The following is a 72,089-nucleotide window of genomic DNA, read 5'->3' on the forward strand; positions in this document are numbered from 1 at the left end:
AACTTATTTTTTATAGTTGACTTTGAATATTCAAACTACAAAATCTAGGTTATATTTAGAAATCAATTTTTTTTTTTTAAAACCATATATTAATTGAATAAATATTTGGGTAGCTCACAAAAATGGAAAGGCATGAGAACCTAATAATCATGACCTTATAAATTAAATATTTGAGAGATTAATGTAATAAAGGGTTTTGACTCTCCATGGTTTGAGCTTTATGTAGCTGTTATCAAGATGTGTGATATAAAGATCCTCCGAGTGACTTTGTAGATATTTTTTTTGGTATCCTAGAGGAACCCAACAACCCGCTCGACATGTAACTACTAGTAAACCTTTGGGGGTCTATGACATGTCGTCCTCTCCATAAACCAAGTCACAACTGGGGGATTTGAACCTTGGATCTCTCAGTTTTCACAGATTTCACATTACTTCGATCACCAATTAAGTTGCCCCCCTAGGACTGACTTTGTAGATGTATTAATTTTCATAAGCATTGACCATTGATTCTAGTAAAAGGCTCTTGAATTAGTTGTTAAAAATTTTACTCTATATTAACTTTCATTTAATGTTAAATATGTGTTATCATGCTTTTACTATGCAATTTATATAGGTTTTATGTCTACATCACTATCATGGTGCTTTTGAGAATTATCCTAACATAATAAAAGAGTTTTTATAAATTAAAATATTAATTAAAATGAAAGGGAAATGTTGAATTAAAAAAGTGTGGATGATTAACCTAGTTAACCTTACTAACTAAATTTATCATTTCATAATATTAAAATAGAATCTTAAAATATGAGGTATAAGCAAAGCAAGTCCTTAATAAAAAACAATTAATTCCTAACTTTGATGTTGATCATTTTAGAGAATTCAAAACACATAAAACTAATAAAGATAATTAGAAATATCTTGTGAATGTTGATCCTTTTATGATCAAATGAAGGCATGTCCCTAATGAAAATGAAAAACCCTTGTCAAATATGGTTATATTAATGTCTTAGTGTTTAAGATTGAGATTTTTCCTTGTAATTATCCAACCTTTATTTACGTTACTTTAACATCTTAATGTTTAAAATTCAAATTCTCTTTATAATTCTAAACCTTGATTTATGTTACTTTAGACTTGTGAATTATTAGTTCTATATACTTTAACATGACTCAATTTTATTAGAATATGATCCCACATAACATGACCCAAGCTATTAAGAAAAAACTATGAGTATAATTTTCCATAACCCAATTAAGTAAAATGCAATGAATCAAGACAAAAAGACATTGTTTATATATATATATATTATATCCATTGCTTGACTTAAGTAAACCTAATCTTTACATAACCCAACTTTAGAGAAGACATTGAACTAAGACATCGATTCTTTATTATAAAAAAATTCATAAGACTTTGTCATAAAAAAAATTCATTTATAGCAATAACATTTTCTCGAGTAATGTAAGAAAATGTTGCTCTTCATATACATCGTGTGTATTTGATACCATCAAATGTTGATGTGGAAAATATTCCTTGGTAATAAGAAACATCTAGTTTTGTGTAACATTAATGGATGTTTTAGCTAACTCTAGAATGTTTATGTTAACGTTGGATGTGGGTTGGAAATGGAAACATGTCATTTTTATGGAGGTCTAGATGTTTTTAGATAATTGTCTATTTTTAAAACAAACTCCTTTTTAGTTATATGAAGTTCGCGATACAAAAAGTTAAAATTTTCTATCGAGTCAAAAATTTAATGAAACTTTTAACATTATGTGTTGATTCATATTTTGACATAACGTTTAAGGCTATTGTTCCACCATATATGGATCTTCGATTAAGGTAGAATTATACTCATCATTGAAATTTCTATCAAACTCTTAATGTTATTTGTAATTGGCAAGATAATCTATTTGCTAGAAGGTTAACTTATGCATGCCTCTAGAGTCGCTCTTTACTCGTAGAATTCAAATTAACATTAATATGTTTCCACAACATACATCATGACATGGAAAAAAATACTTTCCCATGCAATCACATTGCATAAAAGATCTTCTCCATGTGACACATTGCATTCTTACATAACCAATGCTGAAGTCCTAAAACATTCCAATAACATTATCAAATGTTGATGCAACAACCATGTTCCCTCTACATTTGAAGATGAGCAATTAAATCCACATATCTTACTCTACCTTGGCCTAAAAGTAATGTCAACATTTAACTTATGGGTTGTAGTGGACATTGTTAATGGATCGCTCAGTCCAATTTTACCATATTTTAAAAATAAAACCATACACCTTCTCAACTTCCGACATTTGTGGTTATCAATTTCGACAAATATAGTGACCTTCTATGGGATCAAAACAATTCTATATTTGTTTCAACTTCGTCTGCCCAAAACAATTCTATATTTGTTTCAACTCCGCCTGCCCAAAATAATAGTTATACTCAAATCTCACTTAAAATGATTTGAGCATTAACAATACATAAATCTCTAGTAATAACAAAGTTATAATTAAATAAAATGTAGCCATGTTTCAATATCATAAGCTTTATTTTCTTAACTTTTGACTTCACATCATTCTACAATTCAATGGATTTTGTGTGGACCTGCATAGATCCATCTTAAATACAGATCTAACATGAGCCGAGAGAGATCTAATTTCTTCACGCGTATTTTTTTTTATAAGCCGACATTATTTAAATATTTTGTATAGTTTTTTTGGTGGAAATAAACTTTAATTTTAATAACGGATAAATATTGTTACACATCATACTACATTGTGACTTCTCAACAAGACAATATTCTTATTCCCCTCCCTAACAATAGGGTTTTGCCACATCATTCTACATGTCAATGGATTTTGGATAAGATAACAAACCTTTTATAATGATCTTATTGGTCCTTAAATAATAATAGCATTTTTTTCTCTTTCAATATAAAGAGAACATGTAAACCTGCCATTTGTGAGAGAACACCTCAGATCGAGTTAGTGACTATGTCACTATTGTCCTAGCGTAACGCAATCACCCACAAGCGTGGTTAAACAAATAAATCAATTCCAAAGGAAAAAATGTTATGGATCTCTCTCGCTTCCCAATTTCAATTTCACTTTTCGAAATTTTTTATCAATCATTTGGAATTTACGAACAAATCCATCTACCAAATTATATTACTATCCAATTCCACTTGTCAACCGCGTCGGCCTCGAGCGATGGGAGCTCATCATTGAAAAGGAAAACGAAAGCAGAAAGTAGCCTGAAAGTTGAATTTAAAGGTGGCATTAGTACGCGGTGGTTTACCCGATTCTTTAACGTTGCAAGGGCTCAAATCTTTAATGCTCAAGGGCCCGAGGTTCGTTCAAATACCCATATTCTGTGACCCGATCCGATCCGATCCTATCCTCTTCTCCAGCTCCCCCAACTACTGAATTGGATTGAATCAGAGTGGATCCGAACAGTAACAATGACTAGGAAGGCAGTGCTGGTGGGATGCAATTACCCAGGAACCAAGGCGGAGCTGAAGGGGTGCGTGAACGATGTGAACAGAATGTACAAATGTCTAGTGGAGCGCTTTGGGTTCAAGGAGGAGAACATAAGAGTACTCATAGACACCGATGACAGCTACCCTCAGCCCACGGGAGCCAACATCAGGAGGGCCTGGAAAACACTGGTCGAGGGCGCTCGGCCAGGAGACATAATCTTCTTTCACTACAGTGGCCATGGCGTTCGCCTGCCTGCTGAAACAGGAGACCAAGATGATACCGGCTATGACGAATGCATTGTGCCCTGTGACATGAATATTATAACAGGTCCCATCTATTCTTTGAATTGTTTTTTCTTCGGTTTTGTTGATTCTTTGAATTGTGTTTTCATGGGTTCTGTTGATTTTGTATCTATTTGCAATAACATGCAGGCAGATTTAGCCAAATTAACTTTACTATAGAAATCTCCTTTATTGCTTCTTGTCGAAGCAGTAGATCAGGCAATTATGAGTGTTTACCACAATTAGCCAAGGTTTGATTACAATTATTCCAGGTTTGATTTTCAGTGCATTTCGATTAGGTTTAAGATGAGAATCATCAGATCAACTCCCAAAAGATACGCTTGAAAGTGAAAGGAGAACGGGGCTGGGTTAAATGGTGAAGCCTGATGTTTCATACCCTTAATGTGTAAAGTTTCAGTTAAAAAGGAAAAGGTCAACGGTGTTTCAGACCTTCTAGTAAGGTTCAAATTGCCGAACATAATTGCCGAACATATGCTTCAGTCTTAGTGGGCCTTTTGGCCTGCCCAAACTAGCCACTTCAAGTGGTTGGGCTTAAGTGCAAGTCCGGGAAGTCTCTGGCGAATTAGTTCCCACTTATTTGTGACTTGTAGACAAACGGATCTTCCTAGAGCGTTGTTAGCTGGCTAATTGCACTGTAAATGGAAAGTTTTCTTAAAAATGAAAGGATTAACTAGAATTTTGTTAAAGGCTAAAGCTTATGTATTTCATATCTGCATCAAATTTCAAATTCCGATACATATTTCGCTCGTGTGTCATTTCATCTGTGCAAACTAACCACTTATCTTGTGTGTCATTTCATCTGTGCAAACTAACCAGTTCAAGTGGTTACAGCCAAATGTAAATCCTAAGTGCCTTTGGCAAAATAGTTACCTTCCACCTGTAGCTTTTATAGGAAGGGGATCGTGTTGTCAGCCTACTACATTGCATTGTAATATTCCCAAATGGGGGAAAACACTATGAAGTCATGGTGATACAAGAAGTACCTTGTATAAAAAAAAATAGAATATTGTTTTTTGTGTAAATGGAATCTCTCTAACAACCTGTGTTATATTCTTGAGCAGAATTATTACACTGAGAGGAGCTGTACTAAATACTGAGAGGCGCTCTACAATTTAGTACAGGAGAGCCGAGTCTAGGGGCTGTAGTGAAGTGTTAGATCAAAAAATAATAATAAAAAGACATAATAGTTACACACTCAGACACACATATAGGAGATGTGTTAGAAAAGGAGTCCCAAGGACAAGTGGTCCTAAGGCTTGGTGTCTAGCCTAGGAAAGAGTGTCCTAATGTGACCTTAACTTTATGGGAAATAAAGTTAAAGTGATTTTAAGTTATAAAGTGACGTTATAAATATAAAGTCATAAAGTACATTTCTGAGTAATTAATGAAAAGGGAAAAGGTGTCTCATGGGTCAATGAGAGATTAGATCTCCACCCTTGATCTAATTGGTTAAGATCTAATCTAAAACATTAGATCTTAGGCTTAGGCCTCTCTTCTTAATGAGAAAACAAAAGGGAAAACGAAAGGGGAGAAGGTATCTTTTGCACATTTCTTCGTGAGACTTGGAAAAGAGAAGCAAAAGGAGGCTAAGAGAGCAAAGTTAGAGGAGAAAGAACTGTACAACAGAGAAAGGACAAAGTACAAAATACAACAAGGAAATCAACACATAGTTTAAGGACAGAAGGAGGCTTGAATCCCAAGAGATTTTGTTGGTTATTTTCTTGAGCACTAGTGCAAATTTCAAGGTAGTCTGGGCTGCATTTATTGTAGGGAACAAACACAAAAATCTAGGGACTGGGATACATTATTGTTATCAGGCCTGACTCGAAATTCGAGGGTCGGGGCTCCATTTATTGTAGTTTGCTAGACACAAAATTTGAGGGGCAATGTTGCATGAATTGCAAGACAACCAACATGAATTTCTGTGTGAGTTGGTGTGATTTTCAAGGCTACTAACTGAGATTTCAGAGGGAGATGTGCACAAATTTCGAGGGATTGATAGAGAGTTGATTGGCATGAATATCTGACTAGGAATAACAGAGAAACCGAGGTAGTCATTCAAGAAATTAAAAGAGCAGTTACAACAGATTCTCCAAGGAAATTCAGTGCACGAATTTCAAGGGAGATAAGTAGAAATTATTATTGTCATTTAATGTTGTAAATTTCTTTGATAAGAAATAAAAATATTTCTCTCGCTGGTTTTCCCTTTGTGGTTTTTCCAGGGTCTTTGGACCAAAAATCACGGTGTTAAATGTGTGTGGTTGTTGCATTTATTCTCAGTGGGAGTGAAAGAGTAGAGTATGCTTTTGTGTTTCATGCTTCAGCAAATTTTCATGTTTAAAAATAGCAGCATAAATCTATGTTGGGTTGGGCATTAAATTGATGTGATTTATAATACTAAAACTAGGTTGGGCCTACAATTTCTACATGGTATCAGAGCAACAGTGAACCTATCAGCTGAGAAGTGTTGAACAACAAGCATAACCAGCCTACATACCCAGAGATTTGGTGGTTGAGAGGGAGATTGTTTACCCATTTTCAGTGTTGGATAGTTGTGTTGGTTGAGAGGGTCAAATGGCTTCTGGTTTGAGGGTGGAGGATAGGTTAAGTGGGGCTTAAAACTTTGGCCCATGGAAGGAGAGGATAATTTTGCTGCTTGAGGAGTTTGACTTGTGGGATATTGTCCAGAAGGCAACACAACCACCTATTGATCCTATTTAGTTATCAAACTTCAACAAGCAAAATGTTAAGGTTAAGAGAATCCTTCTTGATGCGATTAAAGACCACCTTATACCTCATTTGTCAGGGAAGAAATTTGCCTACGAGATGTGGGATTCCTTGATAAAACTTTACTAGAGCACCAATACAAACAGGAAGATGGTGTTATGTGAAAAACTGAGAAACACCAAGATGACCCAAACTGACACAATGACCTCATACCTTTACCAAGATCACACAGGTGAGAGATGATTCGTCTTTAGTGGGAGAGATTATTCTTGATGACTAGTTGGTGAGGATGGCATTGAGTGGCTTCCCTAAGAAGTGGGATGGATTCATGGATGGTATTGTGGCCCAAGAGCATCTTCTAGATTTGGGGAATATATTGGATGGTTTCATTAAGAAGGAGATTAGGAGGAATACCAAGAGTGGTAGTCAACATGGTGCGGTGGATGAGTAGGAGAATATTGCCCTTGCAGCTAATGGTAAGAAGAAGTATAAGAAGGGCTCCACGAGTGAGACCAAGTAGAAAGGGAAACAAAAGGCACAAGAGAATGACATGAGCAAAGTGAGATGCTTTGCTTGCCATAAAATGGGGCACTATGCCTTTTGGTGACCCAACAAGAAGGGAAAGAAGAATAAGGGTGTTGCAGCATCAACTGAAGTGGATGAGTTTGCCACCAGATTCGACAGGGAGTTTTCCTTGCTGGTCAGTCTTACCATGAGTGTCACATCCTCTAAGGTTTGGTACATTGACAATAGAGCTTCACGTCACATGATAGGAGTTAGAGAGCATTTTATAGGTCTTACAAAAAGGGATGTAGATTTGGAGGTGGTGCTGGGAGATGACTCCATGGTTAGAGTAGTTGGTGTTGGGATCATGTCCTTGTAGGAGTCACAACTTTCCTTGAAAGTGATAGAGTTCTTATATGTTCCAAGGCTGAAGAAGAACTTGATATCAGTGTCCACTATTGAGGACAAGGGATTTGAGGTGGTGCTTTGAGATGAACAAGTCCTTATGTATCCTAGGGGATCCAACATCACTTTTGCCAGAGTGATTGGAGCCCACTATGGGAAACTCTATAGGTTCATGTTTCTGCCTACTAGAGCGTTGGTTTCAACCACCAACAACAACATTTTGTGCAAGTTGTGGCATAGGAGGATGGCCCACTTGCACCATGGGGCTCTGAGAGTATTGAGGGAGATCGTCACAAGATTGCCAAAGTTCAATACAAAGCACAATGATGTGTGCAGGGGGCGTGCTTTGGGAAACTACACCAAGACAACTTTCCCAATTAGTGATAGCAAGGTAGCCGGGATACTTGACTTGATTCACTCTGATGTGTGTGGTCCGCTGTCTTCCGTATCATTGAGCAAATGTAAGTACTATGTCACTTTTATTGATGACTACTCTAGGAAGACCTGGATCTACTTCATGAAGACTAGGGATGAGGTCTTCAAGAAGTTCCAAAAGTTTAAAGCTCTTATGGAGAACCAGATAGGGAAGAAGATCAAAGTCTTGAGATCTGACAGTGGGGGCGAGTATACCTCCAATGAGATGAAGGATTTATGTGCTAGAGTGGGCATTAAGAGGGAGTGGATAGTTCCTTACACCGCACAACAAAATGGGGTTGCAAAGAGGAAGAATAGGGCCATAGTTGGGGCAATGAGAGCCATGCTCCATGATCAGGGGTTACCATTATTTCTATGGGCTAAGGCATGCAACATTGTAGTGTATATGCAAAACAGGATGTCACACAGGGTGTCGGGGAACAAGACTCTTGAGGAGGATTTTTCTGGGAAGAAGCCTGAGATTGGGCACTTTAGGATTTTTGGGTCCCTGGCATAATCACATGTCCTTGAGGAGCAAAGGACAAAGTTAGAATGCACAACCAAGAAGGGCATTTTTGTGGGGTATAATGAGACCTCCAAGGCATATTGCATATATATTCTTGCACAAAGAAAGGTTGTTGTGAGACAGGATGTGAGATTTGAGGAGGAGAAAGCCTTGAGGATGTCATAAGATATGGATCAGGTAGAGCAACAAACTCCTCAGTAGGGGAGTCCACCATAGGGTATGGGATCATTAGGTGCAGGTTCACAGGGGTTTGGAGGATCACGTGCTTTTGGGATGACAATTCCACAGGTTATAGGGACACAGGGTATAGGATCTCTGAGTACAGGTTCACTGCAGACCACAGGGGCATCATCATCAGAGGTACGATTGCAAAGGAGGATATACCTATCCCAGTACAGGAGGCTACTTTAGGGAGAAGGAAGCCTAAATGGATTCATGATACCTTGTAGGAAGCTCAGGAGATAGTGGGAAAGCTCAAGTGGTCAGTTAGGGAGAGCAAACCACTAGAGTGATTTGATGGCTATTTGGCTTTGGTGAGTTTCATTGTGGAGATCAATCCATCTAGCTACGAGGAGGTTGCAGGCTAACAGGTTTCGAAGGTGGAAGAGTATGCTTTCATGATGAAGAATGATGTGTGGGAGACAGTGCCGAGACCTGAGGGGAAGTCAGTGGTGACTTCCAGGTGGCTCTATAAGATCAAGCATGTTGCATATGGAAACATTGAGAAGTTCAAAGCTCGATTTCTGGCACGGGGATTCTCACAAGTAAGAGGAAGTTGATTATGCAAGACCTTTGCACTAGTAGCTTGATACACTTTGATTAGAGCAACGATCTCCATCGCAATAGGGATGGGGTGGAAGATCCACCAGATGGACCGAGACCTGAGGGGAAGTCAGTGGTGACTTCCAGGTGGCTCTATAAGATCAAGCATGTTGCATATGGAAACATTGAGAAGTTCAAAGCTCGATTTCTGGCACGGGGATTCTCACAAGTAAGAGGAAGTTGATTATGACGAGACCTTTGCACTAGTAGCTTGATACACTTTGATTAGAGCAACGATCTCCATCGCAATAGGGATGGGGTGGAAGATCCACCAGATGGATGTGAAGACCACTTTTCGCAATGGGATCATACATGAGGAGGTATATATTGAGCAACCACAGGGATTTGAGGTCCATGGGAGGGAGTTCCAAGTATGCAGGTTGAAGAATGCCTTGTTTGGGCTGAAGCAAGCACTGAGAGCATGGTATTTGTGGATTGATTCCTACTTGCAGTAGATGGGTTTTGAGAAGAGTGATGCATATCCAAACCTATATTACATTGTGGTTGGCGAGGATCCACTCATTCTTGTATTGTATGTAGATGATCTGTTTATTACAGGAGAGGAGAAACTCATTGAGCACTGTAAGAGAGACCTTGCTTTAGAGTTTGAGATGATTGATATAGGATTGATGCACTATTTTCTGGGGTTGGAGGTTTGGCAGGAGGATGGGCATATCTTCCTAGGACAAGGAAAGTACATAGGGGACATACTGAGGATATTTCATATGGAGGACTGTAGGCCCATGGCCATGCCTATGATTACAAATTGGAAGAAGCTACATGCTTTTGATTTTGAGTTGGTAGATCCCACTTTATATCGTCAGTTGATCAGTTTGTTGATGTATTTGGTCAATACCAGACCAAATATTTGTTTCACAGTCAATACATTGAGTCAGTTCATGGTGGAGCCCAGGAGGGTGCATTGGGTGGCTGTGAAACATGTGTTGCAATACCTGCAGAGTATAGTGGATTGTGGACTGGACTATATCTAAGGGGATGGAGTCAAGTTGATTAGCTACATAGACTAGGATTGGTCAGGCAGTGCTAGTGACAGGAAGAGCACATCAAGATGTTGTTCATGTCAGGTTCGACTGTAGTGTCATGGTTCAACAGGAAACAAAGATTAGTGGCACCAAGCTTTGCAGAGGTGGAATATGTGGCAACTAGTTAGGCTAGTTGTGAGGCCCTTTGGCTTCGCAAGATGTTGTATGGCTTATTTGGTTAGTAGTTGAGACCAACAATGATCTACTGCGATAATTAGAGTTGTATCAAACACACAAAGAATCCAGTATTTCATGACAAGTCAAAGCATATCGAGATTAGATACCACTTCATTGGGGATTATGTTTAGAGAGGAGTGGTGAAGCTAGAGTATATATCTGTTGATGAGAAGGTGGCTGGCATTCTCACTAAGTTCTTGCCAAGGGGTAAGCATGTTTACTTCAAAGAAAAGATGGGAGTGGTGAGAAACACTTTCCTTGGTAAGAGAGAGTGTTAGAAAAAGAGTATCGAGGACAAGTGTTCTGAAGGATTGGTGTCTAGCCTAGGAAAAAATGTCCTAATGTGACCCCCTTTCCTTAAATTTATGGGAAATAAAGTTAAAGTGAGTTTATAAGTCATAAAGTGACTTTTAGATTGAAGGCAACTCAAACATTCTCAGGCTGGGGTGACAAACCCTAGCCACCTTGACCCTCTAATTCACCTCTTGTTCGCTTGTGATTACTAGGGTTCTCTTCCTTTCCAGGTGTCACTATTGCGGCTTGTTGCTAGGCGTTGTGTTTGGGTCTTTGCTGTGATCTTTTGTTCAATGCGGCCATCTGCTTTCGCCGAGGCCCGTGTTTTTTTGTTCGTTGCCGCCAAAGTTTTTTTGTTGGGGCTTTCGCATGGATTCGCCATTGCCTTGTTCCAGTTGCTGCCTCCTGTGTTCCGTTGCCGATTTCGTCTGTTGCCTACTTGGATGTGGTCGTGGTTTTGTTGGGTAGTGTAGCCCTATTATGTATGGGATGTTTGGGTGGCCTGTGCCCAGTTTACTGGCTTTGATGTTAGCAGCCCTTGCCAAAGTTGTGTATTGTTCAACTCACCTCTGCATTTTGGGTCGATTTTTGGGCTTTGGCTGTTCTTGTTGGGGTTTTTTGGCCATTGTACAACTTCTGCACCCATTGGGGGTTTTCAGCAGGCCTGCGTGCCTTTTTTTTTGTTGTTTCTTAGTTTCGTGGCTTAGTGATAGTGGGCCCTAGGTATTCTGTTTCTCTAACATGTGACGAGGCTTGTCAGAGCATCTCTAGGCACATCCTTGCCGATCAAAGTATCTTCCGACAATATTTATGTAATGAGGCCTATCGAAGGATCTCTATGTGCATCCTTGTCGATCAGAGTATCTTCTGGCAGAAATAATGAGGTTCATTGGCGTGTAGGTTTCTCATGGGTTGTTTATGCAAAGCTGTGCTAGGGTTTGTTGACTTACATTGTAATGTTTTGCTGCCCGTTGTTTGGGATTTAACTGGTGCTCCCTTCGGGGTTCTTTGGCGAACCTGAGTGCCCCATTTCTTTAACTGATATAGCTATATTGTCTTGGTAACAACTAAATAGCTGAAAATATGATTTTGGTATATCTGGATATATGTAACTGGTTTTATATTTTTCAATTCAAATACCAATCGGTTTTTTCTTTCTGAAAAAAAAGTGACTTTAAGAGAAATAAAGTCATAAAGTGACTTTAAGAGAAACAAGGTCATAAAGTGACTTTATAAAGTCATAAAGTACCTTTTCAGTAATTAATGAAAAGGGGACCAAGGAAAAAAGGTTTCTCATGGGTCAATGAGAGATTAGATCTCCACCATTGATCTAATTGGCTAAGATCTAATCTCAACTATTAAATCTTTTAAAGTCAGGTGTCTCTTCTTAATGCGAGAACAAAAGGGAAAAAGGAAAGGGGAGAAGGCACCATCTGCACATTTCTTTATGAGAGTTGGAGAAGAGAAGCAAAATGAGGTTGAGAGAGCAAAGTTAGAGGAGAAAGGATTGTATAGCAGAGAAGGGAAAGAGTACAGAGTACAACAACAAGGAAATCAACATATAATACAAGGACAAAAGGAGGCTTGAAATCCCAAGAGAATTTTCTGGTTATTTCCCTGAGCACCAAGCCATTTTTGAGACCATTTGGGTTGCATTTATTGTAGAGAACAAACACAAAAATATAGGGACCGATAGACATTTATTGCTGTTAGGATGGGTTCGAAATTCGAGGGTTTGGGCCACATTTATTACAATTTGACAGTCACAAAATTTGAAGGACAATGCTCATAAATTTTGAGACAACCAACATGAATGTCTGTGTGAGTTGGGTATGATTTTCAAGGTTGTTGAGTGAGATTTTAGAGGGAGTTGTGCATAGATTTTGAAGAATTGATAGAGAGTTAACTAACATGAATTTTTGAGTGGGAAGAGCATAGAAATCGAGGCATCTAGTCAGGAAATTAAAAGAGCAGCTACAACACATTCTCCAAGGAAATTCAGTGCACGAATTTCAAGGGAGATAAGTAGAAATTATTGTTGTCATTTAATGTTGTAAAGTTCTCTGATAAGAAATAAAAATAGCTCTCTCTCTCACTGGTTTTCCTTTTGAGGTTTTTCCAGGGTCTTTGGATAAAAAATCATCGTGTTAAATTTTTGTGACCGTTGCATTTATTCTTTATGAAAGTGAGCGAGTAGAGTAGGCTTATGTATTTCATGCTTTAGCAAATATTCATGTTTAAAAACAACAACATAAATCTATGTTGGGTTGGTGATTTCTGAAACTAAAATCGGGTTGGGCCTACAAATTTCTACAAGATGTTGTAGTGATGCTTTAGATAAAAAAATAATATTAAAATGACATAATTCTTCTCAATTAAAAAAGTAATATAAGGTAATAAGTGTTAAGTAATAATATAAATAATAAGAATATCGACTCAATTAAAAAGGCAATAAGTAATTGTTGAAAATATTAGCGAGAAAAGGGTTCCTTGATTTGTGCCTTAATCATAGGAGCCAGAACGAGTTCCTTCTTGTGCATGATTTGAGTTCCTAAAAATTAGTAGATTCCCAATAAATTAGGACGAGTTCCTATAATTTAGGAATTGGTCCATGAAAATTAGGACGAGTTAGGATGTTGTTAACTGATGTGTTAAAATTGAAAGTCGAGTTCTTGATTTTCTAGTGTGAGTTGATTGAGGAAAACACAAGTGATTGAGTTTCAAGTGGTTGACTTGAAATAGGACGAGTTGCATGAGAAGTTAACTCATGCTAACTCAATCAATCACAAAATCATTCCTTAATTAGAAAACTCACTAATTTTAACCATTCAAATTGCCTTTAAAAGGAGGAACGAAGGCTAATGTTGCGAACATCGTGATCGAGATTAAATCGGCGACGGTTTGAAATTGGAAAAAATTGTAAAAATCGGGAAAAAATCAGTAAAAATTGGCAAATACAAAAATATTCATTTTTTTTCAATTTTTTTAATAGCTAAACCATCCACACCATAAAATAAATGCATTGATACATAAATATGAAAAGGGAACAAATATATGAGATGTGTAATATCATGTCTAGTGCTACATCACACATAACAATGAATCATGTCCTGAATACTAAGTCTTGAGTCCCAAATCAACCTCAAAATATATAAAAAAAAATATAATAATGTATCTCATATCATGAGTTATAATGTTATATACAATGAAATGAACCAGATAACTAATACCACTGATTTTCTCTACCCCTCTTACGAGAAAATGTAACAAATTTCCCTCTAGATGAAGAAGGTGGTGGGGCTTGCAGTGGACTCTGTTGTGCTCTAGAAGTTGAAGAATTAGGAGCTATAGGTGGTAGTCCATGCCTCTATTGGTGACAGGGGTAGGTGGTGTCACCTCCTCCTGTTTCTCCTCCTCCTCCTCCTCTACCCCCTCCACTACCTCTTGCTCTAACCAATCAGGGGCCAATTCCATGATAGGCCTCTTGGCCTCAACCCTCCATGCAACAATGGTGTCAATCCCATCCAATGAGATGGCCTCCACATTAGGTGTCCTCTCAAGTTGCCTCACCCACAATCGAAGATTGTAGTAGACGTAGACCATGTCATTAAGTCGCTGGGACTCCAACTTGTACAAGGGTCATAAATTAATAAATTATAAATAATAAATTAATAATTATAAAAAAATATTATTTAATGAATTCAAAAAATTAATTGGAAATTTGGAATATTTTAACCTGTTGCGCTTCTTGGTGTGTATTTTTTCAAATACACTCCAGTTGCGCTCGCATCCCGAGGAGCTACATGTTTGGCTGAGCACTCGAATGGCAAGCCTTTGGAGATTGGGTACTCTGCCATCATAGCTTTTCCGCCATGCATCTATAACAAATAAGATAAATATAATAAAAAAAATGAAATTTGAAAGTTGAAGCAAAGTATGAATTTGAAGAGACAATGAATTTTGAAACTAACTAAAGCTTACCTGGCGTTTTAGTCTTCCTATCATGGATAACCATGTCAAAGCTAAATGTGCCACTTGCCATCCTGTATATCTCCATTTCTTTGTAGATTTTTGCATGTTCTGTTGGAGATAACACTAGCTTATGACCTCAACATCAAGTAAGGAACCATAGGAGTAATAAAATGCGGGGTTTAGGTAGATCCCTGCAGCTTGAATGGGACGATGGAGTGTATTGTTCCATAGCTCATCAATCACTTCCCATAGGAGTTGTTTCTCAAACCCCTCATCCCTCTTATCATCATAGTAGCTCCGAATGGATTCTTTGGCCCTATCCATGGCCTCACACAAGTAGCCCATTGCAGGCTTGTCTCTATCAACTAATTGAAGAACCTTTACCAAAGGTTCAATAATGCTACACACCTCCTGCACTCTCGCCCATAAGCTTTCTTGGTATGAAACTAACCTGCATATGGCCTCTCCCTCTGGTTTGCAACTATATGACAAAGCACGCCACTCCTCTGAAAGAAACATTCTCTTCACATCCCACATAGAATTCAGGAGGGATTGAAGAGATATGAAACTAGTGGCAAACCGTGTAATGGCAAGGTGCACCAAATCCTTGTTGTTGGTGAATGTTCTCATCAAATGAAGCACAGATGCATGATTATATATAAATTTTGTAATGCTTTTTGATGATTCAACAATATCCTTGACAAAAGGAATTTTTCCTATGTCCTCCAACATCAAATCAATGCAGTGTGCAACACAAGGTGTCCAAAATAAGTTAGGATGCCTCTCCATAAGCATCTTGCCAACAACAACATAATTTGCAGCATTGTCTGTTATAACTTGGACAACATGTTATGGACCCACCCCATGAATGAACCCATCCAACAAATCACATAATAATTGTGCATTTTTGATATGTGCAGATGCATCAACAAATTTCATAAACATTGCCTCTTGGGACAATTAACCAAGAAGTTAATAAGGTTTCTACCATTTTGATCGATCCAACCATCTGACATCACAGTGCATCCTGTGTGTGCCCATGATCCCCTAAACTCCTCCAATCTCTTAGTGCAGTCAACCTTTTCATTTTGAAGAATGCACCCTCTAAAGTCATCATATGAAGGGGCTTTGTACCCTGGGCCAACAATAGCAATAACATCAATCGCGGGCTGGAAAAATGGATTGTTCCTGGCAATGCTGAAAGGAATATCACTCCAAAGAAGAAACTTGCCCAACAACTTGTTAGTGTCTTCCTTCTCCTTTTTTTTAATAACTGATGAGATAGATGGTTGTGCACCAGGTGTGTTTTTAGGAACAAAAAATGATGAGGTCGCTATGGAGTTGGGTGTAGATGTTGATGGTGAAGTAGAACCAGTACCACTCTCATGGTCACCTCCCAATCCTGACACTCCACCCCCTGCTATTTGACTCTTTAGAGCTGCCTTGGGCAATTTAATTGTCTCTATTTCTTGTAATGATTTGAGGGCTTTTTGGATGATTTTTGGATTTGTATTTGAGCAAGGCCCTACCTCATGTCTAGGAATTTATGCAAGGTGGTACTTCAATCTGTATATCCCCCCTGTCATATGATGCCCACATAACTTGCAAGTCAAATTTGATCTGTCAAACCCTCCATAAGGTTCACCAAATTCCCACAGACGGTCCAATTTTCTTAGCATGTTTGTAACTTTGTTGAATCTTGAGTTTTAATGTAAGATTGAAGTTTGAACCTAGGGCACAAGAAGAATTGCAAGTTAAACAAATGAAATTGAAATTTACATACAACATTTTGAATTTTTGACAAAAGAAAAACCCTCAACTCAATGCAACAATAATGGAACAAAATACACATTCAAACCCAAGCAAAAATGATGGAAAAAACTAGGGCATAAGAAAAAATTAAACAAATAAAACTAACAATCAAGATTTTTCATTTTTGACCCAAAAAACCCTCTCCACTAAATGCAACAAAAATGGCAAAAGAAATACACTCAAATCCAAACAAAAATCATGGAAAATAAATGGGTGATAGAAACCCAAGGAAAAACAAGAAAAAACAAAAAAAGCGCCAAATTTGATGCCCATACTTGAAAACCATGCTCTGTTGAAGAAACTTGGTCCAAACTTGATTTTTTTTTTGCATGGGATGCTAAATTCCTTCACTTTTCCCTATTTTGTCCTTGTAGATGAGTTCTCCTCCTCCTTAGCTCTCACCCTTGCCCTCTGTCTGCAAATGAACCAAAAAAGAATCGAAAATTGCCTTTAAAAGCTCGTTGTTTCTGAAAATCACATTTTTTTCAACTTGGAAAAATCATTGATGTTATAGGCCAATGAAATCATTAGCTCGAAAAAAGCATGATTTTTTGAAAAAATCGCGATGTTCACAACACTGACGAAGGCACAAGTTTAATCATTGTTTTGGTGAGCACATGTTGGTGAGACCAAGCAATAGGAAGCACACGTCTGTGTGTGTAGCTTGTGAGAGAAGGAGAACGAGCCTAGGAAAGGCATGTGGGAGCTTGAAGAAGGACAAATTCCTTGGGTTAGGAGGCAGGTATCTAGGTGTAAGCAAGGGTGTTTCTGCTTAGTGTAAGCAGAGAAAACATGCTTGTTCTCTAATGAAACTTTATTGTTTTGTATGAGATTCATTGCTCAGTATTCTTCATTAATTCTCAATAACAAGCAGAGGGTTTTCCTAGCTGGGTTCCCTAGACAATTCTATGTTTTTGAATTGTGTGACTGTGCTTTTATTTTTGTTCATATTCCGCTACATCTAGTAGAGAAATTTTGTGTTTATGTGAGAAGAATTTTTGTTTCAGATTGCTTATATTAGCAAATCAAAATTTCATGGATTTTCTACATGGTATCAAAGCTCTTCGAACAAATTTAAGAACAACACCAATGCAAATATTCAAGAAGAAGGATGTTTGAGTTAGGAGAGCCGCAACCTCTACAGGAGTTTGTCCAAAGGGAGAAAGATGAGTTTTCTTGAGGGTTCTTTCTGTGTTGGAGCAGGCCTAGTTAGAGGAACTCGCTAGCAGATTTAATGGAAGTTTTGTGCATGTTATAAGAGTGGTAATTCTTTGTGGAAGAGGCCGCAATATCTCTGTTTTGTTCAAGAAGGGCCGAGCCCTATTAGGAGCAGACTTGGGCATGGTTTTTGTCTTGGAGCAGACCTAAGTCAAGGGCAGAAACACCTAAAGGAACAATGCAGGAGGTAGGGTCTCTAAGAAGGGAATTGTGCAGGGATAGAAGGGAAATTCAACCAAGTAGGAGCATGTCTATAGTGCCATAGGGTACCCTAGCCAGAGGACCAAAATTCAGAAGGAAGTGCACAAGGAAAAGAGGTTCAAACAACAAAAAGAAGGATACTTTCTGAGGTATGTATGTCCTTGTGTAGTTGATGATTTTGTTAGGTGTTTGAATCTAGATTTAGGAGTGTTTTGGTGGACATCTTATGTACTGGTTGGAGGGCAGTTAGAAGGTGTCTTTGGTGCCCTAAGTCCAACATTTGAGAAGGACATCAAATCTGGTTGGAGCGGCATAATTGTTGAAGCTCAGGGTTGATCCTTGAAGGGACAAAGGAAGCAACCAAGAGGGCTTAGTATTCAGCCCTAGTTCACTGTGTAGAGATGGACTTCTACAGTGAGAGTGGGCAACCTCCATTGCCCTAAGACTTGTCTTTTATGGAGTAGTAGTGCGATAAGTAATGGGCAAGTTGAAGACCCTATAAGTTGGCATCCTTGATGGGTAAAGGAGCAGCTAGAGGATAGATTGTTTGGGCCAAAGATCAATGACCTAAAGGAGCTGCGTTCACTGATAGTGGTAGATTGTGGAGCTGGAGATGCATGTCTTCAGAGGGAGTAGCCTTGAGTAGCAAGGCAGGAAGTGCTCAAAATACATTAGTGATGGACTCATAGAGTATGGTGGGAAAGAACAAGTCTTCAAAGCAGGATCCACAGAAGAAAGCAGGGAAGCCTTCTGGTTCAGAGGGAGTAGCTGTAGCAGCAAAGAACATGTTAATGTTGGAGACAGATCCAGGTGGGCGAGGTTCTTCCAGGAACACCTTCGTCACTAAGAGGTAGTGTTGAAAATATTAGTGAGAAAAGGGTTCCTTGATTTGTGCCTTAATCATAGGAGCCAGAATGAGTTCCTTCTTGTGCATGACTTGAGTTCCTAAAAATTAGGAGATTCCCTATAAATTAGGATGAGTTCCTATAATTTAGGAATCAATCCCTAAAAATTAGGACAAGTTTGGATGTAGTTAACTAATGTGTTAAAATTGAAAGTCTAGTTCTTGATTTTCTAGTGTGAATTGATTGAGGAAAAACACAAGTGATTGAGTTTCAAGTGGTTGACTTGAAATAGGACGAGTTGCATGAGCAATTAACTCATGTTAACTCAATCAATCACAAAATCATTCCTTAATTAGAAAACTCACTAATTTTAACCATTCAAGTTGCCTTTAAAAGGAGGAACGAAGGCACAAGTTTAATCATTATTTTGGTGAGACCAAGCAATAGGAGCTTGTGAGAGAACGAGCCTAGGAAAGGCTTGTGGGAGCTTGAAGAAGGGCGAATTCCTTGGGCTAGGAGGCAGGGATCTAGGTGCAAGAAAGGGTGCTTCAGCTTAGTGTAAGCAGAGAGAACATATTTGTTCTCTAGTGAAACTTTATTGTATTGTATGAGATTCATTGCTCAATCTTCTTTGATAATTTTCAATAACAAGCAAATGGTTTTCCCAGTTGGTTTCCCTAGACAATTCTATGTTTTTGGATTGTGTGACTGTGCTTTTATTTCTGTTCCTATTCCACTGCATCTAGTAGAGGAATTCTGTGTTTATGTGAGAATAAATTTTATTTCAGATTGCTCATATTAGCAAATCAGAATTTCGTGGATTTTCTACGGTAATAATATAAATAGTTAGTTGGCTCAATTCAGAGAAAGCTACACGCACATATACAATTTATATCTGTGTGTGTATGTAATTTCTATTTGTGTGTGTGTGTATACACAAATAGAAATTAAATAAATCAAATCAAACAATTGAAACTCGTAGAGGAAATTTCCAAGAGGAACAAAGATGGTAATTTCATGTGTAATTCTTTTACTATTTGAAAATATTTTAATGTGGACGTTAAATAAAATGTCGAGTGTCCATGTTAAGTAATATATTTCTATATCAACTTGATATATATTTAAAGAGAGAGAGCAAAAACAAAAATTTAATGATGATCATAAAGAAAATATTTCATTGCGCCATTAAGTTATATATATACACGCATACACACACAGTGTGTGTGTGTGTGTGAGAGAGAGAGAGAGAGAGAGAGAGAGGGTGTTGTTCATTCAAATGCTTATTCATTTTTTATATGGAATTGATATGTGGCATTAAAAAATATTAGTAATAAAAAATGTTTCAATGTTTGCCATAAATAAAATATTCCAATATGTATGTTAAGTTATATATATATATATATTTTGAAAGAGAGAGAGATTTCTTCTATTGATAGGTGCTTTCTAATCCAGGGTATGAGGGAGATGTGTAATTTCTTCAATGCTTAATATGGAATTGACATGTGACATTTATAATAATAACTATCTCTCTCTCTCTCTGTCTCTCTCTCTCTCTCTCTATATATATATAGAGAGAGAGAGAGAGAGAGAGATCATTTTAATGTGGACAATGTGGGCCATAATAACTTTTTTCTCCCGTGGGTGTTTGTATCCTATCAATTCCTAGATTGAATTAGTTAGCAACTCCTAAATGCCACCTGCAAAGAAGCCTGGTCAAATTAGGAGTCTGAAAAGAGGACTAATCTTCTGAAATTCAAATGATTTAAAATCTGCTTTTGATATATATATATATTTTTTCATTTTACGTTTTAGTGTAGTTTCTTGTCAAAGTTCGTTGGTGTGAAGTTGCTCTCACTTTTCCAGCTCCTTACCAGCCTCATTGTCTCAGATTTGAGGTGCTGAGACAGGAAATATCCCACAACAGATTTATTTTTATATAACCGTATATGCTCTTGTATCTCGTGCCTCTTTTCTTTTGTAAGCATGTACATAGTCTTGGTAGCGGGTATTTGATTGGTAGGGGATATTTGAAAGTCATGATCATGCTTTTTAATTTGAGCCACGTATTAATCTTAATATGTATCTATTGCATGCTTGCATAGGTAATATTTCCACCATATTCTTTGGATGGTATCCAATGTTTAAAGAAAATTGCGAAGGTTGGAATTTGATCACCTGATTCCCTATACCTGCGAAGAAACTTAACTGATGTCTTACCTCTGGCCAACAGTTTTAAGAAATCACTATTCATGAAATTTTGATATGGCATTTGGCTCTAAAATTATAGCATATATATTTTGTTTGAGGATAAATTTGCTTTTAAGTTGTGAACAAGTGAGGATGAAGCAACAAAAATGAGGAGAGTTTGTAGAGACCGCTGCACCTAGTGCATCCTACTTATGTGGAATTTTCAGAATATTTTACTTTTTTAAAGGTTACATAACTTGATTACTCAGTTACCAAGTATCTTATACTTAATTCAATTAACAGAATATTTGTTTTTAAGTTTGTGCTTAATTGAGGTTAAATTTGCTTTTAAGCTGTGCACAGTTGAGGATGAAACAAGAAGGATGTGGGGAGGTTGTAGGGAATGCACCTCATACAACCTACTTATGTAGATTTCTCATATTTATCTTGCTTTTAAGCTGTGCACAATTGAGGTTGAGGCAAGAAGGATGAGGGAAGGTTGTAGGGACTGCACCTCATGCACCCTACTTATGCGGAATTCTCAGATTTAATTTGCTTTTAAGCTGTGCACAATTGAGGATGAAGCAAGAAGGATGAGTGGAGTTTGTAGGGGCTTCATCTCGTGCACCCTACTTATGTAGAATTCTCAGATTTTATTTTTTGTTTTTAAAGGTTCTATGACTTTTATTATTAAGTTGACAAGTTTTTACGCTTCAATTAACTTCTAATGCACATTGTTTTTTCTTTGAGATAGTAACTATACATTGCTGAGTAGCCAATCTAGACAAGGCAGACTTGAAATTGAACCATGTAGAACAATGAGGTGGTCAATCTAGACAAATGCACACTTTAAGTTGAAACTTGAACCATGTGGCAATGAGGTGGCTAATCCTATTAGCAAAACATATTCCCTAGGCATTTTCTTGAATCTTACTTGTCAAAGTCCAATTGTTATGGTTCATCTTGACATCATGTGGTGCATGATTCACGGAGTGTAGGGAAGAAAGGTTGCACTATTTCGGTTTACAAGGTGCTGAAATGCTGAAAAATTGTTGTAGTTTGCTGAAAATTGGAAGCACCTTAATTTCTACCTTTTTGTTCTGAGGTCTCAGGGATATGAAACCTACCAAACATCATGAAATGGGGGTCTCACTTCTAACTTTTTAATCTTAGAAATTTAATGTATGAAAATAAAGTACCTATGATGGCATTCTGAAGCTAGTTTCATAGGTAGGCAACCTATTAGGGATGAATAAGAAAGGGCACCCGGTCTAATAGGCCTTCAAAGCAAGCCATGATAGGATCAATAGGGAGGTGCCTCTAAAGCTATACCTTACCTCCTTTATCTTATCTTTGACTTTGCTCACTATAGGGGGCTAGGAAGGTACAAAGCTATTATTTTTAGTTTCATCAACCTTACATTTATATTTTACTTTCATTAACTTTTAAGAATTGAATATTATAAATCAAATATAAGTTTAAATGAAAAATGCTAACTTGATTGAACAAGTTTACTTTTTTCCGTAGTCAATTATATTCAAGTTGACCACACCTAAGTTGACCACTACCAATTCAACCTCATCGATGTCGACCATACCCAAGTTGGCGACACATTATGTTGAAATTTGGTACCGGAGGACAGGTGGTTCCCTTAGGCTTTGATCTTTGGCCTAGGGAAAAGTGTCCAAAAGAATTTAATTTTTCTCCAAAAGTAATTTTATAATTTTTATAAAGTTAAATCTAATTTAAAAGTGACTTTAAGTGATAAAGTTACTAAGTCTAATTTTAAAGTGACTTTTATAAACTCAATAAAAAATTAGAAAGGAAAAGTGACTTTGGAAATAAATGACTAAGTGGGTCTTTATTAAAGTGGGGTGAATTAAAAAATAAAAAGTGAGATTTAAATGAGCATTTAATCTCAAGCCTTAGATCTCAATCTATATCAGCCATTGGATTTAGGGATCACCCAAAAGTCACTTGGATCACCCAAAAGTCACTTGGGGTTAGATTAAAGGAGGAAAAGGAGGAAAATGTCATTCATTCTTTCATGAGCAGATTGGGAGAAGGAGAGCAAAAGAGCAAGAGAGATTTCTGAGCAGGGAGGAGAAGGAGACAGCAGCTTGGCACACATTCCAAGGCAGCAGTTGAGTAGATTTGTACAGTTGATTCAGCACACAGTGAAAGGCAGATTTTGGCACGATTTTCGAGGAGTGGTTTGCACAAAAATCGAGGAGAAGTTGCTGGTTTTTCTGCACGCAAAACGAGGGCCGTATAGCTGCATTTAATGCTGAAAGTGGGAACGAAAATCGAGGAGGTTGTACAGCGTTTATTGCTGTCCTATTTGCTGTGAGGCACGGGAAAAGAGATAAGTTGTAAATTTGCTTGCTGATTTTTTGCTGAATATTTCTCACTGTAAAAAGGCAATTTTCAGAAATAAAGAAGAGCTCTCGAACTGGTTTTTCCCAAGAGTTGTAGGGGGGTTTTTCCAGGGTCACATTGACAAAAAATCTCAGTGTTTAAATGTGTTTTAATGGTTGTTTATTACTGTTGATTTTTATTTCTGCAATTTCCAGCATTCTGTAAAATTTCTAGAATTTGTGTTTTCAGCAAATTTATTTTTTCCATCTTGTTAATTGTATGGTTATGGGAAAGGGCATTTAACTATATGGGAGAAATAAGGAGAAACTGAAAACCGGGGTGCGAAATAAGAAATTTCTACATGGTATCAGAGCTTGAGTGCTGAAGGGCAGTTTGGGACAGCAAAAGGAAAAATTACAGCTGCTGATTTTTCACTCAGAAAATTCCAGCAAGCTGATTTTTCATAAACAACAGTTTTATCTTTACTACAACAGTGCTATTTTTCAGTTTTAGGACAGCAGGATGTCATTGGGATTGAGGGTGGAGGATAGGCTGGATGGGCATATAAATTACAGCGTTTGGAAGGAGAGAATGCAGAGTATCTTTGAGGAGGCAGAAGTCTGGGATATCATGGTGCATACCACACAGAACCCTGTTGTTGTGCCTACTGATGCTACTCAGTTGACAACTTATAATAAAAAAAACAACAAGGGTAAGAGGCTGATTCTAGACGGAATCAAAGACCATTGCATTCCTCATGTGAGAGGAAAGAGCAATGCCCATGAGATGTGGACAGCATTGTCCAATCTTTACCAGAGTACCAATGAGAACTGGAAGATGGTCCTGAAGGAGAAGCTGAAGAACATTAAGATGGGTAATGATAGTGCAACTGGATATCTCACAAAGATTACTAATGTGAGAGATGAGTTGGCAGCGATTGGAGAGGCCATTCCACCCACTGAGTTGGTGCAGATTGCAGTGAATGCCCTCCCCCGTTCATGGTTGAACTTTGCTGATGGGGTTTGTGCATGTGAGACCCTTCCCACATGGGAGAGGTTTTGGGATGATTGCATTCAGACAAAGATCAGGAAAGGTCAGCTTGGGGCAGCCAAGCCAGTTGAGCAGGATGAGGATGTAGCACTGGTGGCAGGAGGCAAGAAAGGCAAAGGGAAGAAGCAGGCTTCCACAAGCAGTGGTGGGGGCAAAGGCAAAGGTAAAGGTAAACATGGGAACACACAGAAGGACTATTCCAAGGTGAAGTGTTGGAATTGTCAAAAGATGGGACACTATGCAGTTGTGTGTCCGGAGAAGAAGAAGAAGAAGGGGAAGAACCAGGACGTGGCAGCCTCAGCAGAGATTGAGGACTTTGCAGGTCGTTTTGACCGGGAGTTTGCTATCACTACGTGTGAGTCCTCTAGTGCAGGATCACCTGCCACACAGGTTCAGAGGGAGCATGCTTTTCCCTCGATTAGCGGAGCATCTTCAGGTATCTGATATGTGGACAGTGGGGCTTCACATCACATGACAGGAGTCCGTGAGTACTTCTCAGAGCTTTTAGAGAGTGGCACTGATATAGAGGTAGTACTCGGTGATGACAGAGTTGTTAGAGTAGTCGGGGTGGGGACACTGACATTTCAGAGGGAGTCCAAACCTCCCTTGAAAGTGTCAGATGTTCTTTATGTGCCAGGGATGAGGAAGAACCTCATATCCGTCTCAGCTTTGGAGGATAGAGGATATGAGGTACTGTTCAGGGGAGGACAGGTGTTGATGTATCGCAGGGGCACTCCAGCTGATTCAGCTAGAGTGATAGGTGTACGCCATGCAAAGGTGTACAAGTTTGCATTCCAGCCCCTTTTGGCATTGAGCAGTAGTACCGACAGCAGAGCTAGCAGTTCTGAGCTGTGTGAGATTTGGCATTGCAGGATGGGACATATGTATCATGGAGCCTTGAGGACATTGCGGAAGATCACTACAGGTGTGCCAGATTTCAGTACTGATCACTTTGATACTTGCAGAGGTTGTGCGATGGGCAAGTTTGCCAAATCCCCTTTTCCCAGCAGTGACAGCAGAGCGACTGGGATACTTGATTTGATTCATTCTGATGTGAGCGGTCGGATGTCTCATGTTTCCTTGAGTGGATATGAGTACTATGTTTTATTCATTGATGATCACTCCAGGAGGACCTGGATTTATTTTTTGAAGACCAAGAGTGAGGTCTTCAAGCGGTTTCAGGAGTTCAGAGCTCTTGTGGAGACACAGACAGGTCGAAATATCAAGTCCCTGAGGTCGGACAATGGAGGAGAGTACACCCTTGGAGAGTTTGTTGACTATTGTGTGGAGGCAGGCATTAGGAGGGAGTTCACTGTTCCTTACAACCCCCAGCAGAACGGGGTTGCAGAAAGGAAGAACAGATCCATCATAGGGGCTGCCAAAGCCATGTTACATGATCAGGGGTTGCCATTGTTCTTGTGGGCAGAGGCCTGCAACACAGCTGTTTACTTGCAGAACAGGAGTCTGCATCGTGCCTTGGGGCACATGACTCCGGAGGAGGCTTTCTCTGGGAAGAAGCCTGATATTGGTCATCTTCATATCTTTGGATGCATTACATACTCCTATATACCCAAGGAGAAGAGAACCAAACTAGAGCCCACCGCAGAGAAGGGTATCTTTGTGGGCTACAGTGAGACCTCAAAGGCCTTTCGGATTTACATTCCTGCACAGAGGAGAGTTGTTGTCAGACGAGATGTGAAGTTCGAGGAGGACAGGGCCTTTAGGAGGTCACGGGAGTTAGAGTATCTGGATCAGCCAGACCCTCAGCAGTAGTTGAGTCAGTCGCAGGGATCCAGTGGGCAGGGATCAGGAGGATCAAGAGGTACATCTATGAGGATGTCAGGTCCGTCAGTGAGCAGTGGCTCACCGAGCCAGAGGGGTGGTGCTCCGGGCAGCATGCAGAGCAGTTCACTAGGGAGTCCACTGATGGACAGTTCACACGGTACCTCAGCTTCTATAGGTTCAGGCGCAGGCAGGAGGACAGCAGACAATCAGTCAGGAGTTCAGGCTACTGATGGTGATGAGGAGGAGTTTCATTCTCCTATGGGAGAAGCATGCTCAGGGAAGAGAAAGCCCAAGTGGCTTCAGGACACCTTGAGAGATGCCACATCTGTTGCTGAGTCGAAGAGGCCGGTCAGAGAGAGTAGACCACCTGAGAGGTTTTGTAGCTATATGGCGATGGTTACCAACATCCTTGACTCTGAGCCTTCTAGCTATGAGGAGGCAGCTAGCCAGCAGGTCTGGAGAGAGGCCATGCAGGAGGAGTATTCTTCTATCATGAAGAATGATGTTTGGGAGGTGGTGCTGAGGCCTGAGGGCAAATCCGTGGTTACTTCCAGATGGCTTTACAAGGTAAAGCATGCTGAAGATGGCAGCATTGAGAAATTCAAAGCAAGGTTTGTGGCTAGAGGGTTCTCCTAGGTAGAGGGAGTTGATTATGAGGAGACCTTCGCTCTCATGGCTCGATATACTTCGATCCACTCCATTATATCGATAGCAGTAGAGATGGGTTGGAAGATCCACCAGATGGATGTGAAGACTGCATTTCTCAATGGCTTCATACAGGAGGAGGTGTACATTGAGCAGCCACAGGGCTTTGAGGTGCATGGGAAGGAGTCCCATGTGTGCAGACTGAAGAAGGCCCTTTAGGTGCATGGGAAGGAGTCCCATGTGTGCAGACTGAAGAAGGCCCTTTATGGCCTGAAGCAAGCTCCCAGAGCTTGGTACTCCAGGATAGATACATATTTGCAGGGGATGGGTTTCACAAAGAGTGAGGCAGATCCGAACCTTTACTTTATTGTGATTGGTGAGGAGCCTCTCATTCTGGTGCTGTATGTGGATGACTTGGTCATTACAGGTGCAGAGAGACTCATAGAGCACTGCAAGAGAGATCTTGCGACAGAGTTTGAGATGAAGGACATCGGCTTGATGCATTACTTTTTGGGCTTGGAGGTGTGGCAGGAGGAGGGGCATTTCTTCCTGGGGTAGGGGAAGTATATTGTGGACATCCTTAGCAGATTCCACATGGAGGATTGTAGACCCATGTCGACACCGATGATCATCAACTGGAAGAAGCTTCATGCTTCGGATTCCGAGTTGGTGGATCCCACATTGTACAGGCAGCTGATTGGTTCCTTGATGTATTTGGTCAACACTAGACCAGATATCTGTTTTGCAGTCAACGCGATGAGTCAGTTTATGTGTGAGCCTAGGAAGGTTCACTGGGTGGCTGCAAAACACATTTTGCGGTACCTGCAGGGGACAGGCAGGGAGATGGAGTGAGATTGGCAGGATACACTGATTCTGATTAGGCAGGTTGTGCTTCTGATAGAAGAGCACTTCAGGGTGTTGTTTTGGGTTTGGTTCAGTAGTAGTGTCATGGTTCAGTTGGAAGCAGCAGTCAGTAGCACTGAGTTCAGCGGAAGCAGAGTATATGGCAGCCAGTCTAGCTAGTTGTGAGGCTATCTGGCTTCGCAAGATGTTGTTTGGCTTATTTGGTCAGCCGTTGAGACCTTCAGTGATTTACTGTGATAATCAAAGTTGCATTAAACTCACGGAGAATCCAGTATTTCATGACAGGTCAAAGCATATCGGGATCAGATATCATTTCATCAGAGACTATGTTCAGAAGGGAGCTGTGAAGCTTGAGTATATTTCCACTGATGAGCAGGTTGCAGATATTCTTACCAAAGCCTTACCACGGGGCAAGCATGTCTACTTCAGAGACAAGATGGGTGTGGTGAGGAACACCTTCCTCGATAAGAGGGAGTGTTGAAATTTGGTACCGGAGGACAGGTGGTTCCCTTAGGCTTTGATCTTTGGCCTAGGGAAAAGTGTCCAAAAGAATTTAATTTTTCTCCAAAAGTAACTTTATAATTTTTATAAAGTTAAATCTAATTTAAAAGTGACTTTAAGTGATAAAGTTACTAAGTCTAATTTTAAAGTGACTTTTATAAAGTCAATAAAAAATTAGAAAAGAAAAGTGACTTTGGAAATAAATGACTAAGTGGGTCTTTATTAAAGTGGGGTGAATTAAAAAATAAAAAGTGAGATTTAAATGAGCATTTAATCTCAGCCTTAGATCTCAATCTATTTCAGCCATTGGATTTAAGGATCACCCAAAAGTCACTTGGATCACCCAAAAGTCATTTGGGGTTAGATTAAAGGAGGAAAATGAGGAAAAGGTCATTCATTCTTTCATGAGCAGATTGGGAGAAGGAGAGCAAGAGAGCAAGAGAGATTTCTGAGCAGGGAGGAGAAGGAGACAGCAGCTTGGCACACATTCCAAGGCAGCAGTTGAGCAGATTTGTACAGTTGATTCAACACACAGTGAAAGGCAGATTTTGGCACGATTTTCGAGGAGTGGTTTGCACAAAAATCGAGGAGCAGTTTGCTGGTTTTTCTGCACGCAAAACGAGGGCCGTACAACGCATTTATTGCAGGCCGTACAATGCATTTAATAATGTCGTACAGCTGCATTTAATGCTGAAAGTGGGCACGAAAATCGAGGAGGCCGTACAACATTTATTGCTGGTCCCGTTCGCTGTAATTTCTAGATTGCTGTGAGGCACGGGAAAAGAGATAAGTTGTAAATTTGCTTGCTGATTTTTTGTTGAATATTTCTCACTGTAAAAAGGCAATTTTCAGAAATAAAGAAGAGCTCTCGAACTGGTTTTCCCCAAGAGTTGTAGGGGGGTTTTCCAGGGTCACATTGACAAAAAATCTCAGTGTTTAAATGTGTTTTAATGGCTGTTTATTACTGCTGATTTTTATTTCTGCAATTTCCAGCATTCTGTAAAATTTCCAGAATTTGTGTTTTCAGCAAATTTATTTTTTCCAGCTTGTTAAATGTATGGTTATGGGAAAGGACATTTAACTATATGGGAGAAATAAGGAGAAACTGAAAATCGGGGTGGGAAATGAGAAATTTCTACACATTAAACAACAATTGTCGTAATCCATAAACTTAATAACAATTGTACCATATAAATATGCATAAATATCATCATAGCCTGGGGACACCTTTTTACCACTACCCTTAAGGAGATTTTTCCCTATCCTATGCAATTTAACATACAAATTCATGATCTGCACAATGTTCTCTTACATAAAAAATCTAGTGATCACAGTAACATAAATTATCTCATCTAGTTAAGATTGAATGAAGGGCATACTATCTCATATTTCCTAAGTTCCTAACTTGCTCCTTTTGTTTATCCTTTTTTGGGACTAGTTATGATTTTTCAAGTTCGTAGGGCTTTAGCTTATCCATACATTATCTAGTCTTGCGATTTGATAAGTTTTCATAAGATGAAAGGAAGCCCATTACCTTGGGTGAAGTAATACTTCATGACAATAGTATAAGCATCTAATAAATTTACACAACCTAAAGCTTAAAATCACAAGTGTTTTTCCCACTTCAAGTGGCTCCTTTCATAACAAAATTCTATAAGGATTCATTCATGCGTCTATGCATTAATCAATCATGCAAAATTACAATATCTAACCAAGGTCTTCTTCTCCACAATTTGTACTTATAATATAATGTGCTTGGAAGTTGCCCTTGACCGTCAAGGTACTCAATATTTTTTTTTCTTTTCTTTGCTATACATATATATATTTTTAAAAGAAACAAGTGGTTTATATTAAATCAACTGGAACATTGGCCAAAACCATTACATTCAGACACAGTTCTTCTTCCACTGAGGGCCAGTATTTATCACGAAAGACTCTATAACCACCTAGCCTTTTACATGCAAAATGCCTTACATCATTTATGTTAAAATTGGCAACTAGGGCCAAACTCCATGTGGGTCATCTTATATATGGCAGCTGATATTTTTCTTGGATCCCTCTCATCGAGAGGTGTAAGATTGATCTAAAGATCATCCGATTTCGATAAGTATTCATGGAGATATGAGTTTATTTGTGTGATGGGACAATTCGTCAAGGTCAACGAGCAACCAAACTACACCCACTTGTGCTCCACATTTTAGTATAAATACAAGTGCCTAGCAAAGACACAACTCACTTGAGATCTCTTCTTCTCCACTTGTTTTGGGTTTTAGTGGAGAGAAGAATCCCTAAGTGGAAATGCTAGAAGAGTGTTCTACACATGGAATGCCCTCGGTATTATGGAAGGAATGCTCTCACACCTAAACATTGTCTTAGAAGAGTGTTCTACACATGAAATGCCCTCGCTGTTATGGAAGGAATGTTCTCACACCTAAACACTGTCTTAGAAGAGTGTTCTACACATGAAGTGCCCTCGCTGTTATGGAAGGAATGCTCTCACACCTAAACACTGTCTTAGAAGAGTGTTCTACACATGGAATGCCCTCGCTGTCATGGAAGGAAAAACCCTCATCCTACACGCAGTCATGAAAGGTATAGAAGGAATGCTCTCACACTTGAACACTGAGATAAAGAAGCCACACCTTCAGCGATCCTTAATGCCGTTCTAAGTAAGGATGCTCTAACTGTTGTTTTGATTGAAACATAGTCATGAATGATAGATCCAATTGTCGTCTTAACGGAAGCCTATTGCTGTCACTCTAACACTGTCATAGAGGAGAAGATATTAGCATTGCTATGTGCTAGGCCGCAGGCCATAACACTATAGCTAGCCACCTTGGTCTTATGATGAATGCTGTAACATTATAGACAACATAGTATATGACTACAGGATGCATAGTGCAGCATAGTGCACACAGTAGCAGTGATGGGTATAGGATGCATAGTGCACACAGTAGCAGCGATGGGTACAGGATGCATGGTGCAACATGGTGTAGCTCAGTGATACTGGACATAGTGATGGTGCAACATGGTGTAGCTCAGTGATGCTAGACATAGTGATGGTGTAGAATGGTGTAGCTCAATGATACTGGACATAGTGATGGTGCAGCATGGTGTAGCTCAGTGATGTTGGACATAGTGATGGTGCATCATGGTGTAGCTCAGTGATGATGGTGCAACATGGTGTAGCTCAGTGATGTTGGACATAGTGATGGTGCATCATGGTGTAGCTCAGTGATGATGGTGCAACATGGTGTAGCTCAGTGATGTTGGACATAGTGATGGTGCGTCATGGTGTAGCTCAGTGATGCTGGACATAGTGATGGTGCAGCATGGTGTAGCTCAGTGATGCTGAACATAGTGATGGTGCAGCATGGTGTAGCTCAATGATAATGGACATAGTGATAGTGCAGCATGGTGTAGCTCAATGACGCTGGACATAGTGATGGTGCAACATGGTGTAGTTCAATGATGTTGGACATAGTGATGGTGCAGCATGGTGTAGCTTAGTGTTGCTGAACATAGTGATGGTGCAGCATGGTGTGGCTCAGTGATGCTGGACGTGGTATGATGGTGCAGCATGGTGCAACATAGTGATAGGCTCAACATGGTGACGGAGTCACCTTGGAGAATCAGTTGAAGCAACATGTCTTCAACTGAGTCCAACTACCTCATGTATCATCTTCTTAGAGATGATCTCTGCTCTTATTTAGATAAGTCAAAGTATTGACTTCTGTTGTATATGTACTAACTCTCTCTCTCTCTCTCTGCTGAACTATTGAAGAACATATAAGATGAATTGAGCAAGGGTTTCCCCACATTGGGGTTTGTCCCTGGCTAGCGCCACATCTTGTGTCCTCTTGTCTTGGCTTGTATTGTGCAATTAATGTATATGTTCTATCTGCAATTTACTATTATGCTGATGTGATTGCTAATCTGGAAAAGATATTGAGCTAACTGTGAAAATTGAAATAAATTGCTCTAAGCATAGAACATACTTAAAATTAACATGGTATCAGAGCTGAGGTGAAGACAAAGCCCAAGCAAGAGTGAAAGAGCAATCACCGAAGACAGTTGGGAAAGGACAAAAGGCTCAATGGGTTCTTCATCCCTCTTCAAGGGTGAAGTCGAAGCAGAGAATATTATCCGAGTGACGCAGCGGAAGCTTCTGATGTCCTACCTAAAGATCACTTCAATGGGAAGTTCGGATCTAAGGGTAGAAGGAAACGTAGATGCGTTGCTTTCAATAAGTTAGGCCATTATGCGAAGGAGTGTCCGAATGGTCGGACACATCACTTGATGATAACAATCATTCCAGGGATATCTTCAATCATCGAAGGAATGCAGGTCATCAAGGAAATGGCCAACTCTTCAAAGAAAGCAAGGAACCCCAGGTATGAAGAATCAAAAGTTGTTCTTGATAAGATAAAGAAGCATTATCTTATATTGACCTTCTCCTTCAGACTCTTTGGGAATTTGGCTTATTGATTGTAGTGCTTCAAGGCACTTCATCGGATAGAAGGGTGCTCTCTCTAATTTGGTAGAGATGGAAACAATCGTGGGATTATACTTGGAGTCAATACCACCTATCCCGGAAAGGGTGTAGGGAATGTTACCCCTCAAGTGAATGAGGGTAACTCGATTCATTTACGAGAATCTCTTTATGTACTTGATCGCAAGAAGAACTTGGTGTCCATTTCGGTAATGGAAGTCAAAGGTTTTAACTTTTAGGGTGGCATTCATCGATGGAAAGGTATGTGTTTGAAAATGAAATTTTCAATAAATGCTTTTACTCATGGGTTCAGGGATTGGCAATTTGTATCAAGTTGCTGGATGGTCCATTGGGGACCATGTCAGTTGACACATCTCATCTATAGCACCAGAGGTCTATTATGAGGCCCTACTCGATGTGAGTCAGATGGTGACAGGGATGCCTGAATTCAAGAAGAGCATGAAGGTACATGTCCGAGATGTACCGAAGGAAAATCTTACAAGGGGACCATTCCCCTCAAGTAGCAGGTCCATAGATTTGGAACAACCCGAGGGGTTTGAGATTCATGATCAGGAATCTCATGTATGCAGGTGGAAGAGAGCCCTCTATGGCTTGAAGCAAAACACCTCGGGCTTAGTATGAGAGGATTGATAGCTGTCTGAGGAAGCTGAGATTCACTAGGAGTGAAGCCGATCCAAACCATTGCTTGAAGGTTGTGGATGATAGACCTCTCATACCGGCACCTTCCAAGGACGACCTCTTTCTGACAGGTGCAGACCCTCTCATTTGCAAAAGTAAGAGGGAGTTGGATTCCAGATTTGGAATGGTGAACTGCAAGCCCGTGACTACCTCTATGGATCTTAACTTTTAGAAGTTATGTGGTAGGGATACCGGACCTGATTTGGGAAATGCCTCTCAGTTTCACAATCTCATACTAGCATTGGTGTTCTTGGTGAACTCTTGTTCGGATATATGTTTTGCAGTTAGCATGGTGAGCTCATGTATGGTTGAGCCTCACTAGATTTGTGCCAAGGATCTTCTGAGATATCTTCGGGGCACAATCTCTCATAGATTGAGATACACTGTTGGAAATATGAAGCTACATGATTATTCGAATGCTGACTGGGCAGGCAGTGTGGAGGATTGCAAGAGCACTTCCGAGTGCTGGTTCTCTTTGGGTTCTGCTCGATATCCTGGATGAGCAGGAAGCAGAAGACGGTTGCTTTGAGCACCACTGAGACCGAATACATAGCTACGAGTATGATCTCGTGTGAAGCTGCCTGGTTGTGGAAGCTCTTCAGTGAGCTGTTTGTACACATGATGGATACCACCGTGATCTTCTGTGTCAACCAGAGGGGGATTCGATTGTTGAGGAATCCCGTATTCTATGATTTCTCCAGCATGTAGACATCAGATACTACCTTATTTGGGATATGGTACATCGACGAGCGAGGAGGCTTCATCACATTGACACTGATGTACAGGTCGCAAACATTTTGTTGAAGCCCCGGGGAAATGACAAATTTGTGACTTTCCCGAACAACTTGGAGCCATTGAGAGACCTTCTTATGAGGGTCTTGCATGATGCATGCATTGAGCTCTGGGAGCTCCGGGGGGCTTGGGGTACTTCTTGGTGCAACGAGCGACCATAGGGCTACTCACCCTCCCCTAATGGTGTGCTGTGTACAGGGTGAATGGCTTAGCCTTCCCTTGTGATACCCTGTGGCAACTTATGGACAGGATGAGTGGTTCTCCTGTCGAGGCATCTTAACCATGCAGTTTGGGACTCATGGGAAGTACCTCTCATTTGGTCGATGAGTAGGGAAATGGGGTTAGGGACCATAGTAGTACTATCAATGTACGCATCGTTGTATCTACCGTACTCCCTATGCTAGGATGACCTCCATTGATCTGGGATCAGTATGAGTGGTTTGATACACTCTCTTTTGATATTGATCTGGGATTAATGAAACTGACTTTGGGTCAATAAGAGTGATATGACTCACTCTCTTGGAATTGATTTGGGATCAGTAAGAGTGGTATGACACACTCTCTTTATATGGAACTGACTTCGGGTCAGTAGAGAATGGTATGAGACATTCTCGATCAATTCTTCTTCTTTATGGTTTAGCAGAGTAGAGCAATGCAGGGCACTGATGGCAGAGATAGTACAGTTTGGCAGATGGATCAGTGGATGGAGTTCTCCCTAGTTGAGAGGGAGTGTTAAAATTGGCAACTAGGACCAAACTCCATGTGGGTCATCTTATCTATGGCACTGATATTTTTCTTGGATCCCTCTCATCAAGAGGTGTGGGATTGATATAAAGATCATCCGATTCCGATAAGTATTCATGGAGGTATTAATTTATTTGTGTGATGGGACAATTCGTCAAGGTCAGCTAGCAACCAAACTACCCCCACTTGTGCTCCTTGTTTTAGTATAAATACAAGTGCCTAGCAAAGACACAACTCACTTGAGATCTCTTCTTCTCCACTCGTTTTGGGCTTTAGTGGAGAGAAGAATCCCTAAGTGGAAACACTGTCTTAGAAGAGTGTTCTACACATGGAATTCCCTCGCTGTTATGGAAGGAATGCTCTCACACCTAAATGTTGTCTTAGAAGAGTGTTATACACATGAAATGCCCTCGCTGTTATGGAAGGAATGCTCTCACACCTAAACGTTGTCTTAGAAGAGTGTTCTACACATGAAATGCCCTTGTTGTTATGGAAGGAATGCTCTCACACCTAAACACTGTTTTAGAAGAGTGTTCTACACATGGAATGCCCTCGCTGTCATGGAAGGAAAAACCCTCATCCTACATGCAGTCATGAAAGGTATAGAAGGAATGCTCTCACACTTGAATGCTGAGATAAAGAAGCCACACCTTCAGCTATCCTTAATGTTGTTCGAAGTAAGGATGCTCTAACTGTTGTTTTGATTGAAACACAGTCATGAATGATAAATCCAATCGTTGTCTTAACGGAAACCTATTGCTGTAACTCTAACGCTGTCATAGAGGAGAAGACATTAGCATTGCTATGTGCTAGGCTGCAGGCCATAGCACTATAGCTAACCACCTTGGTCTTATGATGAACGCTGTAACATTATAGACAACATAGTATATGACTACAGGATGCATAGTGCAACATAGTGCACACAGTAGCAACAATGGGTACAAGATGCATAGTGCAGCATAGTGCACACAATAGTAGCAATGGGTACAGGATGCATAGTGCACACAGTAGCAACGATGGGTACAGGATGCATGGTGTAGCTCAGTGATACTGGACATAGCGATGGTGCAACATGGTGTAGCTCAGTGATACTGGACATAGTGATGGTGCAGCATTGTGTAGCTCATTGATGCTGAACATAGTGATGGTGCAGCATGATGTAGCTCAGTGATGCTGAACATAGTGATGGTGCAACATGGTGTAGCTCAGTGATACTGGACAGAGTGATGGTGCAACATGGTGCTGGACAGAGTGATGGTGCAACATGGTGCTGGACAGAGTGATGGTGCAACATGGTGTAGCTCAGTGATGCTGGACATAGTGATGGTGCAACATGGTGTAGCTCAGTGACGCTGGACATAGTGATGGTGCAACATGGTGTAGCTCAGTGATGCTGGACATAGTGATGGTGCAACATGGTGTAGCTCAGTGATACTGGACATAGTGATGGTGCAACATGGTGTAGCTCAATGATGCTCGACATAGTGATGGTGCAACATGGTGTAGATAAGTGACGCTGAACATAGTGATGGTGTAGCATGGTGTAGCTCAGTGATGCTGAACATAGTGATGGTGCAGTGTGTTGTAGCTCAGTGATGCTGGACATGGTATGATGGTGCAACACAGTGATAGGCTCAACATGGTGATGGAGTCACCTTGGAGAATTAGTTGAAGCTGCATGTCTTCAACTGAGTCCAGCTACCTCATGTATCATCTTCTTAGAGATGATCTCTGCTCTTATTTAGATAAGTCAAAGTGTTGACTTTTGTTGTATATGTACTATCTCTCTCTCTCTGCTAAACTATTGAAGAACATATAAGAAGAATTGATCAAGGGTTTCCCCACATTGGGGTTTGTCCCTGGCTAGCGCCACATCTTGTGTCCTCTTGTCTTGGCTTGTCTTCTGTGATTCATGTATATGTTCTATCTGCAATTTACTACTATGCTGATGTGATTGCTAATTTGGAAAGATATTGAGCTAACTGTGAAAATTGAAATAAATTTCTCTAAGCATAGAACATACCTAAAATTAACAATTTATTTTATATATCCTCCAGAAAACACTGTTGAAATATGTAACTAGGTTCGGTCTTCATAATGACATATGTAATCATGATTTTATGTATTTGATGTAATGAGAAAATAAATTTATTATTGTTATTCTTGAGGCATGGGTTTCATGCTCAAGGAAATTTATCTTATAGGTCAAGGCTCAAGCTCCCATGAGAGCTTCTAGGGCTTGTCATTCTGTCTACAATTCAGAGAGTCATTGTCATGTATGTAAGACCCATTTGGGCATGTTACATATTGTAAAAAGAATTTATTTGAGTCAAAATAGAGTCAAGATACCCTCTAAGACCAAGTCATGGTGCAAAGATCAAGTGAGCCTACATGAAGGGACAAGTTGGCCTAAAGATAGCAATTCGTACCCCTCAGAAGCCTATAAATAAGAAGAAACTCGCGCTCATTTGGACACTCACTTAAGCAAGTTTGATCTCCTCAAGGTAGAAGCTGGAAAAAGACGACGAAGAAGAAGAGCAAGGTCGAAGTTTTGGGTGTCTCTCTCTGTCTCTCGTGTTAAGATTTCTATAGTGGCTGGGCAAGTCGAAGTGTGGGAAAGTTGTTGGGCAAGTTGAAGTGCTGGGAAGTTGTTGGGTATGTCGAAGTGCTGGAAATTTGTTGGCCAAGTCGAAGTGCTGGAAAGTTGCTGGGCAGGTCGAAGTTGCAGAAGAAACTACTGGGTCAAAGTTGAAGAAGAAACTGTTGGGTCGAAGTTACAGAAGAATCTGCTGGGGGTCGAAGTTGCAGGAGAATCCGTTGGGGGTCAAAGTTGCAGAAGAATTTGCTAGAAGTCGAAATTGAAAAAGTTGCTACAAGGAAAAGCTCGAAAGGTTTGACTTGGTCTTCGAGGGTCTTGGTCAAGGGTCATACGTCTTGAAAATTTTCAATTGAATTTCTATAAGAAGAGAAGATTTCTTGTGGGTTTCCTCTCAAGTAGACATGTTTTTGGCCTTGGCTAATTGCATAATATGTCCTATTGTCTCATTGTTTTTATTATTTAGTAGTTGTTTGATGATAGAAGAACACTAATAATAATCAAGTAAAAGAAGAAGTTAATCAAGTTAAGTAAAACGTTCATCACAAGGAGTTATCAAAGTAAGAGAAATCACCTAATCTAGCCGCCTCTAGATTTCTCAACATGGTTTCAGAGCTAAGGTGACTACATCAAGGAAAGGCAACTTAAAGAAAGATACTCAACGGCCGAAGCATAAGAAGATCATACAAGAAACATCGAGGACATTAAATCATCAAGAAGGGATTCATAAGGGCCGAACAAACTAAGAAGGACTACTCAAGGGTCACACCATCTAGAAGCAACAACAAGAAGGAGACCTCAAAACCCTAGATCATCCAAAGAAGGTTTCTTCAATAAAAGCATTCTTGGGAAGTTTACAATATTCAAAGGAAAGAAGACCTCAAGGACCCATCATCCACTCAATCAAAGAAAGACCCTACATTTGATGTATCTTGGGAAGGACACCACACTCTCCCTAGAGTTTTCATGAGTATATCTGCAACCTGCTGCTATGTGGGAACATGTTGTAGCTGAACTGTTCCATGCTGCACAAACTCACTAGCAGCTTCCGAAGCCATATAGATTTGCATGTGGCCATGCTTGCAGCCATGTACTCTGCCTCTGCAGAGCTCTGTGCCATAGAATTCTTCTTTCTGCTGCACCAAGATACAACCCCTGATCCAATGATGAAGCAACACCTTGATGTGCTCTTTCAATTCACTGAACTGCTTGCCCAATTGGCAATCTACATCTATGAAACCACATAACTGGACACCATCACCTCGAGTATACCTCAACCCATACTTGATCGTGCAACCTCAAAATGTGCTTCGTTGTTGTCCCATGCACTCTGTTAGGTCCCACCATGAATTGACTGAAAGTGTTGACCATGAAGAAGATGTCTGGCCTGGTGTTGACCAGATACATGAGTGAACCAATGAGCTACCTATACAAGGTTGGGTCCACGTCCTTGTCCTCTGATGCATCTATCTTCCTCCAGTTCGTAATCACAGGCGTAGACATAGGCCTACAATCTTGCATTTTGAATCTCTTCAGAATCTTTGTATTATATCTCTCTTGACTAAGGAATATCTCCTTGTCCTTTTGCCATACTTCTAGGCCTAGGAAGTAATGCATCAGTCCCAAATCCTTCATGTCAAACTCTACTGCCAGGTTCCTCTTGCAGTCTTCTATGAGCCCTGATGACCTTGTCAAAAAGAGGTCATCCACATACAACACTAGGATGAGTGGATCACCCTCTACCATCAGATAGTAAAGGTTGGGATTTGCATCACTCTTGATGAATCCCATCTTCTGCAAGTCGCTGTCAATCCGACCATACCATGCCCTAGGAGCTTGTTTGAGCCCGCATAGTGCTCTCTTCAGTCTGCACACATGAGTGCCCCTCTCATGTGTCTCGAAGCCCTCAGGTTGTTCGATGTATACCTCCTCCTCTATCACCCTGTTCAAGAATGTTGTCTTGATGTCCATCTGGTGAATCTGCCATCCCATCTATGCTGCTAGAGATATTACGGACCAGATGGAAGTGTATCTGGCAATTGGGGCGAAGGTCTCCTCATAATCTATGCCTTCCTTCTGCGCATACTCCTTTGCCACAAACCTAGCCTTGTACTTCTCCACACTGCCATTTGTAGCGTACTTGATCTTGTAGATCCACCGGGAGCCTAGAACAGACCTATACACAAGTCTCGACACTACCTCCCAAACATCGTTTGTCATGATGGAGTTGTATTCTTCCACTATGGTATCTACCCACAGTTGATGCTATGCGACCTCCTGATAGCTAGAAGGTTCAACATCCTGTGCCACCAAGTCTTGGCACTTGTCTGGTTGTTTTCATTCTCTCTTGTTCATCCTAGAAGCTCCTATGAACTCCTCTGTGTCCCTCAGCGTTTAACGAACTTCTTTGCTGGTATGTCCACCAGTGGTGGGAGGATCGACCAAATCCTCATCCTACCTCTACTGCTCCATCTGCTACGAACTCACAGGATCTCCTACACCAGAGGTCGTGCCAATACCAGTGACTGTACTAGATCCTTGCAACTATACCTATGGTTGACCCTGTTGTTAGACCAATGGAGCTTTTATTGGTTCATTTTGATCATTTGTTGGCAACTTGTGAGATCTCTTGAAGGCTCTATCCTCCATGAACTTCACGTCCCGTCTCACGATAATCTTCCTACTGCTAGGAATGTAGATCCTGTATGCCTTCGAGGTTTTGTTATACCCAACAAAGAACCCCTTCTCTACAGTTTGATCCAACTTAGTGTGTTTTTCATTTGGGACATGGTAGTAAGCTATGCTGCCAAAGATCCTGAAGTGACTTACTTTTGGCTTCTTCCCTGAGAAGACTTCTTCTGGTGTTATCTTCCCCAATGCCCTGTGAGGAACCCTGTTCTGTATATACACAATTGTGTTACATGCCTCTGCCCATAGAAACTTGGGCATGTCCTGGTCATATAACATAGCTTTTGCAGTCCCAACTATAGACCTGTTCTTCCACTCCACTACTCCATTCTGTTGTGGATTGTATGGAGCTGTCCACTCCCTCTTGATGCCCTCCTTTGCACAAAAGCTCGTGAAGTCACTATTTGTGTACTCTCCTCTGTTATCTGAGCGAAGCACCTTGATCTTCTTTCCTGTCGCATTCTCTACTAGAGCCTTAAACTCCTTGAAGCGACTGAAGACCTCATCCTTGGTCTTCAAGAAATAGATCTAGGTTTTCCTGGAATAGTCATCGATGAAGGTAACGAAGTACTCGTACCCTTTGAGAGATCTAGTGGACATAGGACTGCAAATGTTCGAGTGTATAAGCTATAACACACCTTTTGATCTACTGTCACTTCTTGGGAATGCTGCCTTAGCATACTTCCCAAGTACGCACCCCCTACACACATCATCGTGTTCCGTGCTTAATTTTGGAACACTTTTAACTATTTCTCTGAGCGTCCTAAGCAATGTTGCACGAAGCGGGGACGAAACGGGGATGTTTTTTGGAAGCGGGGATGCGGAAGCATCATTTTCCAAAAATCTAGGAAGCGAAGCGTCTGCTATATATATATATATATATTTTTTTGCATTTATATTCAAAACAAACATCCCAAATACCAAATTAGTTGTAGAAGACATGAAAACATGCATATTTTTGCATAAATCAAGATAGATATGGCATCCATGATTCCATTGTAGTTACTAGTATGTAGTATGTACATCAATGATTAATTATTCGAGCATCAACCATCTATATTCTAGCAATTACAAACATACATCAAATTTTTAAGCATATTATAAAACATAAAACATTTAAGCATATTATAAAACATAAAACATAGAGCATATTATGATTTATCTAGCAAGTGAGCAACTGTCAACATTTGTCATGTCCAAAATTCAAATAATAATGTTTACAAAATAGGTCACTTGGTCACCGCCAAGCCAAAAAGGTTCAAATTCACAAGCCTACAAGTCTAATGATTAATCTATGACAAAAGTAGTAAATTGTGAATATATCTACTAATCTCTCCTCCTTCCACCACGAAGAGAATGTGGCGGCGGGCCTCCACGTGGTGGCAATGAAGAAGATGGTGCCTATGGAGGTTGTGGCACTGAAATTGATGAAGACGAACCCCTTGCTGTTGGTGTTGAACCATGGAACTTAGGAACCAAGGGACCAAATGGGGGTGGCATCTCATCACAATCGTCATCACCCTGGAATCGCTCAAAAAATTCATACAAAAAAAAAACATGGAGGAAGCTCGCGATCCATACGCTTCGTACTCCGAAGCTTGACGCTTCGTACGATCGAAGCGCCGTCCGAAATGCGTTTCGGAAAAATTGAAACGTGTTTCGGGCACACGCTTCCTGAAATTTCCAGGAAGCGTGTTTATTAGCACAAAACGCGTTTCAGATGACGCTTTCCCCACGCAACCATATGGATCGCGGATCAGGGTTTTGATCCGGGGGGGGGGGGACGTTTCTTGCAACTAAGTGCTCCATGGTGTAAATGCCCCATTCTCTTGTGCCATAACTCATTCGGGTCTCTCCCACTGTTATTTCTATCACTGCTACTACTTCTAACTAGTGCCTTTGGAGAGTCGAGCTACAACTTGTACAATCTGTTGCTACGAACTCCAATCTGCCTCACCTTCTTCGAGTTTCGGTGTTTAATGTAGTGTTGCACATATCGTAATACTATCAGAATTATCGTGATATTATCACCTTCTTCGAGTTTCGGTGTTTAATGTAGTGTTGCACATATTGTAATACTATCAGAATTATCGTGATATTATCGCTGAAATCAACCTTGTTGGTATTTATCGCAATAAATTGGCGAATTCGAAATTATTTCAAGTTGAACGAAATTATCGCCCTATTGTGCCAAATTTCATTTTTAAGCATCTCGGTCTAGTTTTTTATTTTTATCATTTCGGTTTTTTGCTTGCTGGGATTGAGCTTTGAGAGGTATAGCGACCTTGTGACTTGACTATAACCAGCGAACAAAGGGATTTCCATAGATTTTTTTGCCATTAGCTGAGTATTTGTGGAGTGGATATCTACTCCAATATACCATTTCCACATTTCCAAGTATGTTAAAAAAATTTCTCCTTCATTTTCTTTGTTTTTCAAGATCTAGTATAGGGTATGCAATGTTCATTAGATATACCTCTTTTTTCTCCCTTTGAATGGAGGATTTAATACTTATGTAGCTAGGGTATTTTAATTGGAGCATTTTTCATGTTTTTTCAATTTTGTGGATTTGTATTCTATTTCAAAATTTGTAATTCTAAGTTCCTCTCATTTTTTTGTCCCATAGGTTTACAAATTGAATCAGTGCTCTAGACTCTAGAGTCTATAGACTCTACACATTCCAAGAATCAAAATGCCAAAGCCATTAGATCCAATGTGGGAGTATGGTCTACCCATGAGGGTCATAATAGAATGAGGTTGAATTGCAAGCTATGTGGTATGGAAATGTTTGGTGGAATCAGCCGTTTGAAATACCACCTTGCCAGAATACTAGGGAATGAAGTGGAGATTTGCCTAGCAGCCACCCCAAAAATTATCCATATTGCAAACCAATCCATTTTTCAAAAGCATAAGAAGAGAGATCAAAAGGAAGAAGCAACGCTTGAGCTTGCAAATATATCCACAAGCTTCCCAACAGTGGGGGAAAGCCAATCCTCAGGCACACCTTCTACAATGCTTGACCCTTCAGCATCCTCACATTTCTTTGTGCCAAGATATGTGCCTGGAGGGAAACCTTCTATTTGGTCAATGGTCAAATCGAAGGAGAAGGAAGAGGTTGACAAAATTGTGGCCAAATGCTTTCTATGGAGTGACATACCATTCAACATTGCCAAAAACAACTCATTCTACCATTCCATGGTTGAAGTTGTTGCCATTGTTGGTTTGAGCTACAAGGGTCTGTCTTATAATGACTTGAGAGGGCATCTCCTTCAAGGGGAAAAGGCTGATTGCACAAGGAGATTTGCTGAATAGAAAGAATCATGGGAGATCACAGGATGCACCGTTATGTCAGATGGTTGGATAGATGGGAAGGGCAGGTCCATTATGAATTTCCTGGTTAATTGGCCTAGGGGGACAATGTTTATCAAATCTATTGATGCATTTGCATATGTTAAAGATGCACAATTATTATGTGAGTTGTTGGATAAATTCATTCAGGAGATAGGTCCACAATATGTTGTTCAAGGCATTACAGATAATGTTGCTAACTATGTTGTTGCTGGCAAGTGCTCATGGAGAGGGATCGAACCTTATATTGGACTTCTTGTGCCACCCATTGCATTGATTTGATGCTAGAGGATACTAAAATAAGGTTCATACCCACGCTGGGTACATCCAACATATTTGTAACATTGGTGTTTGCTCTTGACTCCCTCTGAATCTCGATGATACCTACAATTGGAGTACATTTACTTTTGTTTCCCATTTGAATCTGGAAGTCCATTTGCTCCTCCTTATAGTTGGAGAAGTATTCTCTAACTCCTGTCATATGAGTTGACGCTCCATTGTCTATATACCAGACACCCTGTGAAGTTGAGCTAGAGAGGCAAGCTATCTGAGCAAATTCATCCTCCAATCTGGAAGACAAATCCGTAGCCTCCTGAATGTTGAATCTCTCTACGACCATACTAGAGAAATCTGAGAAATCTACTAGAGACATCCTGAGTATAATTTCTGTGTGCTTTTCTCTTCCTGCCCCTGCACAGATCTGCAGCTAAAACCCTTGCTGCAAAACTTTTGCGCCTAGATCTGCGCAATGAATCAACTGATCTGCTCATCAAAACTGTTTCCCAGCAAATCCACTACTTGTTGGAATTTTGCTCCGGGAAAATTGAACTTTTCCTGCACTCTACTTCTAGAAATCCATTTTCCTGCCCAACAATTCAGATTGCATGCCTGGCCTGCGCAGGTCTAAACTCCGTGCTTCAAATCTGCCTCTGAAATTACACGATCTCCTGATCTTTCGCCTCTGAGCCTCTAATCTGATATTCAATGTTTTGATACCATGTGAAAATTCCTTGATTGTAATTCCTGAATATTATTCTCCTAACTGTTAGCAAATTAATTATTTACAACAATTAATGAAAAATTTACAATTGCGAGCTTCACCATAAAATATGTTGTGGAAAATAAAAAACAGGAACCGATAAATAGATGCACACACATAAAAATCGACACCAATATTTTGGACTAACGTCCCTGGAAAAACCCTGAAAGGAAAATTGGTGCAATAGATGAGGATTTATTTATTATTATGCAACAAATTTTGGGAGTACAATAATCTAGATGCCAAACTAGCAATCCTCTGGAAAATACACTGGCAAAACATTTGGGATATATTTTTTCTCCCTCTACAAGTCAACTAGGCCTCCACTGGCTTGCTCGCACTCCTAATCAGAAATGCGCATTGTTGGCCTGGAACAATTCGCACTGCTTGCTAGCTGCCTTCAGATGAGTCGTCCTGCCTCCCTTTGCCTCTAGAAAAATTCACTCTGCCTTGCGGATGATCTTTTCAGCTGTCGACAACTGAAACGACCTCTCTCTCGACACTGGCACTCGGTTTTATGGTTGCTTGCACTGGCTCCACGACCTCTCTGCAGAATAATTAGGCCTCCCTTTTCCTGCCACTCCGGCACTGAAAACTATTGGGAAACTCTCCAGAATCCTCCTCCCGAGTTATCAACTGCTCCCTCACACCGATGCTCTCTCTTTGGCTTGAACTTTCTCCCTTGTTGAATCACTGCAAGTGGGTAGCTTGATCTGCGAAGGTAACCCGCTCTCCCTCTTGCGTCATTCTCCATCCAATCGACTTGCTCTTATAATCTCTCGCTGGAGCTTCAATGACCACGATTAGATCTTTATTGGTGATTAAGATCATCTCAGACTTGATCCAAGTCATTTTCTAGAAGTCTCTAGAGCATAAGTCGATCTCTTTAATTAATTCACTTTAATTAACCACTTTTCCTAAGTTAGACTTGGGAAATATTTAAATGATGGCTAATTAATTTAATTAAGGCATTTGACAAGCTTTTCTCGTGAACCCTTTTCTCTGGGTTTTGGAGATATCGTGTTCCTTAGCCTCTTAGACACAAATCGAGACTAGAAAACTTGTCCAATGCTACAAAATCAATCAAAAACTAACAGCTGGCAGAGTTGTTTGCACATTCAGGGGGGGATTTCATGAAGGAGTTGAATGAAACCATGTACATGAAGGACTTCGTACTACACCAGCAGTATGGTTGAGTACCTATGTATTCCGGTGGATGTTTTTTCTTTTATGTGGGCTTTTGATAGCTGGGTGGTGAATCTATGCTCAAGGTACATAATACTTATACTAGGTCAGACCAAATGAAGACTTTGCAGTGTGGGACCATCTTCAGGATCTGAAGAATGGCATAGTTTAATTAATAGACGAAATGACCCATTTTCGGGCATGTTTTCTGGTCAATTTTGCCCAAAATTGCGTAGAGATTTTTAAGAATCATAAGTTTAAGTTGTTTGATTTGCAAAGTTCCAGTTCCTCATGGGTTTTTCAGGGTGCTGTCTTTTCCATTTATGCATTCAAAAGTGCATTTGAAACAATAATAAATCACAATCTTGCTTAAAATTCTATTGTCGGATTCCAGCCAAAAAATCCATTTCGTCTATTAGTTAGACTGCACCCTAGAGAATAATGAAGATCATACCGGAAAAAACAGACACTTCAGAAGGGGGAGTATTAGAATAGTTAATCATACATGTGATCTTACTGGAAAAGACAGGCACTTATTAAGGGGGATTGGGGAGTATTAGAATAATTAATCATACATGTCTTGTGTGCTAATATTTAGTCACATAGTTTATTATTGTATTGGTTATTATCAAGTAGAGAATGTCTCTATGTGAATAGCCTCCTTGAGTTGTTTTGAGAGGTCAGATGAGAGCTAAATTAGATCTTAATTTAGTGTTTGGTTGACATATTCTCTCAGTCAATGCAGTTTTGTTGTGGCATCTCTTTTTTCTTATTTCTAATATGAAATTGCTGAACAGAAGTTTGTGTCAAATGGTAAGCTACTCATTTAGAACCTATTAGATTGAGCAGTAGAATCTTAGTTTAGCTACTTCAATTCACCAATGAGTTGTTTCTCTTTCATCACAAAAATCAAAACTCTAGTTGAATCTGGAATATGTGGTTCAATATTAATTTATAGTATGCAAAATTAGAACTTGTATATTGTATCAGATGCAACAAGAATGTAGCAGGCAGTCGATTCTAAATTCTAAATCTGATGTCTGAGATTGTTTGATGCAGATGATGACTTTCGTGATTTTATTGATAAGGTCCCAAGGGACTGTTTGTGCACGATAGTTTCAGATTCCTGTCATAGTGGGGGCTTGATTGAGAGGGCAAAGGAGCAAATTGGAGAGAGTACCAAAGATGGGGATGAGCAGCCTGAGCAGAACAAACACATTAGATTTGGCTTCAGAGACCTTTTATCTGAGAGTGTCCATGATGCCTTTGAGTCTCGAGGTGTTCATTTACCTTCCCATCATGAGCACAAGGATAGACATGAATTTGATGAAGGAGAAACACGAGAGATAGAATACCGCGGGAGAGGACATGTTAAAAACCGCTCTCTTCCTCTGTCTACCTTGATAGAAATTCTAAATGAGAAAACTGGTCGACATGACATTGATGTTGGGAAAATTAGGCCGGCTCTTTTTGACATATTTGGAGATGATGCAAGCCCCAAGGTGAAGAAGTTTGTTAAGGTTCTTGTGACCAAACTACAATCCGCTGATAACAAGGGTGGCCTCCTTGGGGCCATTGGAAATTTGGCTCAGCAATTTCTGAAGCAAAAGTTGGACGGAAGTGATGAGGGTTCTGAGTATGTAAAACCAGCATTAAAGGAGAAAGTTTCAAGTACCCAAGAAGTCTATGCTGGATCCGGCAACAGAGGCCTTCCAGATATGGGAATTTTGGTCAGTGGTTGTCAATCTGATGAGACTGCTGCTGATGCAAATCCTACAGGAAAACCTGATCATGCATATGGAGCTTTAAGCAATGCAATTCAGACAATTCTTGCTGAGCATGATGGGCCCATACCAAATCGTCAGCTAGTGATAAAGCTCGGCAAATGCTTTCAAAACAAGGTTTTACACAGCGCCCAGGTCTTTACTGTACCGACAGACTTGCAAATGCCCCATTTATATGTGATTAAAACATCCATATCCAAGCCTTTAGCCAAATAAACCATGGCCTACATATAATAAGTAATGGTTCAATGTGTGTTGTTCTAATAGTATGACATTTATAAATTCTATCGAATAACTATGTAAAGGTGTCCTCGAGCAATTTTCATTTATTGTGGACATAAGTAAGAAAGATTGAAGATCATGCTTCTTAGCAGATATTGAAAGACATACAGGGCAAGGATGCTCCTGAGTGACCGTCTGGCGTAGTCTTCTATCTTTGGATATATTCTCCTTGTGGTATTCTGTCGTTATTTGCCATTTTTAAGCGGTCCATTTGCAGAAATGATTTTTCTTTTCTTCTCAACTGCCCATTGGTGTCTCTTTTTGTGATGCTTTCTTGTTATGCAGAAAACCCGGAGAAGTATTCAGTGGCAACAACCTTGAATGATCATCTTGTCTGAGTGCATTAACGTATGCGAGCACTAGTAAGAGAAATGCGGAGGCCGTTTGCCACAGAAAACCAAACTAAGTGAAATTCAACTTTGGTGGGTTTTGTTGACCAATTGCATCCAAACCTTCAGAATGGGTTCAATATCTTTAATAAGTATTCATGTTAAATATCATATTTACCTCTAGCAGAGTTATTTTATCCAAAGTCCAGAGGTTTTTGGTCGATATATTGTTGCACAAACAAAACTCTTTTCTCAAATATCTAAAAACAAAATCCTAGGAATAACCTCAAAGTACACGTTTGCAGACCAAACCAAAAGCAAAGAACTTAGACATATTGATTTGGAAACAACGGTATTTCCGTATGAAAATTAAAATTGCAGACACTAATACTCGTGATTGTGACAAAGAAAAATTCAATCCTTCTATAATCATATTACACTTCCATCTCTGTTCTGTAATACTTTGCAAATAAGTTTCAATGTTGTAGGTTAACAAACCACTACAATGTATGGTTCTCCTATTATTTGATTTTTTTGGAGTTGAATAGACAATGGGTTATTATATGGTTTGGACAAATGTGTTGTCTTGAGTAATATATGGCAACAAATTTTAAGTTCGTCTGACTTGTATATGAGGCATATATTTTCTTGGTGCTTAAATGATTTTGTTTTTGAATTTGTGGGCTCACAGTAAACACAAGCTTTGCGTTTTGTAGATGACCTTTCTTCTACCATATATCTTGGGGTTAAACACCCAGCCAACATGATATCTTGCTGGTCACTGGGTATTGGATGATTATCCAAATTGCCTTAAAGCATTGTATGACATAATGTGGATGTACTTCTATAGCATTCTGTGAACAATAAAGCAAATTACAGAAAAATAGCATAAGCTTGTTACTTTAATATAGAGATCTCTTACGTTTGAATGATTTTGTCTCCAAGGCCTTCATTTGGAGCAAAATATGGTTTTCTTAACAAAAACTACGTCAGCTTCTCTTGCCACAGTTTCTTCCATAGCTTCAACCTCTTTAATTCCAATAAAATTTATTTAGTGCACAGCACAGTTTCATCGTTTCAGGTAGAACCATTTACATAGCATAACACAGCTTTGTGGGTAAAACAAAAATGAAACACACATACTTGTTTACAAAATGAAACGTTATAAAATCCGTCTAGGATGGTGAAATATACCTCCATGATAGAGCTTAGACAACCAACTATCAAGGATTGAGATTGAAAATGTTTGAATTTAGATGGATGGATTATTATTAGTGACCGAAGGTGAGGATGAATATAAAGAAACCCTGTTACTTGGTTTCATCACATGTAAAATAGAGAAGAATATATATATATATATATATATATATATATATAATTTTAAGGTCACGGCAAAGCTAGACACCAAATTGGTGTATGAGACTCCCTTGTCACGGCAAAGCTAGACACCAAATTGGTGTATGAGACTCCCTTGTTTGTGGGACAAGGGATCCACTTTTATTGAACAATTTGACTGTTAAAATGTACAAAGACATACATATTTTACCCCTCTAGATTTGAACTTGTGACTTTTCATAAAAAAACCACATGATATTAGCCATTATGCCCACTCAAGCTAGCTAGCTATGTATATATTGTAAGTCACCGCTTCTTGAAATGTTCGATCTTCAAAGAATAAGTAAATTGAGCATTGTGATTTGAGTACTTCATTTTTGTACGTAGTTTTATCTTATCGGTAGGTTCCTGCACTTGGTTCCTCTCTGCTTGGTAAAGCACTTGTTGTCAACTGTTGAGTAGGGGGTGTGGATCTGATTTGTAAGAAACTTTTGACTTCCCGTTTTAAATTTCTTTTGTTTAATCGAGCCAATGGATGTCTCTTTGTCAGCTTATGGGGAAGACATATTCTTACGTTTTAGTTTCTTAATTTCTGTAAACAGTCTCTGATTATGTTGTTTGAAACCATTCATTTCTTACTTCTTAGCTGAATTTTCTCAAACCTATTTCTTGGCATTTTCTCTTTTTAAGTGATTCTTGTTCACATTAGATTGCAACTTCTTGATAGGTTGGCGCTCGATTGCTTTCAAATTCACGAAACATAGTATACTTCGTGTTTCTATTGGGGTCTTCTTCATTGAGGTCCTTTCTTTTTTCATGGTAGAAGATATATTTACAAGTGATTCATGTGAAGCACTTTGTTGGCTATTAGTTAAAGATATCCTTTGAACTTGCTCCTTTATCAGATTGATATGTATCTCTTCTTGATCCTCCTGCACCCAGCTAGTTTGGTGGTGTCGTGGATTTGAACTTGTGACTTTTCATGAAAAAAAACACATAAATTAGCCATTATGCCCACTCAAACTAGCTATATATATATTACAGGTCACCGCTTCTTGAAATGTTCCATCTTCAAAGAATAAGTAAATTGATCATTATGATTTGATTACTTCATTTTTGTACGTAGTTTTATCTAGCGGTAGGTTGCTTCACTTGGTTCTTCTGTGCTTGGTAAAGCACTTGTTGTCAACTGTTGAGTAGGGGGTGTGGATCTGATTTGTAAGAAACTTTTGACTTCCCGTTTTAAATTTCTTTTGTTTAATCGAGCCCATGGATGTCTCTTTGTCAGTTTATGGGGAAGACATATTCTTATGTTTTAGTTTCTTAATTTCTGTAAACAGTCTCTGATTATGTTGTTTGAAACCATTCATTTCTTCTTAGCTGAATTTTCTCAACTTATTTCTTGGCATTTTCTCTTTTTAAGTGATTCTTGGTCACATTAGATTGCAACTTCTTGATAGGTTGGCGCTCGATTGCTTTCAAATTCACGAAACATAGTATACTTTTTGTTTCTATTGGGGCCGTCTTCATTGAGGTCCTTTCGTTTTTCTTGGTAGAAGATATATTTACAAGTGATTCATGTGAAGCTCTCTATTGGCTATAGTTAAAGATATCCTTTGAATTTGCTCCTTTCTACAGATTGATATGTATCTCTTCTTGATCCTCCTGCACTCAGCTAGTTTGGTGGCGTCGTGCTCTATAATATCAGTACTAATGACTTCAGCTGGGATTTGGCCACTGGTGGGAAAAGCACGTGTGATTCTATAGCAGACCAACTTGATGTTTTTGTTTCGAACGTAAATGAGCAGTTTCCCCTTGTCCCATTTTTTCCTCACACAATGTAGAACTTCTTTTTTTTTTTTTTTGTAGAATCCTGTCTTGAATTATCAAGCCAATTCAAGCCCATTTTTTGTTGTTTGTTCCACAGCTTGCTATTTTCCATTATTATTATTACGACACACGGGTCTACCATTATTATTATTACGACACACGGGTCTACCCACAAGGGATTTGAATAAAGGACCTCATCACTCGCATAACTCATAAAACCAGAAAGCCTGCAATCTTCCATTTTCGTTTAGTGGATTTAACTAAATTTTCATGCCATCACATTCTCATGAAACCTTAAACCTTGCCAAAAGAGCTTGCATGTATCCACATGCATCTAATCTTGTGGTAAATACAATTTGGAGCAAAATTGACCATTTGATTCTCTTTAGTGGTTTGTACGTTCCATGCCTGGAATACAACCAGAAAGCCTGCAATCTTCCATTTTCGTTTAGTGGATTTAACTAAATTTTTATGCAATCACATTCTCATGAAACCTTAAACCTGGCCAAAAGAGCTTGCATGTATCCACATGCATCTAATCTTGTGGTAAATACCATTAGGAGCAAAATTGACCATTTGATTCTCTTTAGTGGTTTGTACGTTCCATGCAAGTCACATGCATGAAATTACCTTGCTGGCGTTGCCTTCTATATCATGACATAATAGTCCTGACTTGAAGTCTGCTGCACGATCTCAAGTTGTATTTGTTCATTATATGTATAAGTTGTTTTATATAAATTCTAGATCTATCATGTGTCAAGAGGAATCAAATCTTTTGAAGTGCAATTTTTTTTTTCAAATTTTATATTTTAAAAAAGGAATTTGCATCTCAAAAGATTTGATCCTGATAATATATATATATATATATATATATATATATATAAAACATGCATCAGCGCCACTTTGAACAGTGAAGGAATTACACTTCTCATTCTGGGATGTGAAAAGATGACAGGCATCAACTCCATCTTTAGCAGTGAAAGAATTACACCTCTTTCAATCTAAAATGTAAAAAATACATATTAATAAAAATCCTTTTACTTTTATTTATGGCCAACATTAAAATAATTTCTTATTATTAATATTTTTCAAATGCTAAATGTTAACTTCATATTGAGCACAAAAAGAATCTCATATAAGATTGTAGAAAGTGCCTTTTTGATACAAATTTTCCACAGTAATTTGTGGAATTCTCATTGTTTTAGATGATTGTGTGATCCTTATTGTTCTACTTATGTGCATTGTAGATATTTAATAGCATTAGATAAATTTTGTCAATGTGCACAAACTGGGCTTTTTCTAAACTGTAGCTTCCTGATCTTCCTTAGTCAGTTGGGAACTGATACTTCCTTAGTCGATTGGGAACTGATAGCATTCATTGGAGCAGTGAATTTTGGGCTGATATGCTAAATCTGAGGATGGAAATTTACTCATCAATTCTCCCAACTATGTTAGATTTCCATCATCATCTAAAGCACCCAAATAATTCAATGTCTGATGTTCGCATCGGAATTTTTGGGGCATGTTGGTCCATAATATCAAAGTGTATTAAATCATCAACTGTGTCGATTGCATGTAAACAATAGACATTCACCAAGGATACTTGTCCAATTCGATGAGCACAATCTTCTGCCCAAACAAGGTCACTTGAGTCTATGACAACTCTCTGGATTTCATTGTACTTGCTACTGTGATTTTTACACCTATTGGAATTGTGTGGTTGAAGCTTACTTGGTCGTGAGATGAAAAAAATGTTGCAGGGCGAGATCCCCGTTTGTAGCTAAAGGCTGTATCTACCAACATTCGTCTGCATCCTGTTTTGCTTGCGTATCGTTGTATAGACTTCTCAAAATAATTGAGAGCCAATATCCAAAACTCAAACTGAGAATCTGAACAAGCTTTGGGAAACATGGTGGAGATTTGCCTCCTGACCTTGATTTGATGATGATTCGAAACCCTATAAACACCTGCATCTGGAAACGGGTTTTGGTGGAGAAAATAGGAGGTGAAATAGCTGCGTCAAAGATAATTATGTTTTTTTGTTTTTGTTTTTGTTTCTTGGGAGGTTATTAGGTGTTGTTTTTTGGGAGGTTTTTTTTTTTTTGAATCCCAGGAAAGTCAAGGAGATCCACCCAAAGGGGTCACACTTTTGACCAAAATAATTAGACTCTAACCCTGAGGGCGTGGAGGAGAATTGGCTGTGGGACCTCTCAATGACAAGGTGCTTTAGCAACGAGATCTTGACCAATTGATCGAACCCTCAGGGTTTTAAAACACACAGGATCCTGAGGGCGTCGAGGAGAATTGGCCGTGGGACCTCTCAATGACAAGGTGCTTTAGCAACGAAACCTTGACCAATTGATCTAACCTCAGGGTTTTAAAACACACAGGATCGCTGGTTTATCCAATGTCCAACAATCTCCCCTAGCGTGAGCCGAGTGTGATTCAAACTCGAGACCTTTGGCGGCTCTGATACCCCTTGTTGGAATCACGATCGCTGTTACACCAACACCCACAAGGAAAGTGGTTACTATGTTATAATCTCAAGAGATTAAATACAAAAGCTATAGGGATAAATGTATATATAAGAAGAGTTAGCAGAATAAAAAGTTTTCATGTAGAATAAATGGAAATATATATATATATATATATATATATATATATATATATATATATAGAAGTTAATATAGGAGGAATATAGGATTTGGATAATATGAATATATTACAATTTTGGAGGAGGTTCTACTATTTTACAAGAAGTTATTGTGTAACTGAGAATTTTGCTATTCTGCTTTCACAACTTGTGTACATTTGATGTAATTTGTTTTATTATAATATCTTTTAGTATTTAGTACATAATACATATATAGTGATTATGATCAACACAAGATATACCAATATGATTTTATTCCATTCTTTTGGTGCAAAAGTATTAAAATCCATCAAAATTGATTTTCCAACCTCGAGTATTAAAATAGGAAAGCAACCAACCTATATTTATTAAGGAGCACTAAAATTAAACTATGAAAACATCAAACCTATATTAAGAAAGTATGGACTAAATTATGAAAGAAACAACTTATATGCACAAGTTAATTGATCTTAAAAGTGAATCAATTATTCTACTCTTTTAACCTTTAATGGGGTGGGAAAACTACATTGTTTATAAGTCCTACAAATAGTATGTCTCTAGTGAATATTTTATGTGATTTGAAATGAACCTAGTCACAACGGTTGGAACTTTGTGTGCTTGACCTTTAGTTCATGTCTTGTCCCAAATTAAAATTAAAATTGGATCACAACATGGAAATATTTATCCAAAGTGCATTTGTCAAAAGATTGTTTAACTATGTTTAGATGTTTAAATGTACATCAAATTTGTGTTCAAATTTCTCTCTTTCTTCGTCAAGCTTGAGTAAGGTGTTGATCTTGCTTTCTAGTCTAGAGGAAACATCTCCTTACACTACTTGAGATAGCTATGAAGAAGGGAAAGATGGCATGGGATCGTAAAATAACCTTGTTGTAGAGTAAGAAATAAGGAGAATTTTCCAAATCAACTTTGGGAATAACTTAAGCTTCTCATCATGTGTTGAAAAGTGCATTGTGATAATTATTATGGTGATCAATCATTGTCATTTTAAAAAATACAAATTAGATTCTTACTGGTCGACTCAACTGTGCACCATTGCCATCGGGGTGGTAATTTGAAGAGATTTTAGAACAATTTTTATGTCTAAACCAAATGCAAATATTTTAGCAGATCTAAAGTGCTTTTAATTATAGAAAATAAGAACAAGGGGAACTTCAAATCTTGTAGTGATGTGTTGTTCTAAAATTGAATGATGAATCCTTAATTTCTATACTCATATAAAACATTCATCCAATTCTCATGTTTTATTTCCTCGCTCTGGACAAATAAATATCTTATAGTAGAATGACGCATAACAATGATGGTATGAATTTTCAAGATGTAGGGTTTGAACTTCTTAGCTTCCTTTACCATCGCATAAGCATGCTTTCAACAATCAAGTAGTTAAGTTTAGATCCATCAATCTCATGCTCATGAAGGATATGGGAAATTGATATCCCTCTTTATGCCTTTGAATGAACATGAAAACGACAAAGTAATGACGACCAAATGTGTATAGGAAGAATTCACAATTGTAATTTGGACTAATTAAGGAGAAAGAAGCAATGATAGTTGATTTGATCTTCTAAAAGTAAGATTCTCCAATGTTTTTCATTTAAAGTTAGAATCATTTTTATCATAATGCTGCAAATTTCTAACATTCTTAGACAACCGGTTGTTCATTCATAATGTCCTTGGATCCTATCTTTTGAAATGATACAAGAAAGGGGATTTCCTTAATTTATGATGAATGATCTTCCTTAAATTGGGATTTCCTTCATTTATGGTGAATGCTCTTCCTTGGATTCAAATGGATGCCATACTCAAAAATTTGTTTAAGACAATTTCTACAATTTTCCATGTATGTTTCTCCACATTTATTAACCATGATAGGGGAAGTCATATCCATTCCACGTTGAAACAAGGTGTTAACATCAATTAATCCAAAGGGCATCCAAAGGGCACCTACTTGTAGGTGTAGATGCCCCATTCATTGGCAAGCATTGCCCTATGCCTATCTTGGCATGTGATCAAAACTTGATTGTATTTCAAACAACATCTGATAAAGAAACTATTGTGATTTTATGACCAATTGAATAATTTAACCCATTGATGGGAGGGGATAGTTGTTTTTCTTTGAAACCTTTTCTAGGTTGTAGAAATTGTTATATAAATAAATCTCCTCACTTTTCTTATTGCTACTAAATTAACAACCCATGAGGAAGGTGTATGGGAAAATTATTTAAGCATCTCAAATTTCCTCCTCATCTTGTATCACCAATTCAAGTCAAGGATGAATACACCTTTGTTTTGCCTAAGTAGTTTAATCTTTGGCTTCTAAAGGTATCATATGTTTAATAATTTATGTGTCCTTTAGTTTTTAATATTTATATGTTCAAGAAAACACATCCTTATATTTCTTGAATAACTTAATGCATTATTTTTTCCTTTGTCGTTGTTACCAATACTATTAATTTTGGTATCATCATTTGTTGTAATGTTGATTGGCTCAACTATCTATTTTGGTATCATGTGGCCTTTTGAAGTGATCTTAAAAATCAAGCCACATCTCTAGGGTTACAAATCCTTTTAGGAACATGTTAATCTTTAGCTTTAAGACCCCATTTTCATAATCTATCATTGATTTAAAATGCCCATCGTCATCTATGTCATTGTCCTAGAAAGTACCTTCATTTCCGATTAAATTCATAACATGTCCATAATCATTCAAAACCTCCCTCTTTTGATGTTGCCAAGGCATTCTAGGTCTAAAAATAAGTTCAATTGAAGACAATTCATCATGTACTTTCTAATGGGGACAAACAAGTGTTTGAAGTTACGAATGAGTCAACTTCAACATTCTTCTTCAAAGAGGTTTATTATTAAGTGTGTTAAATTGTCAAATTAGATCCCATACATCTTTGCAATAATTACGCATTAAAAGAGAGTTAAACTATGTGGTGCTTCTCACTTGCTTGATAATAATTTGAGCCACCACAAATGTTCGAGTACTTTGAATTTATTTTTGATAGCTTTCATAGTCTTACAAAGAGGGCTTCATATTCCATTGTGCTATCATTATAGTCTTACAAAGAAAGCTCCCATGTTTTAGTTGTTTTTGTTCTTCCCTTCAAATAGAGTTGCCAAAGACTAGTATCTATCGCTATGTTAGCACATTTTACATTATCTACATAATTATGATATATTCATATGAACCAATTCAAGTCAAGGTGTAAACATTGGTTTGTTTATCAAATGGAAAGGGTAAGGTAAGGAAGAAATTACTTAAATCGGTTCCTACATGCATAATTGGCTCATTTTTCTTTCCTGAATTTGTAAGTATATGCTTCATTTGTTCTTAACTTATCCTTATCTAGTTGGGTTTCCCTTTTCAAGCTAAGCAAAGAGGAGACTAGTTTGTTGCAAAATATCCTTTGAGCTTTTGTGACTAGTCTAACCACATTCCATAGGATTATGAAATGTCTACTAACATACTATTCACATCTTTTACTCTTTCTCCATCTAGTTGCCACAATCTAAAAATGAGATTTAATTGGCTTGGAATTTAATTTTCTTTGTACAGAATATGGCATTACATTGATAAGACACTTGAATCAATCAAACAATTATGAACATTAAGATTATAAATTTGGAAAGTGAGAAGGAAAGGTGGAGTCTAGGATCTTGAATTCCTTCCCACAACAAGAATAATGGTCGAAGCATTTTAGTTCAACTAATCTCTTTTATATTTTTCAATAATAGTTCCTACCATTGACTAATTATGATCAAATTATGCAAGGCAATTTTTTTTTTTTTTTTTTCCTTTTCACATCATCAATAATGTTATAAATAACATTTGAGCTAGATGACATTGAAGAAGAAGTGATTATATTTTTGGGGTTGGTCATTGAGTGATTAGGAGGAATATTTGGTGAAGCATTTTCATTCGAGCTTTTCCTTAATGGGTTATTTGTCTTTAACATGAGTAACCTAATTCATTTTAACTTCCCCTTCTCCAACATCACGTTCCTTATCAATTTCAAAATATTTTATGTTGTCCGCATGCAACATATCCCAAACTACCATACCCAAAAATGGCTTGGATCTATCTTAATGTTCTTTCATTATTTGTTCCCTTAAGATTCATCGGATTCCTGCATGAAATGATTTAAACACATACATGAACCCACAAAAATTCTTTCGTCCTTGTTTTCCAAATCATGCAATAACAATGTTTCATGGCTATGTCGGTATTCTTTTTGCAAGTAAAGGGAGTTTGTATTACAGTAAAGTTACAAAAATTACATTAAGCAAAGCATTAGAGCTCATTAGTGTCTGACCATGAGCATATGATAAGAGCAGGAAAACAAAAGATGAAGGTAGATGTGGGGAGGTCTCTTCTCACTAAGGAGAAACCAAAGAACCTCCCTATAATTACATTCCATCAAAATGTATAATACCATGACTAGCAACCTTGATAGACCAACAACGCAAATTAGAAGACCAACAATGAAAGACGAAGAGTGAAACATAGAACCATGCTACCTTATATGGCCGCCAACTCCAACTATCGTTCAGGAAGGTCCTCCTACACCACAAGGCACAATTTCTACTATTCTAGGTCATCTGGTAGAGGGAGCCTTGAGGAGGTTCGCTGACTGGATGAGGCTAGAAACTCGAAGTTCCTTTGAAGAGAGCCACTGACGTGGATGCCTTGACTTGAGACTTGACTGCTTAGATCACCACCTTTGCCATAGGAGGGTCCCGAACCAGTAGGGGCTGATTTATATTCATCGTGTGATTGGCAGCGTCGTGGCGAGGGGCTATGAGTCTTGGCTTAGGTAGCTTTTGCCTGCACTGGAGAGAGTGAGGAATCATCAACTATGTATATCGAGGGCAAATCAAACCCCTATAACTCCATGCCTAGAAGTTGGGCAATTTGACGATACACAAATTTCGCATGGTGTAAGTGGCACTCTAGGTCCAGGACGTTTCCTTCCAACAACATGTTGGTGTCTTCTTGGTCCCAATAGTGTCCTATAACTCCATGCCTAGAAGTTGGGCAATTTGACGATACACAAATTTCGCATGGCGTAAGTGGCACTCCAGGTCCAAGACATTTCCTTCTAGCAACATGTTGGTGTCTTCTTGGTCCCAATAGTGTTGGTCCAGGCCATTGCGCAAGGCCCATAGATGGTCACCAGAGACCCAAAGCTCACGTGCCTCAACATATGCAACCATTCTTATGAAACTACAAGGCATTCCACAGTTAAAGTGGTCATCCCCATGCCCATGCTAGGGAGGGTGTGTAGGTTGGCCTTGCCCATGACCTCCTCTGTTGGGCCTTCCTCTCTCTCAAACCATAATTGCAGAGAAACAAGATACAACAATTTGAAGTGGCAAAGCGTGACCATCTTCGCGAGCTAGGAGAAAACAATAGACATTGCAAAGATGCTAAACAATTTAATGAAAGGTGAAGGACTCAGATTGATAAGTGGAGAATTCATGCGCTTTAAATTCCTGAAGGGGGTGGACTTGACACCACCCCATCGCTCTCTTTTCGAGTCATGGTGGTAATTGGGCTTGACATGCCACCAAATTCCCATTCCTGGTCTACTTTTTGACTGCATTAAGTGAAAGTGAACGCTGAAGTAGTCGGACTGCCACCCGGATCCCGGGGTTTGAGGTCCTAAGAGGCCAACATATGACACTAGGAAGCCTAATTCGGAGAATGTGGGGGAGTGGAGGGTACTTCCTTGATTAATAGTCGCTCCACGATCACTTTGTTGGCCAAAAGGCTAGCTAAGGAGTTGGATTTCCAGCTAACACGAGAGAAGATGATAACTTCATGAGGAGATAGGATTTGGGCTAGGTGTTGAGAATGAAGACCGAGTCACCAACCAATGGAGTATTTGGAGGGTGGAGAGCCTGCTGGGAGGCATTTGGAAAGATGGATAATCAGTTGAGAGTCACCTTCAACGATGAGAGGAAGAAGCTGGTGGTCCCAAGCTATGAGGATCCCCTAAATTAAAGCTTCCAGTTTTGCTGCATTGTTGCTTTCGTGGCCTATGTAACCATAGTACATGCTTATGATTTCCCCTTTGTTATTTCAAATTACTCCACCTATTCTTGCTTCACTAGGTTTGCCTTTTGAGGCACCATTGAGGTTCAATTTGAAATGGAAGTCTGGAGGAGGGGTCTAGGAGTCCGTGTTAGGGGGTGAGGGGGGAGAGTGAGGGGGGCAAGGATAATGGGAGGATGAGAGAAGTTCCATGAGCAGAGGATTGATATTTCTTGGGGGAGAGAGGGTAGACCTTGGCTTCCCAATTGGAGAGGAACAATGTTTCTTCCAACTTCTTGTGAAGCTGGAACCAAATGCCCCAAGTATCTTTGGTTCTCCTAAGAAATATGCATTGATTATGTTCTTTCCAAACAACCCAAACAAAAAGGCCAAGGGTGCCATTAAGGTAAATATTGATTGACATCTTATGTATCGTTTTGGGATGGCATTTTCTTTTGGCTTTTAATAAATCTGAAAACTTTTGTAATTGAAAGTGTCCCACCCCATCTTTCCTTGCAAGGTATCATTAGAAATATTTTAAAGGATACATTACACTTCTTCCATTTTTAAGGGTGATTAACTATGGCATTTGTGTGGCATTGTCCTTGGGAAGCATAATGGTGGCTCTTTTGGGAGATGTGGGGGGAACAATTATTGAAGGTTTTCTTGTCAACTTGTTTAATATTCAAAGTTATGGCAAGGTTAATAGTGGTGAGATAAACTTCAAGAGTTAGCTCCTATGTAGATCTCTTATTAGTTCAGATGTGATTAAACAAGGTGTTCAATTTTGTATCAAGTCCTTTAGCCTTCCTTTTAAGATTAATCTTTAATTTGGTTAATTATAAGTTTATATATCTAAGGGTTTCATCATCATAAACTTTCTTATAATCACGACTTCAAATTTGTTCCAATTATATGTGGAATTTGTGGTCAAGTTGCAAAACCACATCACAACCCTTCGTAGAAAGGTAAAGTGGACATCATGCAAAAAAAATCTTTAGTTCTTACATTCAATAATCTATTGCTTGCATGAAAGATTTCAAACAACCATTTTGCTATATTTGATTATTTAGGATTGGATTTAGGGAGACTATTTTTTCATTCTTCAGTAAATCGTGGATATGCCCCACCAAATCTAAGGCATCAACAACCAACTATTAGTGGCTTATTATGTGCAATATTTGGATTGGGTTGAGGAAGTTGATTTATAGGTTGAATAATATGTTTAAGGAGTTAATTAGGCTTTCATTGAAAATCATGGATGGATCTTTCAAGTAGTTCCAAACACTCAAGAAGGATATTGCCGTATCTAATTCATGTTCTACAATAAGTTGTTCATGAGGAATTTCCTTCAGTTCTTGTCTCCAATTCTTATAATATTGTAACTTGGTAGTGATAAGCAAGATCATTATATTCTTCCTAAAATTCTATGTAATTTGAAAGATTTTTGATAGAACTCCAATATAACTAGGAAAATAATCTCACCATTTAAATTGAGTTAGTTATGATATTTAATTCTTACGGACTAAGTCTATTCCATTGAACTCCATATTTCAAGTCTTTTTAGAGTTTGAGAAATTCAATCCCATTATTTATAAAAAGAAAATTCCCTCCCCACTATGGTCCTCAATTTTTGTAAAGAAGTGCTCATGTAACCTAGGCTCGACATTGTTAACCATTATAATCAATACCGTTATAATTTTTCACCTTTAGATGGGATTCAATTCAAATCTCAATGTATGGATGCTATTTTCTTTCAATAGATGCATTTTAGGAAATGTTTCACGGTTAATATTATATGCACACTATACTGGATTTGAAACAAGGATCAAGCCACGACTTTTAAAGTGAGCTTGAGGATTTGGTAAATATGTTTATTGATTAAGTTAATATGATAATGTGTAATTCTTAACTAACACTTTGTCATGTTTGTATTTTTAAAATTTTCCCCGAATTTTAGGATTTCCTCACACACTTGCCTTTTATATTTGTTTTTCTTATTAAAAAAAACACAATGTGGGAACCTTGAACCTCGAGTTGAGGGTTTTATTCCCGGAGGCATGTATTCATTGATGAAGATTAAAATCTCATATCAACAAGGTGGAAGCATACTAACTTCCAAGAGATTGACCTTGGGTTGAGTGTGCTTGTAAGGTTTATAATAAGGCTTAATACCCAACTTAGGTGGATTTTTGTGGGCATGGATGGGGTTGTTTGCGGTAGTTGACCATTTATTTTCCTGAGAGGTTGTTTGTAAATATTATTGAAAATTCATAAGCTCTGTCATTTTCCTTGGAGGTTGTTTGGTGAACATTATTGAAAATTAGTTGGATCAAAGTATAGAGGAGGATATTGAATTAATTTTATCTATTTGATTTTAAAATAAAAAAAAATATAATTTATATGGACTTAGAATTAGTTGGATCAAAATATGGAAGAGGATATTGAATTAATCTTATCATTTGATTTTAAATTAAAAACAAAGAAATGAAAAAAAATAAATTATATTAATATTTTTAAGTTATAAAATTTATTTAATAATTAAAATTGAAAAAAGATTTAATATTTAATATATATATTTTTTAATTAGTTTAACACAAGAAATTTGAATCTTAATTTTATGGTTTACATAGTACTTTATAATATGGTGATTTATTGAGAAAACTTTCAGCAATGATTATATAGGAAATGTTTTGTCAATGCTTTTGAAGCTATTAAGTGTGATTCATCATCAGGATAAGATGGAGGTTCAAATCTTTCTCTCACTAGGGCTTTAGTAAGAAAACTCACATAGAACAATATCTTCATGCTAGATCCCATCATTTCCTTGCTTAAAAGCTAGGCGTTTTCAACACCTTAGCTACTTGAGCGTTAAGAGTTTCTGATGAAAACCACCTTAATGATGAGAAAACCCATCTCAATGTTTTTAATCATAATGGGTATAGTAGGCACCAATGTCTTAAAGCTTTCCTTAAAGTTGACAAAGGTCCGAAGATTAAAAAAGAACCCAAGGATCGATGTTCAGGGGTGCATCTTCCTTTTATCCAAGGGACCACTGACAGGATTGTGAGGATCCTAAGGAAGCATAAGGTTCCCTCAACCTTTAGGCCCCTAAACACCATTCAAAACTCCCTAAGATTTGTAAAAGACCCAGTGACCCGAAGGATATGAAAGGTGTTTATGTCATCCCATGTTCTTGTGGAACTCCCTACATTGGTGAGATTGACCGCTCAATAAATCAAAGGATTCATGAGCACACAACCGACATCAAACATGGGAGGACTCGATCCTCAGCTCTGGCAGAACATGCGGAAAAGACTAAACATCACATCTACATTGAAGAGGCCCAAGTCATTGCTAGGATTAGTCATTTCCATCATCACAAGTTTAGGGAAGCCATAGAAATCGAAAAGAGACCTAGTAATCTAAACAAAGACGATCACTGGAAAATTAGCAATTGCTGGGTCCCAACCTTATATTCTTAATAATTTCTTAATATTATTCATTCTATTTTTTATTTTATAATAATAATAATAAGTTACTATTTTTTTCTTTATTTTATTCATATTATTTTACATTTTCCTTTTATTTTTCATTTTTCATTTTTTACTTATATTGTTGTTTGATTTTTTTTTTGACATAATGATAATAATTTTTTTGGTTTTATTATGTTGATTTGTTGACTTAATATTTTTAGTTTTGAATTAATTTGATATTATATTGTCAAATAAATAAATAAAATAAAATAAATATTGTTATACTCTGATTGTCAGATTTAAGATTTGAAATATTTTATTAATAAATAATATTTTTTCAAAGCTAGTTGTTATATTTTAACCGTTGAAAATTAATTGTTCTCTACAACGCTCTCTATATTTAATCATATGCTAAGATCTGATTCTCCATCTTGTCCTGATGATGAACCACACTTGATGGTTCAAAATGTGTCGACAAAACATCTTCTATGCGAGATTACTGCCAAAAAATTTCTCAATAATTCAAATATGGATCATAGAAGCTTGAATTCAAAAATATGGTAATTGTCAATTAAACTATCATATGTGCATTTGATAATCAACTAATAAAATATTCAATAATTAAGAATTACTTAATAAAACTAAAATAATAATAATAAGAGAGTCTAAATTCCAACCAAATTAATTAAACCAACTCCAAATCCTTCCTTTAAGGATTAAACCTCTTTTTTTTTCAAAGGAAAAAACTTGTATTTCTATTTATAAACAAAATTAAAATACATCTTCCACTATGAATTAAACCTCTGGTATAATGTTATATACTCCAATAGACATTTAATAAAATATTTAATAATCAATAATTAATTAATAAGGTTAGAATAATAATAAATGGAGAATTGAAATTCCAACTAAATTAATTCAACAAACCCTAAATCTTTCGTCTAAGAAATAAATTTCTGTGTGTAAATACATCTTTCTCTAAAGATTAAACCTATGCTATAATTTTTTTTTTGTAAGCTTGGCAGGACTACATCTTTATCATGCCCAATATCTCACCCCGATTGGGCTGGAGAATTGAACCGGTGACTTCACATCAAGGAGTGCCTTAACAGAGCCCACAATCACTATCAATCCAAGACCCTGTGGACTAAACCTATGTTATAATGTTATATAGTTGGTTTGTTTGTTTTTTTTAACCATGGTGAATCGATAATTGATTGGAGTAATATGGGTGAGGCCCAAGATCAAACCTAACCGTTGCCACTATAACTCCAAGAGTATATTCAATAGCACAATAAGTCAAATATACTGGGAGTTTATGACTTAGCAAGAACTAACACCAAGAGTATATCCAACAACTTGTAAGCCAAATATACTAGGAATTTATGACTTAGCAAGAGCTAAAACAAAGAGTATATCTAGCTTGTAAGCCAAATATACTAGGAATTTATGACTTACTAAAAGTCGAGATTCCAGACAGATGAGGGAACCCACTTCTTGAACCTTATCACAATTAGTCAAAAATACCTCCATATAAAATTTGAAACCAGATAAAAAAAAATAACATCCCACTATACCAATTACTCGATTATCTCACAATAAAACAATATTATAAGATTAAAAATTAAATCAACTAGATGAATGATAACTTGATCCTTAATGTTGATATCTCAATTTAACGTGTTATTAAAGTATATGCAAAGTGAGCATTGACTTTTTATATCGATCTTATTTCTTACCAAATAAGTTGGTCAATATCGATGGAATGAATACACTTATTTTCATAGGTAAATGTGATGTTAGTGACGAAAAAATATTATATATGAGATGAATATTATTAAATAATGTTAACATTAAATAAAAATGATATATTTATATTTAAGGATATTAAATAAATAATGATGAGTATTTTTTTTTAATATTTGAAGTATGAATTTTATTTGAATTGATAATATAGAAAATAATTAAAAATTGTCCAGACTTAATAGCATAATCAGTTGTGGATGGGCCTCGTTAGCAAGCTGACTCAGGATCAAACCTTATGGGGGAGGTTGTGCCATGTGCTAGGGAAGGAGACATGCTAAAAAAATCCAGTCAACTTAGGGATGGTGTGGCCCAGACCGAGTGCGATCCCCGGTGACTTTGACAGATTAGATGCCCTTGCATCACAACTCAAGCCACAGATCAAGCTTGGAGGATCACAGAGAACTTGACAAACAAACAAAAATGTTTAAAAAAAATGGTCTCGAAGATGAATTTAGTTTAGAATTAGAAATATTGATTTTTGAGAAAGAAGGGTGTTGTAGTTAATTTTTTGGGAAATTTAAAATCAAACAAAATCAATATTTATTATAAACAAGTGTCATTGTAGTAGGGATGTCTCTTTCGAGAAGGTATTTCATTGACTTGTAAAAAGTTATTTACAACATACATATATGTAGAGTCTAGAGGGCCTTTGATACTTTTTTTCATTGGACCTAACGATGGGTTCTTTTGAAGTAATATGCCATTGCCAAGCGTATTTATGGGAGATATGTTGAATATATTTACTTAAAAAATTGTAAGTATTGAAGGTAAGATTTGTGAGCTCTGGGTTACTTGAGTTAATGATTGTTTTGTGTCCATTATTAGCGAATTTCCACTAAATTGTTATTAATGTCAGATGAATATGTATACATTTTTTATATGCATGCTAAAATTCGTTTGAGTTTCATAGTCGGTAATAAACACCTAGGTGATATAAAAGAGTTGTTTTCATTTCTCAAGAATTATATAAAAATAAATAAATTATTAAATTTTAAAGTTGTCCACACACACACAAACACACACATATATATCATTTGAGAATCTGAGGATTTTTGGAAAATGATGTTTTTTGCACTTTGTTTCTAAAAAATTCACCCGCTTCGTTCTCGCTTTGTGCAACATTGATGCAAAGCACACAAGGAAGATCAATCCATGCAAGAAAGTAATATATATATATATATATATATATATATATATATATATATATATATATATATACTTCTAGAATTTGAGGATTTTTGGAAAATGATGTTTTTGACACTTTGTTTCTAAAAAATTCACTCGCTTTGTCCTCACTTTGTGCAACATTGATGAGGAGCACACAAGGAAGATCGATCCTTGCAAGTAAGAAATTACTAGGAAGATTGTTCAAAATATGTAGAACTCCAAATCGAAGAGGGGGGCTCTCTTAATCAATGCAAGTAGGGGAAAGTAAGGCAGACATGAACCTATTCAAAGCCCAAAGGGCCGAAGAATATTTGTGGAGGTTAAAATCTAAAAGTCTCTAGTTGAAAGCAAGTATTAGGAATGTCATATGACACACTTGTCTAGGGGGGATTCCTTGATGATTTATACGAGATTCAAAACATTCCTAAGCACCTTCCTTGAGGCATATGATGGTGTCATCTGGTGGTTAGTGTTGTTTAAATTTGCGCTTGTCTCATAGTTGTATCTATTTGCACATAATTGTTCTAGCATTATGTTATCCCTATACTTTGAAAAATAATACCTTTTAATTAAACTAATTTTATAGGGTAATGCTAGGCCTTATTTTGATTAGGACCTTACAACTTGTTCAATAAAGATGTGACCATCCATCCAACGTGTAAATTCAACATCTTTGCATATTAGGATGTGTTACACTCACAAGGTGGATGGTCTAATATGGTAAGTAACTTGACTGGTAAATCCATAATGCTCCAATTTTTTTTACAACACACAGTAAGCCTTTTTTCTTTCTTTTTTTCTTTTTTTTAATAAACAATGTTATCCCATTTACCTTGCTTTGTCTTTATACCTATTATGTGATTGATATGGTATTATGATAACCACTCACTTGTCTAGAAACTGGATACAAAATGCAAATTAATATTTTTCTAATGTTCAATAACTTAGATAAGGATTACAACATATATGAGTGAACACATAGGGATGTTTCATTACTGAGCAAACATTGTTGTGTATATATAAGTAGTGTCCTTGTAGTATGAGCTAGAGTTGGAACCAAAACTATTTTATGAAATCATGGTTATATCCATCCAAAATCACATATCCATTCAGCCCAAAAAGTATGAAATCGTTTCAAAAAATTTATGATTTTATAAAGTTTCTCTCATTCTAAAGCCATTTTAATTCACTAAGAGCTAGAACATCTATTCATTGATTAGAATACATATATGAGTTTGTTTCAAGGAGAATGGCCAAAGGATTAGGAAAATCCAAGCACAGAGGGGAGTATCGGCTATAAAAGGAGATAACAAGAAAAAGTGAGTAGAGAATGTGCATTTAAGGAGTAAATAGAGGACAAATTAGGTGCACAGAGAACCAAGATAAAATAGGGTTGGCCAAATTGATTAAAATATTTATTTGAATTTTATTTTTATAAAAGATATTTGGAATTAAAAGAATCCATAGCATTACTTATTAAAATATTTTTTTGAATTTTATTTTTACAAAAGATATTTTGGAATTGGAAGAATCCAAATTTGATTTATGATTGACATGTTTTAAAATTTTGTAATTGTAGTTGTATGTGTGTGGGATGAGTGTATGTCTTGAAATTTTGAAAATATGATTATACTATGACAACGCTATCGCCAATGTGATAGAGGTCTCTCTTAATCGACACAAGCAAGGAAAATAAAGCCAAGAAAAAGTGTGAGAATTAAAGACTCATAAATTATTTGGAAAAAAAAATGACTAATCAGATCTGAAAACCCCATTGGGAAAAAATGTTAATATAGCTTTGTAAAGTATTAGATTGATCAATTTCACAACCTACTCAAAGGCATAAAGTGCCGAAGAATATTTTTGGAGATTAAAATTCATAAGTCCCTAGTTGAAAGAAACCTTTAGGAAATCCATTGGACCCTCGGCCAAGGGGGAGCTTGCTTGATGATATCTACAAGATTCAAAGCAATCCTAAGCACCTTCCTTCAGGTATGTGGTGGTGACATATGGCGGTCAACGTTGATCAACTTTGTGCTCGTCCTTGAGTCCTCTCTATTTTGTGCATGACCCTTGCTTAGAGCGCGATGCACGTTCTTAATGAGATTGGTCAAATGACACGGACCTTCCCAAACACAATCATCTGGTGATTCAAGCATGATGATCGCATTGGAATGTGGTTCATCCTCCATTCCTTCTGAAGCAAGATTCTATCAAGCGGTTATAAAGACTTGATTGAAAAATAAATCACAAGGGCTTCAAACCTAATTTGAAAATAGTATAACAATATGTGGCAGTGCCAAAAACTAAGCGCACCAAAAAATGTAGGCCAAACGTGTTCGATTTAGGGGCAAGTAGGAATCTCATTGGAACCCCTATTTGAGACCACTGATATCAGTTTGGTTTGGCGAAGTGGTTCAGTATCATTCCCCGAGGGGTTGTACACGATTGCAGGTGCAAGACTCGAGGGATCTTGACGTCACAAAAATTCCTGCCATAATGCGGCGTCCTCGACAAGCAACGTTTCAAAACCAAACTGTGTTGGAAGTCGGAGATATTGTAGAAGACAATGACCCTCCCCCAACAAGGGTACCTGAGGAACCATATAGTGAAGCCTTGTGAGGAAGAACAATAAGAAAAATAGTCGATCATAGGAGAAGTGTCAATTGGAAGTACCAATCAGGGTGAGAGATTCAGTGACATCATAACATCCCAAATAGAAATAAAAAGACTCTCCGACTCCGAACAACGGAACCATGGGAGGAAGCTGCGAGGGGAAGATCGATAAAAGAAGATATCGACAATAAAAGATGATACCAAGAAAAATGAAGCAGATACCAAGAAAAAATGATAAAAGAAGATACCAAGAAAAAATGATAAAAGAAGATATCAACAATAAAAGATGATACCAAGAAAAATGAAGCTATCAGCTATAAAAGAAGATACCAAGAAAAAATGAGTAGAGAATGTGCATTTAAGTATTAAATGGAGAACAAAATAGGTGTAAGCAGAATCCAGATAAAATAGGGTTGGTCCAATTTAATAAAATATTTATTTTATTTTTATTTTTATAAGAGATACTTTGAAATTAAAAGAATCTATAATAGTACTTATGGATTAAAATATTTTTTCAACTTTTATTTCTATAAAAGATACTTTGGAATTGAAAGAATCCATATAACTTTTATTTCTATAAAAGATACTTTGGAATTGAAAGAATCTATATAACTTTTATTGCTATAAAAGATACTTTGGAATTGAAAGAATCTATATTTGATTTATGATGGCATGTTTTAAATTTTGTAATTGTGGTTGCATATGTTTGGAATGAGTGTACGTCATGGAATTTTGAAGTTATGATTGTACAAGGACAACACAATTGCGAATGTAATGGGGGTTTCTATTAATCAGCGCAATCAGGGGATACTAAAGGCGAAAAGAAGTGTGAGAATTAAAGGCTCATGAGTTATCTGGAAAAAGAATCACTAATTAACTCTAAAAATCCTTTGGGAAAAAATGTTAATTTAGCTTTGTAAAGTGTTAGACTTATTAATTTCACAACTTGCTCAAGGCCTAGAGGGTTGAAGAATATTTTTGGAGGTTAAAATCCATAAGTACCTAGTTGAAAGCAAGCGTCAAGAAATCCAGATGACACCCTCGTCCAAGGGGGAGCTTGCTTGATGATATCTACGAAATTCAAGGCAATCCTGGGCACCTTCCTTCAAGCACATGATAGTAACATATGGTAGTAAATGTTGATCAAATTTGTGCTCGTCCTCGATGATCCAAATTGGATCTTGGATAGATTTTTAAGTCTAAAGTGTTCCTCACAGAGGAAAATGAAAGTCAAGGGCTGCTCCTAGAAATAGTCCCATTTTATAGATCTTTTCATTCTAAATCTGATGCAATTTGAATGGACTAAAATGGATTTTGGATGATGAAGTTATCGCAAAAGGAAAATTGCCTTTGTCTTTTGAAAAATGAGGCATTTCTTTTAAAAATGGCATAAAAGGCCTTATAAAGGAAAAATCGCATCGCAAAAGGTTCAAAGGGCGGACTTAAGGCCAGGGCAAAAGGACTCCCGATCAGTGATATCCAACTCATCGCATTAGAGGTAGGCATGTATGTTATATCGGACTCCAGACTTGGCGATTGCGATAATGCGATTGCGATAATCGGCGATTGGTGATCGGAGATCGGAGAGATCGGTGATATGCGATCGGAGGAGTAGGGATATGAACCCCACCGATGCGATATGTGATGGGCGAGATCAGCGATTGGGTGATCGATGATCCCCGATACAAAGGGCCGTTGGGCACGTGACTTGCGATAAGCCGATAAGGGCCGGACCCAATGGGAATTATAAGCCCGATTGCATAAAATTTGAAATCTGGGTTTTTCGGATTTTCTGTGTATTATCCGTGTATTGGGTTTTTAAGCCCTACGCCATGCGATAGTGATTTGTGATAGAATGGCAGACCCAATGGGTTTATAGGGGCGATTTCATAGAATTTGAAGTCTGGATTTTGTGCCCAATAGTTTATTTTCGGTAAAACTCTGTGTATTGGAATTTTGTTCTATTTTCAGGTTTTGCCTGAAGGAAGGCCCTGATTCCCTTGTAACTACCCCTGATCATTGTGCCACGATGCAAGCGGGAGTTTTATAGACAATGATGTGTTTGTAACACAGAGAGAGCCATAGAGCCACAGAGCCAGATGGCCAGTTGAAGAGACAAGGAGCAAAAGAAGCCACAGAGCTGCAAAGGAATGATTACACGCAGAGAAACAGCTAGGGAAGCCGCAGAGCCAAAAGGATGCCTCCAAAAAGCTAGAGAGCTCAATTGACGAGGTAGCGGGAAGCGCAGACAGCCGAGGGAGTTTTTGGAGTCGCTTAGAGGTCGAGCGAAAAACTAGAGAGAGTTGAAAGTTGCTAAAAAGGGTCGCTGGAAGGTTGCTGAAGAGTCGCTTGGAGGTCAAGCGAATTACAAAGGCACGCAGAGGCCAAGAGAGAGCTCAAAGAAGCCAGAGCCAGAGTCGAGAGCGAGAGCCACGAGCCAGAGCCAAGAGCCAGAGCCGAGAGCCAGAGCGAGAGCCAGAGCCAGAAAGCCGGAGAGCTTCAGAGCCAGGGATAAGATGGTGTTCTAAGCCCATTGTGTTCTGTGTAAACCAGTGGAGTTGAGCGTGGAGCTTGTAAAAGGACTTATGCCATAATCCCAGAGAGCCTAGTCGAGTTGACTAGAGCTCAAGGAGACGTAGCCCAAGAGTTTTGGGTGAACTCCATATTATATTGCTGTTTTGTGTGTTTGTTTTATTGTTGCATTATTTATTATTACATGTATTTACATATCAGCATAAACAACAAAACTTAAGGCATTTGAACAGTTAAAAACAAACACCAGCATACACCTATTTTCAAGCACATTATTAATTCCGCAATTGGTTAATCATAATATCTTGGGAATATTTAAGCTTTGGAAGTGGGAGAGGTTCTTGTAAGCTGACAAGAAGCCTTTAGTGCCCCATTTTCAGATTAGGTGGTATCAGAGCCTAAGATTGGTTAACCCCACCTTCAAGAAGGTGATATCAAAGCTGGTTATACCAAAGCAAGTGGTATCATGAAGCAGAATGCTTGATTGACAGAGAAAAGATTGCTTGTTTGAAAGGTGTTTGGGC

The 72,089-nt window shown here is 38.2% G+C and overlaps 1 pseudogene across 1 annotated transcript; it reads left to right on the top strand.

The window, feature by feature from the left end:
- Positions 1–3,229: 3,229 nt before the first annotated feature.
- On the top strand, positions 3,230–48,025 carry LOC149239314 (metacaspase-4-like; annotated as a pseudogene). The gene is made up of 2 exons (XR_016246439.1): positions 3,230–3,810; positions 46,778–48,025. The product of XR_016246439.1 is annotated as a metacaspase-4-like (transcript).
- Positions 48,026–72,089: the final 24,064 nt, after the last annotated feature.

This window comes from Pinus tabuliformis, chromosome 8, assembly GCF_031772625.1.
Source record: "Pinus tabuliformis cultivar Carrire ecotype Pingquan chromosome 8, CPIR1, whole genome shotgun sequence".
In the NCBI taxonomy this organism is placed as follows: domain Eukaryota; kingdom Viridiplantae; phylum Streptophyta; class Pinopsida; order Pinales; family Pinaceae; genus Pinus; species Pinus tabuliformis.